General features: G+C 44.3%; 2 protein-coding genes across 2 annotated transcripts; both read left to right on the forward strand.

The window, feature by feature from the left end:
* Nucleotides 1–2,067: 2,067 nt before the first annotated feature.
* Clspn (claspin) lies at nt 2,068–37,298 on the forward strand. Its single transcript, XM_051188803.1, has 25 exons — nt 2,068–2,203; nt 4,001–4,109; nt 4,636–5,069; nt 7,360–7,521; nt 8,458–8,535; nt 9,060–9,132; nt 10,057–10,165; nt 10,354–10,928; nt 16,698–16,889; nt 18,112–18,311; nt 19,778–19,953; nt 20,264–20,328; nt 21,178–21,377; nt 21,691–21,845; nt 22,921–23,150; nt 23,628–23,736; nt 26,012–26,087; nt 26,483–26,580; nt 30,909–31,073; nt 31,178–31,299; nt 31,940–32,067; nt 33,381–33,483; nt 34,350–34,432; nt 34,623–34,784; nt 36,011–37,298. The coding sequence occupies exons 1-25, from the start codon at nt 2,180–2,182 to the stop codon at nt 36,119–36,121; spliced, it is 3,939 nt and encodes a 1,312-aa protein (XP_051044760.1). The 5' UTR covers nt 2,068–2,179; the 3' UTR covers nt 36,122–37,298.
* A 20,048-nt stretch (nt 37,299–57,346) lies between these two features.
* CUNH1orf216 (chromosome unknown C1orf216 homolog) lies at nt 57,347–58,160 on the forward strand. The gene has a single exon (XM_051188804.1). The coding sequence runs from the start codon at nt 57,387–57,389 to the stop codon at nt 58,071–58,073; it is 687 nt and encodes a 228-aa protein (XP_051044761.1). The 5' UTR covers nt 57,347–57,386; the 3' UTR covers nt 58,074–58,160.
* The last annotated feature ends 6,377 nt before the right edge of the window (nt 58,161–64,537 follow it).

Consider the following 64,537-nt stretch of genomic DNA (forward strand, 5'->3'; position numbering starts at 1 on the left):
TGAGCACAGCACACATGTGTTATAACATACATGTGGAAGGCAGAGGATAGCTTTGGGGAGTCAGTTCCCTCCTTCCATTGTGGGCTCTAGGGACAGAACTCTGGCTATCCACCTCTGTAATAAGTGCCTTTACCTGCTGAGCTATCTTTCTAGCCTACAACTGTAAATATTGATTTTGTGAGCTGTATCAAAGTCCAAAGGGCTTAACTTCTGGGAAGAATAGATTACTAGATGAATTTTTTTATTTATTTTGATGTATATGGATATTTTGCTTGAATATATGTCTGTATTCCATGTTTGTACCTATTGCCCATGGAGACTAGAAAAGGATATCAGATCTCCTGGACTGGAGTTAGAGACAGTTGTGAGCTGCCATGTGTGTGACAGGAATTGAACCCGGGGCCTCTGGAAGAACAGCCAGTATTCTTAGCTTCTGAACCATCTCTCCAGCCCCTGAAAGTAATTTTTGTAGAAGTGTTATTGGGGTAACCAGAGCTGGGGAAGAAGAGCTCTGAAGTCATAAAGAATAGGGAGTGATAATGGCTCCATCAGTTACGAGCTTCTTTAAAATGTGTTTTTCTCATGTGCTTAAACAGAGATCATTATATTACTTACCTTAAGGGTTACCTGGAGCTTAAGTAAATGCTGACTATAAAATTCTGTCCAGGGGCTACAGAGAGAGCTCAGCAGTTAAGAGCACTGAGGACCCGGATTCAATTCCTAGCACCCATATGGCAGCTCACAATTGTATATACACAGGCAAAACACCAATGCAAATAAAAATAAAGTATTAAAAATAAAAAGTATAAAAAGCCAGTTGGTGGTGGCACATGCCTTTAATCCCAGCACTGGGGAGGCAGAGGCAGGTGGATCTCCTTGAGTTTGAGGCCAGCCTGGTCTACAGAGTGAGTTTTAGGACAGCCAGAGCTATACAGAGAAACCCTGTTTTGGAAATTAAAATAAATAAATAAATAAATAAATAAATAAATAAAAAAGAAACAGATCTTCAGAAATTCTGTCTATTGTTTTTGTCACAAAGTTCATGACGAATAAGGTTGGTCCTCCTAATGCTGAAGGAAGTGCTACAGATAGATGTGTATTTGCAAATCACTGCCGTGTACAGGCATAGTAAAATAGATAAAAAGATGAAACACGAGGATGAGATTCTTTGTTTTTAAAATTCTGGAAATTACTTCCCGGCCTCATGCAAGCTAAGCAAGAGCTCTACTATTGAGTTACATGCCCAGCTCAAGACCCTTAGGGTGCAGAAGTTGGTTGAGATGGGAAGAAATGGGAGTTGCTTTTTATCTGAATGTAGATTCCAATAAGGCTGGAAACTTTAAAGAGGAGGCCAGTGTAAGGGATGACCAGTCCTGCCTGTATGCTCTGAAGAGGGCCTAGGGATGTGAGGCTTTCCATGCTAAGACTGGGAAAGACCTCAGCAAACTGGGGTGAAGGGCAGGAGGTGAAGGGTGTGTGTGAGGGGGTGGGGGATGGGGGTGTGAATAAACACTCAGATCTTTCTTTCCCTGAGCCAGCTGGTCTCTTTACAATAACCTTATAAGTAATTTTACCACTGGCTTGACCATACAGAAGCCAAATGGCAGGGCAGCTGGGACAATACAGTTCAGAAAGGTCAGTCTTGCTTGCCCATAGAGCACGGTCTCAGGAACCCTTAGAAAACCTCAGGTGCGGGGCACCCCTGGGATACTTGGGAACTTCTTAGTTCACTTCCTGCATGGAAGTTTCACTCCTCAAATTGCCATGGTACAACCCATGGTACTAAGCTAAAGATCAAAAGTTCAAGAACACCATTCACAAGACACCTTCTTCCCAAGCCATCGCGCCTACCTATTCGCACCAGGGCACCCCCGGCCACCCCAAAGCCACACACATATCTGGTTGACAACAGCCGCGCGACCCGCCAAATCAACCCAAATTACATTCGCAGGGCCGGCTGGAAGCGCTTCCTGATTGGCAGGCGGGCAGGGGGTGGGGCTTCGGCGGAAAACCCTCCCTCGGATTGGTGCAAACTATCGAGGGTGGGTGCTGTAGTGCTTCTGGGCGCGAAAGCTCGAACTCCGCTGCCGGGTTGGAGACGGCGGGAGGTGCCGCCGGCAAGTTGAGGTTACTCAGAACCGGTTCTCCTGGAGCCGCGCTCGGTAGAGAGGCCAGAATCATGACCGGCGAGGTGGGTTCTGAGGTGAGTTTAGGCTACGGCCCGAGCTGTGCTAGCCGCTCGCCGAGGGTCGAATGTGACAGGGGATCTAAGTAGGGCCAGAGCGCTGAGCCCGGAGGACTACAATTCCCGGCGTGCACCGCTCCGAGACCCCTGGGCTGGGGAAGGGGGCCTGGGCCTCGCATGGGTACCCTCCTGGCCGGCGGCTTCCCGCGCTCGGTCCTTGAGGCTCCTGGTTCGGCGCCGCGCGCCGCTCTCGGCCCAGCTGGGTCCTCGGCTTGTCACGGCAGCCCGCCCTGCTCTTTGGCGCGTTTCCTGCCGCGCAAGGTCCTTTTACAGCATCCTCGACCAAAAGAGGCCTTAGCCAGCCTGGTCTGGAGGGTGTGGGGTGGGATTCGCTGTAAACATAGGGTGAGGGTAGTATGAGGTTTGAACTGGTTCTGGAAGGGACCTCTGAGGCTCTCGTGCGTGGGCCCACTGTGTTTGCCAATAGTGCTTCCCGCGCGGCGTCTTGCTGGCGGCTGACGGCTCACCGGGGGAATTTGGCCATAGGAAACTGTTCAGGATATGTGTTCTTTTCTGGAGCCAAGACTAGGACCAGACAGTTGCCTTGGGAACGGATTTAATGGGGTACCACGAAACCTAATCACCACATGAAAGCCGCAGTTTGGCACAGAATTTCCACGATTAGATATTGAACAAAATATCAGATTTAAATCAAGATGAGATCTCATCCAGTACCAACCTGTCTTCTCAATTCACCTGAATCCTAAAAAGGCCTTGTTCTCAGTAAAATTATTTACAAAAGCAGGTGACTGACTTTATAAGCCATACTTTTGTTGATTCTTATTTTAAAAGAAAGAAAAACCCTGAAAGTAAGGGAGGGATTATTAGGAACAGAGAAGAGTGCTGGAGAGATGGGGAGGCAAAGTTAGAAAAATGGTAGATGAGGGACAGTTTGTGTGTGTGTGTGTGTCACAGCTGGGCCATGTTGCCAAGCCTGACAACGTGACTATCCCCAGGACAGTAGGAGAGAATATATTTCTGCAAGGTGTCCTATGACTTACACACTCCATACATACACATACACAAAATAAATGACATAATTAAAAGTGGGGGGGCTAGAAAGATGGCTCATTACATAAGTGCACTTGCTGCTCTTCCAGAGGACCTGCATCTTTTCCTGTCACCCACATGGTGCTCACACCCATCCATAATTCCAGTTCCAAGTGATCCAGTGCCCTCTTCTGACCTTCATGGGTCCCGCACATGCATGCAGTGCCTTTACATGCGTTCAGGAGAAACACTGGTACACATAAACTAAGTACATCTTATTTTAAAAATTTAAAAAGGACTGGAGATGGCTCAGTGGTTAAGAGTACTTTCTGTTCTTGCAGAGAACCTGGGTTCAATTCCCAGCATCCACATGATGGTTGTCTGTGATTACAGGTTTAGGGGCTGTGACTACAATTCTCACACCCCTTTTTGATCCCCACAGTCACTGCATGAATATGGTGCATAGACATAAATGCTGATGGAACATCCATATACATGAAATAAATCTTTTTTTAATTAAAAAAAGGAAAATAACACAGTGAATCTGATTTGTGTAATTAATGTGTTTAATAATTAAAACTAAGAGTAGTGGTTCATTTAGCATCCTGTAGCAGTTGTTTTTATTTGTTGGGTTTTGGTTTGGGCCAGTAATCTAAATGTCACCTCTTCTTTCCAGTTGTGGCTGGATGACCCCATGCTTTGTGGATCCATACAGACTTGGCGTTCTGTTTCCTTGTTGATGCAAAGTTTATTCTCACCTTGTAGGTTAACCTGGAAATCAGTGATCTAAACCTTGCTTCACAAGAAACAGCAGACAGTCCTGTAGACAGTGGACAGGGCAGTCTTGAAATACTCGGGCCCCTGAGTGAAAGAGGTTTGTAATATACCTTATGTTAATCTTGGGGAATAGAATATGGGGTCCTGGGTTGTAAGTGATTTCATTTATTCTCATTATTTTCTTGACTTATCAAGTTGTTAGTGCCCCAACTTTATTATTTATTTTCTTTTTTACAAATGCAAAATAACAGTGCTTATATAAATTTTTAAAGAATATCCATTTCTGTTATATAACTGAATAGATACAAGATGCCTATTAGTTACTACATCATTGCCTGGTTATAGAAAAGATTTCTGACACCTGCCAGGATGATTAGAATGACTTTACACATTATAAATGTATATAATTACATTTTTAGCAAGAGAGGTTTTGTCACAGAAAGACTTTTTTTTTTTAGTATATTTTTAGATACACTTTGCTATAGTCAGTTCTTAGTGGTAGTTGTATAATTCCATAAGGTGACATAACTGACGTATAATTAAATACAATTTTAAATAGCTAGGAAGAAGGCCAAATGATTGGGTACCTTTCAAAAAAAAAAAAAAAAATGTGTTTTTTCCAGATTCTGACGAAGAGATATTTGTGAGTAAGAAACTGAAGAGTAGGAAAGTGCTGCAAGACAGTGATTCTGAGGCAGAGGACAGAGATGTCTCTCCAGAGAAACCCACCTGTGACAGCGCGGAGGAGAATAAAGAGAACTTACACTCAAAGCAGAGCAGGAAGGTCAAAAGCCTTTCTAAGACTCTGGCCGACAGCGATGAGAGTAACGGGGAGGGGACTCTGTGTCAGGACAGTCCTGACACTCAAGAGACACCTTCCTTAGAGCTGAACCACCAGCCTGGAAGCCCTGTGAAGCTCGCCACCGACAGAAAGCTTGCCAAAAAACTATCCAGAGAAGGACCTGAAGGAAAAGCAAAATCCAAGAGAAGACTAGAGAAAGAGGAGAGAATGATGGAAAAAATTAGGCGGCTAAAAAAGAAGGAAAGGAAACATGAGGTGTGTTGTAATTTTCCGAACTTTGTAATCCTTTTTTATTGTTGTTGTTGTTTTTGAGACAGGGTCACACCATGTATCCTTGACTGGCCTGAAGCTCGATCTATAGGCCAGGCTGGCCTTGAATTCACAGAGATCCCCCTGTCTCTGCCTCCCAAGTGCTTGGGATTAAGGACATGTGCCACCATGCCCAGCAGTCATTTTCCTGAACTTTATAATACAGTCTTTGTTCAAGGTTCTTCTAAAATGTATTTTTACTTGCTGTGTAATTGCACATACTTAAGGGTACTATGATATGGCAGTGCATGTGTGAAGCTGGTAAGGATCAAATCAGAACAGTTGGCAAACCTGTCGTCACCTCCAGCAGTTGTTATTTCTATATGTTGAGTATATTAAAAATCCTGTGCACTAGTTATGTTGAAATAATTGAATTAATAGTTGTCCACCCATAATTAACTTATTGTGTTATAGGACTTTAAGAGTTATCCTTGAGTGTTGGCAAGACTGCTCAGTGGTTAAGAGCACTGGCTGTTGTTCCAGAGACCTGAATTCAATTCCTACCAACCACATGGCAGCTCATAACTGTCTGTAACTCCAGTTCTAGGGATCTGACACCCTCACACACATATACATTCAGGCAAATACACTAATGCACATAAAACAATAAATTATTACCATTATTATTTGACAGGGTTTCTCTGTGTAGTTCTGGCTGTCCTGTAGACCAGGCTGGCCTGGAACTCACAGAGATCTGTGCTGGGATTAAAGGTGTGTGGCACCACTACCAAGCAAAACAAATAATTAAAAAAAGAAAAAAGAGTCATTATCTGATTGTATCGCTCTATAACCCATCAAAAACCCTGTTATTCTATTTTACTCTCTCTTTTTTTTTTTTTTTTTAAGATTTTTTTTCTCTTAATGTGTATGTATTTGTGCCTGTGTGAGTTCATGTGCACCGTGTGGATGGTGCAGGTGCATGTAGAGGTCAGAGGTGCCATATCCTCTGGAACTGGAGTTAAGTCAGTTGTATGTCACCAGATAAGGGTGTTGGGAACTGAATGTCGGTCCTCTGTAACAACAGAAGTGCTCTGAACTGCTGAGCTATCTTTCTAGCCTAAATTCAACTTAATTTCTACATGTGAGTGAGAACATGATGTTTCTCTTCCTAGTTTGACAATGTCCTTGTCTTAGTTAGGGACTCTATTGCTATGAAGAGACAACATGACCACGGCAACTCTTATAGAGAAAACATTTCACTTATAGTTTTAGAGAGTCAGTCCGTTATCATCTCATAGTGGGGAGTGTGGCAGCGGGCAGGCAGACATGGTACTGGAGAGGTAGCTGAAAGCGTTACAGCTTGAAGGTAACAAGAAGTTGACTGAGACACTGGGCTGTATCTTGAACATAGCAAACCTTAAAGCCCACTCCCACAAAGACACACTTCCTTCAACAAGGCCACACCCACTCCAACAAAGTCACACCCCCTAATAGTGCTACTCCCTCTGAGATTATGGGGGCCAATTACATTCACCTTGCCACAGTCCTCTAATCCTATTCAACATTGCTGCAAATGACAGAATTTCATTTTTTAAGAGTGAACAATATACCCTTGAGTATTTTATGTATGTACTTGTTGAGTACATTCTAAAGAATAATTAGGTTTTATTTTTTAGATAGATTAATGTTTTTAAAATGTAGGCTTTAGTTCCTGACATTGTTATTGAGGTTCTGCACAAACTACAGTTTTAAATTGGCTGCTTTGCATAAATAATGATGGTTATATAATTTATAATTATTGATCTTCTTTGACATTGTGGATGCATGAAGGACACTTCCAAATAGATGGGTTACTGGTTCCTTGGTGTGTTCTTGTAGTAATTCTTTGTTACTGTTCCTCTGATAAAATTGACTTTGAAGGGAGAATTTTAAAACATATATATCAATCAAAAGTTCTTTTGTTAGTCGGGTGGTGGTGGTGAACACCTTTAATCTCAGCACTTAGGAGGCAGAGGCAGATGGATCTCTGAGTTTGAAGCCAATCTAATCTACAAAGCAAGTTGCAGGACAGGGCTGTTACACAGAGAAAGTCTGTCTTGAAAAACAAAAACAAACAAAAATCACAGCTTGGATTTCAAAGGACAAGTGTAGTTTAGGAACCAATGAGAATGTTCTAGGTGTGCTATATTGCCTGTTGAGGAAAGGTGGGCTTTGTTGTCTGGTTCAAATTGCCATATGATGTTGTGAAATGCTAGACTTTAAAATGATTGGATTATGCCTTTTCTTTACTGTCCAGGAAGGTGATGCAGACCAGCCACTTAATGACAGTGGCTGTCTTCTTGAAGATAGTGATCTTTTTGAAACAGGTTTGGAAGAAGAAAATGACTCTCCATTGGAAGATGAAGAGTCATTAGAGTCGATAAGGGCAGCTGTGAAAAACAAAGTAAAAAATAGCAAGGTAAGTAAAAAACCATCCTAACCTAGCCTACCTCTTCTAACCTTTGCTTTGTTTTTTTATTTTTCATGTTTTAAACATAATTTCTAAAGGATTTGTTTTTCTGTGTGTGGGTTTTTTGCTTGCATGTTTGTCTGTGTACCACATGCATACATGGAGTGTTCATGGAAGCCAGAAGAGGACATCTGATCCCCTATAACAGAAGTTATAGATGGTTGTAAGCTGCTTTGTGGGCGCTGCAAATCAAATCTGGCTCCTCTGTGCTTTAGTTCAGTGGGCAAGATCGTTTGCTGCTCAAGAATGAGGACCAGAGTTCAAATCTCTAGAAACCAGATAAAAAAGCAAGGTGTGGTCATGAACTGTAATCCCAGGACTGGGAGGCAGAGACAGGAAGATTGCCCAGACCTGGTGATCATCCTAGTCCCAGATTTGGTGAAGAGACCGAATCTGTCTTAAGGCAAAACGTGGGGAGTAATAATAGAGTAGGATACCTGATAGCCTTCTCTGGCCTCCATGTGTATACCAGTTCTTTTAGTTCCCTTCTTAGGAAATACAGAAACAGAAAAATTAGGTTTTGGATTTCATTTGTGTATAACTTTTTTCTAGGCACAGTAGGAAAACTTTCTACCTGGCAATTATTAATTTAAGAGTGAGGTAGTATGACATAGTAAGAAACATCCTTTTGCCAGCCCTGTGGTTTTGATATCCCAGCTACTGAGGAGGCAGGAGAATTGCAAATTCAAGGCCAGCCCAGGAAATTTGATGAGACCCTGTCTTAAAACAATATATATATATATATATATATATATATATATATATATATATATATCTCAGTTTAAGAACACTCACCTATCATGGTTCAACTCTTTGTACCAATAAGAGAAAAACATCTTTTTATATGAGTTTAATTTTTGTTTTAATCGATTTGTAATCTTCTAGAAAAAGATACCATGTCTGGAGAGTGAGACGCTTTCATTAGAAGAAGAAAATGAGTTATCTCAAGGCAGCGGGAGGAAGGTAAGACAGTCCTGCCCAGTACTGATGTTGATCTCTTCCACAGGGGACTGCATTTCTCACAGATAAATACTTTACCTGATTTGATATTCTTGGTAACCAAGAGCTTTCTTATTTACTTTTTTTTTTAAAGATTTATTTATTTTTATGTGTATGTGCTATACCTGTATGTATGTCTGTGTACCACATGCTTATAGTGCCTGGTGCCCAGGACTGGGCGTCAGATCCCCTGGACCTGGAGCTGCGATGTGGGTGCTGGGAACTGAACCTGGGTCCTCAGCAAAAGTAGCAGGTGCTCTTAACCATTGAGCCAGCTCTTCATCCTCCAAGGTGTTTCTTTGTATACAGAAGGAACAGATACATCATTAGGTTACATTTGTTTTCTGAGATTTACTAATAAATATTCTTGTACTGAGTTTATTAGTACCTGTTCTTCATTCTTTTCCTGTTTTTCTTAGAAAAACTCTTCAGGGGTAAATATCTTTCTGGAAACTACCATTAATGCAGTTTCACCTTTTGTTTTTAAGGAAAGAAAGGCAGCGAAGTTAAGTAAGGAAGCATTAAAAAAGCTGCATAGTGAGACTCAGCGTCTCGTCCGAGGTAATACAAACCAGTACAGTAAACTTTGAGGCGAATCATGATTTTTTTTTTTTTTTTTTTTTTTTTTTTGTTATGTTTTGTTTTGGTCAGCTCAACTTGGGTTTTGGGGAGTTGTTTTGCTAACATTCCTAATGTGAATTCACATTGTGATATGAACTTTAGAGTTAAACTTGATCATTGTTCATTGTTCTCAATCTCATGGATCACTAATATAAACAGAAGATTTGTAGAATTGTGTTAGGGCTAAAGGAGAAACTATTTGTTTTAAGATATATAGTTTTAAAAATTTAAACTATATGTATATGCGTGGGAGGGTATTGTACTTATGAGTGTAATTGCCCACAGAGGCCAGAGAAAGTCAGATCCCCTGGAGCTCAAGTTATAGGCAGCTATGACCCAACATGTGTTCCAGGAACTGAACTCTGAGAGCATAAGTGCTGTAACCCCTAGAGGGGAAACTTTTAAATGCCGTCTATGGACTGACTGCACCAGGATCCCTGCAGGAAGTTTTGAAATGTTTACAATTATAATTCCCCACAATGATTCTGATCCAGTAGGTTTGAAGTGAGATCCAAGAATAAATATATATGTGTTAAAAATCATTCTGGTTTATTTTGCCTGGCATATGGCCCAAGGCCTTAAGGTGTTTGAAGCTGGAGGATTGAAAGTTTGAGATCAACATGGACTATATAGCACGTCCCAGGCTAGCCCACGTTACACAGCATGACCCTCTTTCATAAGAAAGCAAACACAAAAGCCAGGGGTCTCTAGGGGCTAGCTTGTGTTTGGCTCTTGCCCTTAGTAAAGCAGAATTGTTTTCTGTTTCTTGTGATAGCTTTGTTTTATATGATTTGATTAACTGAGTATAAAGTGACATTCAGAATACACACATGAGCATTTCCTTGTTTTGTTCCATTTTTTTAGAATCTGCACTTAATCTTCCATATCATATGCCTGAGAATAGAACTATTCACGATTTCTTCAAACGTAAACCCCGGCCCACTTGCCAGGGAAATGCCATGGCCCTGCTGAAGTAAGAACCTGCTTTTCTTGTGATTATAGTCTTAGTGAATATTCAGTTTTGTAATATCTGGTGTAAATGTTCAGACTCAGTCCCGTAAAACCAATGTAAATTAAACAGTTCATTCTGTTTTGAGGGATGAGAGTGTTTCACAGTGAGAATTTTGGGTTTTCAATTCCAGCTCATTTCCCCTTTTCTAGGTCATGTAAGTACCAGTTGGGCCATTACAAGGAGACCATAAACACAGCAAATGCAGCTGAGATGAACACTGATGACCCCAGCGAAGGTTCTGAGCAGACAGCAGGTGCAGCAATTGGAAAGGAAACTAATGTTCTCCCCGAGGTCTCAGAAGAAGCCAGGATCACTGCTGGATCAGATGAGGCTTGTGGGGAGGAGCCAGTAAGACACAGAGAACTAGAATTTGAGGAGACGGAGAAACACAGTGATGACAGACCTTCTGGGGACAGATCAGTGTCAGAGCAGGAATCCCCCATCTCCAGGAACGAGGCCAATGAGGGGTATCAGGTGGGAGAACTGGCAGCAGCTGACCCGCATGCCTTTGAGGGAGAAAAACTGAAAAAAACAGAAGAAACAGATGCAAAAGAGGAAGAGCCAGAGCAGAGGACTAAGTTGTCAACAGTTGCACCACCTGAAAAGGTGAGAAGATTCACCGTGGACCGACTTAAACAACTGGGAGTGGATGTTTCCATTCAGCCTCGGCTGGGTGCTGATGAAGACTCCTTTGTGATACTCGATGAACCAGAAACCAACAGAGGTAACCCTTGAAACTGGGAAGATTGTGGTGGTTCATACTGGCAACTTGTGCTACTGTGGGAGATGGTGAACATGGGGAAGGCAGTGATTGATGTGATCTTAGTCTAGTGCACTGGAGTCCCATTCAGATGAGTTAACAGATGTCAGGGTGACCTTTTACATCTTTTATATGATGGAAATCTGGTGAGAATTAATATACAGAAGAGACCTACTACTGCTTGGTTATGGTGTTTAGGACTTTATTTCTGCCTTTCTGACTTGAACATCTAAATTTTCCTATGACCCTGTGTCAAATCTTATTAAATCATTCATAACAACATTCCATTTTTCATAGCCAGAAAGAAACACTTTGATCTACTTCAATTATCTTCGTAACTGAATTTCTCCCCTCAGCTCCACTCTCAACAGATACTAAACTATTTGCTGCATTTATAAAATGCCATATTCCTTTCTGAGATGACAGAGCAAGGACACCTGTAACCTCTAGGAATCCTGTTTTATAAGCAAGGTGCTCTCTCAAACACCCACACAAACGGTTCTTTCACTGTAGGGACTGGGAAGTTGGCTCACTGGTTAAGAGTGCTTGTTGTTCTGTCAGAGGACCAGAGAGAGTTTGGTTCCCAGCATCACGTTTGATGGTTCATAACTACTTACAGCTGCAGCTGCAGGGACTCTTGACATTCTCATGACTCTGTTTCTCTGGCTAGTCTCAAACTCACTGTGCAGCCATGGGTGACCTTGACCTGAGTGATGGGATTACAGCCATGCATTACCATGCCCAGTTTGTAAATACTAGGGATTGAAACTATGACTTCATGCATGCTAGGTGAGCACTCTACCAGTTGAGTTTAGGGTATTTAGTTTTTATTGAGTCAGGATCTCTGTGTGGTTCAGGCTAGCCTTGAACTCCCAGTTCACTTGCCTCTGCCTTGTAAGTGTTGGGATTCAGTATGTGCCAGCATGGGCTCTCTAACCCATCTTAAAAAGAAAGAAAAGAGGGACATATGGTTCCAGAGTGATACAATACTGAAGGTGTATTAAAATAATGTATTCAAATGAATAGAGTAAAGCTTTCATGCTGGGCATTGGTGTCGCATGCCTTTAATCCTAGAATTCAGGAGGCAGAGGCAGGCGGATCTCTGTGAGTTTGAGGCCAGCCTGGTCTACAGAGCAAGTTCCAGGACAGGCTCTAAAGCCACAGAGAACCCTTGTCTGAAAAAACAAAAAAAAAAAAAAAAAAAAAAAAAAAAAAGATTTTTCAATTAGCAGCTTATTGTTGGCAGATGCTGTCAGCCACTGTGTCCAGTATAAAATATACCTGGTGACTTTGTTGGGTAGATGGACTTTGTAGAGGAGAGAGAAGGGTATTCTGGGGATATATTTATTTTTTCACTTTTTTGAGTCAGGATCTCACTCTGTAACCTTGGCTATCCTACAGCTCACAATGTAGATCCTAATGAATGAAAGATTCTTTGTCCTGGACAATGCTTTATTAGTTACAAAACTGTTAGCCAGTGACTAGGGCTTCTTATTGACTAGCTTTGTCTTAATTATGTACCCGTTTCTATTAATCTGTATTTACACTTGGTCTTGGCTTACTGGGCAACACCTGGTGTGTCCTTTCTTACTGGGCTCACTCACATGGTGACTCCATCTATCTGTGTTTCCTAGAATTCTCCTCACCTCCTATCCCTGCCTATATTTCCTGCCTGGCCAATCAGTGTTTTATTCATCAACCGATAAGAGAAACATATTACAGAAGGACAACCCCCATCACAGATCAAGCTGACCTTAAACTTGGCAGCATTCCACCACCTCTCAGGAACTGGTGTTACAGGTGTGCACTACAAACATGCCTGATAAGGACTTTTTTGTTTTGTTTTGTTTTTTCAAGACAGGGTTTCTCTGTGTAGCTTTGGAGCCTATCCTAGAACTCATGCTGTAGACTAGGCTAGCATTGAATTCACAGAGATCTGACCATCTCTGCCTCCTGAGTGCTGGGATTAAAGGTATGTGCCACCACTGCCTGGCTGAGAAGGACATTTTTGGAAGTAGCAGAAAAAGCTCTGCATGGTACATATTGGGAGAAGATGAGCATTTGATTGGAACTAGAGATTTGGGGGAAGGGGGTGTTATGTAACAACTGCATAGAGTCATCAGCAGAGGACAAGAAGGAGCTGCTGCCCATGGCACTGAGGAATATGTTAAATGACATGGGATTATCTAAGGAGTCCTGGGCTAAGATACAGGAGTAAAACTTTTCTGAAGAGCTACTTTATTAAATACTGGCATATTCTTTATTATCTTCCTTAATTCTTGTGGCCCTGGAGATTATTTTACAAAAATGAAGAAATAGGCTCAGGAGTTGCCTAACTTTTCAAGCATGACACTTAGCTTATACAGAACCTAGCATAATACCTGCCACATGATGGACACTTTCTTGTAACTCTGCATGTTTTCCAGCTGGGTATGGTGGTGCACCCTTCAGTCCCAGCATTTAGGAGGCAAAGACAAGTGGATCTGTGAGTTTGAGACCAGCTTAGTCTACTTAGAAAGTTCCATGACAGCCAGAGCTACATAGTGAGACCCAGACTTAGAAAGTTTATTTTTCCTTTAAATGTAATTGACATGAAAGCTTAGTTTCCAGACCAGTCTTTTTCGTGATATTCTGGACTTGAAGTTGGTGTCAACTGCAGTGAACTTTGATTTAGCATTTTGTTGGGTACTATGTGTACAAGTAAGACACAATCCCTCTTCTCAAGGAAATGAGAATGTAATAGAGAGGCTATAGGCAAACAGCCTCTTACCTTACTGGTGATGAATCAAGTGGTCAGTATATGCCACCAGAGAAAATGCATAGGAACCATAGAGCAAATGGCACTTACTTAGATTAGCAGTTCAGAGAAGTTTCTGAAAGAAAAAATGAAACAAAAAACCCCACCAGAGTTCTGAAAACTGAGGAGAAGACACCAAGGCAGAGAGGGAAAAGAAAGCTTTTCTGGGAGAGACAGCTGCAAAAGACGCAGGTAATAGAAATGACAGGAGTGCTGGCTAGTCTCCGCTGGGATTGATGGTGACAGCCGAGAATCTGTAGGGCTTTGGGAGCATGTTAGAGCTTCATCAATCCTTTTCTAGTAAGAACCATTGCAAGTTTTTTTTTTTTTTTTTTTTTTAATTTTATTTACTTATTTTTATTGCATGTATAGTGTTCTGTCTGCTTATTTGCCTACACACCAGAAGAGGGCACCAGACCTCATGACAGATGGTTGTGAGCCTCCATGTGGTTGCTGGGAATTGAACTCAGGACCTCTGGAAGAGCAGCCAGTGTTCTTAACCTCTGAGCCATCTCTCCAGCCCACCATTGCAAGGTTTTTGTTTTGTTTTTTTAAACAGGAAAAATGACTCAATTTCTAACTCATTTTAGGAAGTTCAAGCTGATGACTTGATGCTTAAGATCAATATTAGGGAGCTGGGCATGATAGCATGTGCCTATAATTCTAGCACTTAGAAGGCTGAAGCAGGAGAATTATTGAAAGTTCAAGACCACCCTGGACTATGTAGCAAGTACCAGGCCAGCCCCAAGGTTACATAGCCAAGACCCTATTTCAAAAACCTAAGAAACAGAAAAGGGGGTTAAGGAGATAGCTCTGTGATTAAAAGCATGTCCTGCTCTTACTGAGGATCCAAGTTCAGTCCCAGAACCCACATCTGGCAGCACATAGCCACGTGTAACTCCAGTTCTAGAAGATCTAATGCCTCTGGGCCTCCATGGGCACTTTAGTCACATGCCCATAAACACATATGCACAAGTTACAATTTTTAAATAAATTTCAAAAAGTGTGAACAAGAATGAAAACAATGATAATGTCTCAATTTCTTCCTCTCATAGAGTTAACTTCCATGAGAAAAAGGAATGTAGATTTACATTTCATCAGATAGGAAATACACTATTCCTATTTTTCATGCGGGCACAGGAAATAGTGTCTAGATCTAGCTAGTAAGATGGGAACTGTGGACAGGGCCAGAGCTACCTGTATAGACTTGAGCTGGGGCAGAGGTTTTGTACTTGTTAAGAAATGAGAGATCCTAGGAAAAGACTGAGAAAAGGAAGGTAAGGGATGGCTGAGTCATGTAATGCAGAGCAAAGAAAGTAGTTGCTTCACCTGATTCCAGAATGAAGAGCATTGAGAACATCACTTTCTCTAATTATGAATGAAGGTGCTGCCTCACTATTATTTTAGGGCCTTAGTGAAATCTTCCTACTCAACTGTTTTATTTTATTAGCATCAATAATGATCTGCCTATTCCTGTTCCCTTTCTGCTGGTACCACCTGTTGCCTCTAACTTTACTGAGCTACTATAAATAGGGGCTAGACTTAGGATTTCTCCCACTGTTCTTTTTTCTGCAAGCAGACATAGCATTTTTTACAGTTGGGTTTTACTGCTAATAATTGTTAGAGACACAGTAAAAGATTTTGTCTCCTTCTCTAGGGAAAATAAAGAACACATGTAGATGCTAACAATACTGCCACTAACATAGAGTCTGAATGCATGCTTTTAAAAAATTATCCATTGGCTGAGTGTGATGGTGCACACCAAAATCTCAGCACTTAAATGGTGAAGGCAGGAGGATCGGGAGTTCAAGATAAGCCTGGGCAATATGAGACCCTGTCTCTAAAAACAAATAATAATAAGATCCACCAAATTTCTTTGTTTTGTTTTGTTTTGTTTTGTTTTTGAGACAGGGTTTCTCTCTATTGCTTTGGAGCCTGTCCTGGAACTCGCTCTGTAGACCAGGCTGGCCTCGAACTCACAGAGATCCATCTGCTTCTGCCTCCTGAGCTCTGGGATTAAAGGCATGTGCCACCAACACCCGGCTGAAAATGAACTTTTTATTTTTATATTTTTAAAACTAATCTTTCCTCTTTTTAAAAAGTTACTATTTATTTGTTTCATTTTATGTGCCTGAATGCATGAATATGTACCATGTGCAGGAGCCCTTGGAGGTCAGAAGGCATAGGATTCCCTGGAGCGCAAGTTACAGGCAATTGTTCACTACCACATGTGTGCTGGGAACCAAACTCAGTTCCTCTGCAAGAGCAGCTAGTGCTCTTAACCACTGAGGCATCTCTAGCCCCACATTAAACTTGTTTTGTTTTTTGAGACAGTGTCTCACTATATAGCCCTGGCTGGCCTGAAACTTGCTATGTAGACTAGATGATCTTGAACTCATAGAGATACACCTGCCTCTAATTCCAAATGCTGGGATTAAAGGTATGTACCATCACATCTGGCTCCAAGTTACTATTTTTAATAGCTGAAATTAAGGCAGGATTTTTGTTTTGTCTTTAGTTTTTTTTACTACTGATTTGATACTAAAAATGAAAGAGAGACTGTAAAGGATTCAAAGAGTAAAAGCACTTGCCATCAAGCCTATTGGCCTGAATTAAATCTCTGGAACCCACAAGATGAATAGAAAGGACTGACTCTAATAACTATTCTCTGACCTCCACACATGTGTGATGTCATGCATTCATGCACACACAATAAGTGTAATAAAAATTTGCTTTAAAATGTCTGGTTTTTAAAACAGCGAGAACAGTTATGGATTACAGTATATGGATTTTATGTAGATATTAGTAGCAAGGGATTTGGTTTCTCTGTTATTTTCCTTGATGCTTTAATCTGGAAGTGAATCTTCTTAAGTGGAGTCTTCAAGGAAAGAGTATGAGCATGGCAAACTGACAAATTGGTTCATGTTTGGGTTTAGAATTGGAAGCCTTGAAGCAGCGTTTCTGGAGACATGCTAATCCAGCAGCCACTCCCAGGGCCCGTCAGACAGTAAATGTGAACATCATAGTGAAGGGCTTGGGTGCCAACGGGAAGGAAGAGTTAAAGGCAGACGTGGTGCCTGTGACTTTGGCAGCTGAGAAGCTGGATGAAGCAAGCCACACAAAACCAGGTATTTGTCTCTATTATTGAAGGCTCTATGGCAAAAAGTTACAGAATGAAGGCGAGGAATTATAATCAGTTCACCAAACCCAAATGAATGATAAATGTTTACTGGGGATGAACTTACATAGATAACAATAAGTAACTGTCGCAGCATTCCTACTCCAAGGATGCAGACCCTGCCTCCCCAATGCTCTCCGAGATGCAAGGAGGGTTCCTATTCCCCACTCCCCTACCTTAAACAGGTCATGTCTGCACCTTGTAACCTCGCCCAAAAGGCGTGGTCATTGTTACAGGTTCACAGGCAAGATACCCCTACAACAGAACCCTTTTCCTTGGAAACTGGCACAGAGAAATTTGTGGGGTGATCACGATAGCATTTTGTTTGTTTGTTTGTTTTAAATAGCACTTACCTATTTATAAAAATAAATACTATAGAAAAATATAGAAAGAAGCCAGGCATGGTGGGGCATGTAAGTGCATACCCCAGCATTTGAGAGGCTGAGGCAGGAGAATTATCTCTTACCAAGCTTACTTTTTGTTTGTCTTTATACAAATAAGTATGTCACTGTTTTCCATCATGGCTTCTGGGCCAGAGACTTTCTTAGCACTGAGACTCAAATCCAGAGCCTCTTGCATGCTAATCAAGTGTTTTTCTGAAGCCTCATTCTCTCCCCATCCTTCCTTTAAGCAGTTATTTATAATAAACTGGGTACAAACATTGTCTTCTATACTATCCCATGTTAAAATAAATAAAAGCCAGCTGGATGGTAGTGGCACATGCCTTTAATTCCAGCACTTAGGAGGCAGAGACAGTTCTTTGTGAGTTCAAGGCCAGCCTAATTTACAGATCTAGTTCCAAGACAGCCAAGGCTACACAAATCCTGTCTAGAAAAACAAATAATGGGACTAGAGAGATGACTCAGTGGTTAAGAACACTGACTGGGTTTTTAGAGGTCCTGGGTTCAATTCCCAGCAACCACATGGTGTCTCACAACCATCTGTAATGAGATCTAGTGCCCTCTTCTGGCCAGCAGGCATGCATGAAGACAGAACACTATATACATAATAAGCAAATCTTTAAAAAAGAGGGAAAAAAATAAGTAAAAGTCTAGAGTACTGAGGTCTTTGGTTTTCCTTTGGGGTGTCTGGAATACAAATAGAGTTACTTAAATTACGTGTTTATTGTATAGTTGGTCATAGCTAAAGCATGCCAATATTTCTTTGTTCAGGTGAAAAACTGCAGGTGCTGAAAGCTAAATTGCAGGAGGCAATGAAACTCCGAAGGTTTGAGGAGCGGCAAAAGCGGCAAGCATTATTTAAATTAGATAATGAGGATGGATTTGAAGAGGAGGAGGAAGAGGAAGAAATGACAGATGAGTCTGAAGAAGATGGAGAGGAGGAGGAGGAGGAAGATCAAGACACTCACGAGGTTTGGGCAATTATATAATTTTTTGTTACTTGGTCATGATGAATAAGAGAAAGAAAATACGAGTTAAGATTTATTTATTATGAGTATGGATGTTTTATCTGCAGTGTCCTGGAGGCTAGAATAGGACATTTGGTCCTCCGGAACTATAGTTACAAGTGGCTGTTAGCTGGTGCTGGGAACTGAAACAGTTCTCTGGAAGGCAGAAAGTGCTCTTAAGTGCTGAGCCATCGCTCCAGTCCCAAAAAATTTTTTTCTGTTTTGTTTTGTTTCTTAATGTGTATGCATGTTTTGCCTATATGTATATAAGTGTACCACATATGTATCTGGAGTATGGATGAAAGTAACTAAGTCAGGCAGTGGTGGCATACACCTTTAACACTAGCACTTAGAAGGAAGAAGCAGGAGAATCTCTGTGAATTCAAGACCAATTTGGTGTACAAAGCAAGTCCCAGAACAGTCAGGACTCCATAGAGAAACCCTGTTTCAGAAAAAAGAAAAAAGGAAGGAAGGAAAGAAAGAAAATAGCTATCTTAAATGTACTCAAAGCTCAAGGCATTCAGTTCTGTTGGCAATATTGAGTGACCACAGTCCACAGCTGTGTGCGTCCTGTTTCTCCCTGTTAGTATATGTATTTAACATAGTGCTAATATTGAAATTAACTTATTAATAAGGACTTTTATATTTCTCTTTGATTGATACTGAAAAGCAATTGTTCTTTTTTAGGTTGAAGTCTGGAATAAGTTCTCAAGCAAGAGGTCTTTCCAAGTTAATCTCCTTCCTTATTAAGAAGGGCATTTACAGATGAGCCTCTGGCACTGTTTCATAATAGTTTTGCAACCCAGGAGAGGTTATATGGCTGTTAGGTATAGAAAGAGCTCTCTTGTCAGTTGAAAGGCATGATTAGTATTTAACCCTGGTTAAAGAAAGAGAAGGCAAAGGCTGAGCTGAACAGCACATCATAGTCTGGGTTGACTGTGATCGGCAGTCACCCTTCCTCTAGACTGATTAATCCCTCACTACTTAGTAACATGCCAATCTAATCATCCTTCATAATTTTGTAGCAATGTTGGGAGTGTGAAAAACTCTAAAAGTCCCCCAGGCATGTTGGCACATACCTGTAATCCCAGCACTCGGAGGCAAAAGCAGGTGGATCTCTGAATTCCAGGCCATCCTGTTCTACAGAGTGAGTTCAGACTAGTCAGGGAGCCAGGCCCATATGGTGAGATCCTGTCTCAAAAAACAAAACAAGGCAACCCCCCCCAATCAAAAAATAAAAACAACTATAAAAAGTGTCAGAGGAATGACATTGCTGACAATGCTCACATTGAATTTGTTTCAAGTTCATCTTTTTGAACTTGAGATGTGACCTGCAACCAAGATTTCATATTCCAGGCTAAGAATGTATTTACTTTTATGCTTTTTGACTTGTATTATTGTTATTTTTTCTTTTTTCATGATTGGCATAGACTACAGAATTTCTTCTTGGTAGTGAAGATACAGAAACCAAAGACGAAAAAGAGACAGACAAAGAAAATACGGATGGCAGTAGTGAAATTGGCAAGTGTGTTGACCTCTCTGTTCCCAAGCCCCTCTCCTCAGATTCTACCTTACTTCTGTTTAAGGACAGCTCTTCCAAGATGGGGTAAGTTATTCTAAGGAAATACAAAATTCTTTTGGATTTCTAAAGGCTAGTCTTTTTAAAGGGGTGTGGCCTGTGTGTTGGTATGAGTGCAGGTACATGAGGAAGCAAGAAGAGGGTGTTGGATCCTCTGGAGTTTCAGGTGGCTGTGAGCCACCTGGTGTGGGTTCTGGGAATTGATCTTGGGACCCTGGAAGAGCAGTGCACACTCTTAACCATGGGGCTGTTTCTCCAGCCCACCCTTTGAATTTCTTACAAGAGAGTAAGAAGTAAGAACAAAGAAAACGATTTACTATTTTTTTTTTTTTTATAGTTACTTTCCTAATGAAGAAAAATCAGAAACAGATGAACACTTGGGCAAGCAGTCTGGCAAACTAGGTAAGTAGTGGTTTTTAGGGAGAAATTTTTTTTTAGTTCTGGTACATAAGGGCCATGAAAGTTCTTTTTTTGTTCTGTTTTTGTTTTATTTTGTCTTGAGACAGGGTTTCTCTGTGTAGCCCTGGTTGTCCTGTAACTCACTCAGTAGACCTGGCTGGCCTCAAACGCACAGAGATCCACCTGCCTCTGCCACCCGAGTGCAAAGCACATTCTTACATGTGATAGTGACAGGGATGTATGAATTGGAATGTTTTTCATGGCCCATTTTTGGAACTACTTTTGTCTTTTTAACATTGACTTACTTAATGAGCATGAATGTCTCACATGAATGTCAGAGAGTGTATCAGATTCCATGGAGATGGGATGTTACAGATGGTTGTAAGCTGCCATGTGGGTGTTGAGAACTGAATCCAGGTTGTCTGCAAGAGCAGCAAGGGTTCTTAACTGCAGAGCCATCTTTCCAGCCCCTAGGCTATATTTTTATGGTGACCATGGACAAATGGTGGGTCCTGAGTAGATATATGCTGATTTGTTGATTGAGTGAAACATGAAATATTTCTATACATAGATAAATGTATGTAATTTAATGGAATAGTAAAGATTGATGAAGGCCTTATGCAGGGCAAGAAAAGGAGAACTTCCAGGTGTCACATAGCTAATGAGCCCTGATTATGCAATGCTGTTGTAGTAATTTACCTTTAACAGAATGATTTGGAGCCTAGAACTTAAGGGGTTTGTTGGTGAATTTTACCTCTTTGATTCGCAACTCTTTTTTCTAAACAAATACATTTTGTTTCTGTAATCATACCTTTAAAAACTACGTCTCTCCTATATAATCTCCTCTTTTAGATGAAGATGACTTATGTTCACTGCTAACAAAAGAGAGCAGCCACAATAGCAGCTTTGAACTGATTGGCTCCACAATTCCATCCTATCAGCCTTGCAACAGGCAACCAGGCCGTGGGACCAGTGTTTTACCTACAACGGGAGGATTCAGATCCCCTTCCCCTGGGCTGTTTCGAGCCAGTTTGATCAGCTCAGCTTCTAAGGTAAGATGGTGATCATTTTTCTAATCTCCTCCTTTTACTTCCCACATTGCTAAATAAAGTGTGTCCCAGCCAGCCAACTCCCACCACCTTGGTACTCAGTGTGTTCAGCTTTAAAAATCCACCCCCTTCGTGGATTAACAAGTGTTCTTGCTTAGAGGTGTTTTTCCTTAGGCTTCTTTGACTGTGCCTTGTCCTCCTCAACTGCAGTTGCCTGAGAGCAGATGATATATTGCAAGTAGCAACTTCTGTTGTTGTCATGACACTGAATGGCATTTGTTAAAATGGTTTGCTATTGTTTTTGTTTTGGTGCCAGAGTTCAGGAAAACTGTCTGAGCCTTCACTTCCCATAGAGGATTCCCAGGATCTGTACACCGCCTCCCCAGAGCCTAAGACACTTTTCCTAGGAGCAGGAGACTTCCAGTTCTGTTTAGAAGATGACACTCAGAGCCAACTGTTGGATGCAGATGGGTAGGTAGTTTTGTGTTTCTGTGGGTGGGAATGGGGTTGGGTGCTGCTTAATTTTGTTTAAAAATAAAATGAGCTTCTGTCATTCCATCTGTGCTTTCTCTTCTGAGAAAGAGAAGGTGTGCTGACCATTAATTTTACATTCTACGAGTTTGAACGAAGTTTCCAGAAAATAAAATAATGTAATTTTATTGCTGACATTCCAATCCTCTGATCTTATTTCTAACACATACATCTTGTATTGTAAGTGCTTCCTCTGTTCATCCTCCTGTGTTCTGATTGTTGGATAAGATTGGGATATAATGCCCATCCCTAGAAGCTAAGCTTTGTACTTTACTTTCCCACGCTCTTCAGGTTAACATGAGACTAACATTTGGATGTTTTTTTCTGGATTGAGGCTCAAGTTACTTTAATCATTGCTGTGACAAACCTGACAAATAGTGCCAAGAAAGAAAGGTAACTGTGCCTTATGGTTCCATGGATACCATATGTTATGGCAGGCCAGTCACAGTGGCAGGAGCAGAAGGCACTGGGCGCGTTGCCTCCACAATCAGGAAGGAGAAAGCAATGAATGCTTACATTCAGTTTCTTTTCTCTTTGGCAGTTAGTTCAGGACCCCAGCTCATGGACTAGAACTACCCACAGTTAGGGTGGGTCTTCCTACCTCAGTTAACCTAATCTAGATGATCCCTTGAAGACAGATTTGTTTCCATGGTGATCCTAAGTCCCATCAAGTTGAAATTCACAATTCACATCAGCTTTTTTTGTTACAATTTTTCAAAATTACATTTTGTTTATCTTATGTGCATGTACGTGTGAGCACAAATACACATATACAAATAAATGCCACAGTACACATGAGAAGATCATAGGACAACTTGTTGGAGTTGATTCCCTCCATCATGTGGATGCTGGGAATTGAACTCAGATCATCAGGCTTGGCAGCAAGCGCCTTTCCCCACTCAGCGCTCTTGCTGGCCACGTCCAGCTTCTAACCCTGGTGTTGGAAATCAGACAGTTTTTACCTGTGATTTTGTCTCTTCTCTGGGTCATTTCTGACACTTCCTTGTGCTTGTAGATTTTTAAACATTAGAAATCACAGAAATCGCTATCAAGCTTTGAAGCCTCAGTTGCCACTGGCCAGTATGGATGAGAATGCCATGGATGCCAACATGGATGAGCTGCTGGATTTGTGTACTGGACAGTTTGCATCTCAGTCTGAAGAGAAATGTCAACCTACGAGGAGTGACAGAAAAGAAAACATGGAGGAACTTCTGAATCTTTGCTCGGGCAAATTCCCTTCTCAAGGTAAATAAGCTGTGAAAGTGCCCGGCTTACCACAGCCACATAGTTTACATCAGCCAGCATCCTTGAAAGGAAGCCCTTGCCCCTCGAAGTCAGTGTACAGGAAACAGGCATGTGCTGGAATTCATTCTTAGTTCCTCACCTTAATGACAGTGTTGACTTAGGAATGCTTTAGCTTCACCACATAATGTATAACTTAAACTTAACCTGTATACAAAGCTTAAAATCTCATCTGGTATATAGTAAGTATTGCATGCTGGAATAGGACATAGGCTCTATGAGGTAATTGGGGTATTTTGTTCATTACTGACTTCCGGGGCCTTGGCACACGTAAGTATGAGGAATTGTTGAAAGAACGGATGGTAGACTTTTAAACATTTTACCTAAGAACTGAATTGAGCTGGCTGGTCTGTAGATGGCCAGGGAGAGTAAAGGTGTCATCTTCTTCCTTCCTCACTGAGCTTTTCCTTGTTGAAGTAGGTGCCTCACCCATTGCTCCATTGGAGTTGAGCAAGCAGGAGGAGAACAGCATCGATGATCCTATGGAAGAGGCACTTGCTCTTTGCTCAGGCTCTTTCCCAACAGACAGGTGAGTCTCAAAGATTGATGAGAACTTGGGTGATCAAACCCTAGGATCCAATTCTCCCGGTTCAGCAATAACCTAAATAACTTTAGTTAAGGCAAATCAAAGATATTGCCTCACATCCATTAGGATGACTACAGTTTTATATAAACAACTAAGTATTGATGTAGACAAGGAAAATCTCTACCGTTGGTGAGCTGCTAGGAAAAACAATATGATGGTTCTCAAAGTTGATAATAGAATTACCCTCTGATCCAGCAACTCCACTTAGGTTCAAAAGAAGTCTAAGTGGTCGGTGTAGTAGTAGCCTACAATCTCAGCACTGGGAAGACTGAGACAGGAGGATTGTTAATTCCAGACCAGCCTAGTCTATACATTGATATTCTGTCTCAAAAGAGTGAGAGATACACACATAGACTTAAAAGTAAAAGTTCAAGTGGGCAGGTGTGGTGGTATGTACCTGTAACTCTAGCACTTAGATGGTAAAGGGAGTAGGATCAGGAAGGAGTTCAAGGTCATCTTCAGCTATATAAAGAGCCCCAGGCCAAGTGAGTGACATGGGAAAGACCTGCCCCAAAAAAACCAGACAGCCTGGTGTGTTGTATACCTGGATTCCAGTACTCAGGGAATGGGGGCAAGAGAATCAGAAGTTCAGGCTCAGGTAAATGGCTCTGTAGGTAAGGGCACTTGCCTTTAAGCTAAAGACCTGGATTCAATCCCTGGTGTCTCACATGGTAGGAGGAGAGAGCTAACTCCCACACGTTGTCCTCTGAACTCCATATGCAGGCAATGGCATTCATGTAGTTATAGATGCACATACTGCTACATGTATTCACACTAAATAAATGTATACATAAAGGCAAAAAAGTTTAAGGCCAGACTCAGCTACATGAACTCCTTTCTCATAAATAAATGAGTAAAACAGGTTTTTATAATTTGTTTAATATTACTTGGTAGTAGCCAAAATGAAGAGAGAAATTAGGTGGTCTGCTATCTTAGTTAAGGTTTTTATTCATGTGATAAAATGCCATGTCAGAAAAGCAAATTGGGGAGGAAAGAGTTAATTTCCCTTATACTTCACATCTCTGTTTATCATCAAAGGATGTCAAGACAGGGACTCAAGCAGGGCAGGAACCTGGTGATAGAAGCCATAGAAAGGTGCATGTTACTTACTGGATTGTTCCCCCATAGTTTTCTCAGCCTGCTTTCTCAATACCCCTGCCCTGCATCATCATTCATTTTAAAAATGCCCTACAGGTTTACATATGGGGGCATTTTCTCAGTTGAGGCTCACTCCTCTGGTGTGTCAAGTTGACATAAAACTAGCCAGCACATCTGCTAAATACAATTTATACACATTAAATGGCTTTAAAAGGAAGGAAATTGGCTTTTGTTGACTGAAACTGGCCTCCAGTTCACCGTTAGTTCAGGCTGACCTCAAACTGGTGATCCTTCTGCCTCATCTCCAAGTGTACCACCACATCTAGCCCAGCTGGAAGGAAATCATAACACATGCCTCAACATGGAGGAACCATGGAGGTATTGTACTAGGAACAAGAAATATTCATCATAGGATAGATACTGTATAAGCTCACTTCTATATAGTCTTTGGAATAGGCAGTATACAGGAAGTGAAATCTGATGGTGCCTGAGGAGAGAGGACAAAGATCTGTCTAAACAGATATAGAGTGTCTAGTATCCATTTGACTTTGGAGGCTGCTTGTACAAAAGTATCAACATAGCTTTTTTGTTTTGTTTTTGAGATAAGGTCTCACTATCTGGCCTGGAACTCACTATAGAGACCAGGCCAGCCTCAAACTCAGAGATCTGCCTGCTTCTGACTTCCCAGTGTTGGGATTAATGAAGGGTGCCACCACACCTAGCTAGTATGAATATACTAAATAATGAACAGTATTCTTTTTCTTTCTTTTTTTTTTTTTTTTTTTTTTTTTTTGAGACAGGGTCTCACTATACAGCTCTGGATGTCCTGGAACTGGCTCTGTAGACCAGGCTGGCCTCAAACTCACAGAGCTCCTCTGGCCTCTGCCTCCTGAGTGCTGGGATTAAAGGCGTGCACCACTATTCCTGGGCACAGCTGGACTTTCTAGTTGGTATATCCTGGGAATCCCTAGCTCTGCCTTATGAGGCCGTAATTACAGAAGGCAAAATCTCTTGTTTCCTGTTTCATAAAGAAATTACTGGTGTTGATAAATGTCTTAAATTCCTAACTTAGCTGGCTGCTTGTAGTTTGCTTTTAGTAACTTAGTGTTTTATCTTCTAGGGAGGAAGAGTGTGAAGAGGAGGAATTTGGAGACTTTCAGCTTGTTTCAAAAGAAAATGGATTTGCTAGTGATGAGGTGAGTGTGGTGGGGACACAGCCAAGCTCCACATGGGTTCTTGCTCTTACATCTTTAGTTATTGAGAATTTTGAGTTTAATGTCTTACCAGAAGCAGTGTCCTATGATGAGGCATGGGGAAAGACTTCACAAATCCTCTAGTTGCTTTTTGGTTTTGTCTCATGGTACTGGAGCTTAAACCCAGGACCATGTGCCTGTAATCCCAGCATTTGGGGTTATATAAAAAAATATACAAAATAAATACATTTTAAAACAGAAGAAAGAGCACACAACCTTTTATTATATGCTCAAAGCACGACAGCACTTTACTTCCTGTGATCCATGTTTGCATTGTGTGTAATGGGCATGTGATATTCCATTGTGTTTAACGGGCATGTGATGTTCTCACTTTGCAGGATGAACACAGTGACTACAGAGATGAAGAGCTGGCCCTGGACCAGGAGGATGATGAAGAAGAACTCCTAAAGCAGTCTGAGAAGATGAAAAGGCAAATGTAGGTGTTCTGTCCATTCCTTCAGCTTCTAGACAGTTCTAAGTTGAAATATAGCTAGCTTGCTTCACTTTTACATAAACTTGCTGGTTTGGTTTCTGCATTTTGTGGTTATCATAAATTAAACAAATCCTTTGTGGACTCTGGGCAAATGAGATGACAAGCCTGTGTAAGCCTGTGCCAAGTTGATCTTGTGGCATGCATCTTTAATCCTAGCACTCCGGAGGCAGAGGCAGGCGGATCTCTGAGAGTTTGAGGCCAGCCTTATCTACAGAGCTAGTTCCAGGACAGGCTCCAGAGCAATACAGAGAAACCCTGTCACGAAAAACTAAAAAAAAAAAAAAAGTTTGATCTCTGATCTCTAGATCCTACAGTGAAAGGAGAAAACCAACTCCCAAAAGTTGTCTGCTGACCTCCACACCTGTGCCATGGCACACAGATGCACACAAATGAATAGTTTTTAAAAATCTCTCTATGGCCACTTCTTGAGTACTTATTCACATCTTTACTAAATATCTCTTGATTCCTCCCAGACCCAGTGACATTCTCTTTCTACTCAGGTGTGATCTGGCTGTTTGCTGGATGGGTACTACCATCCCAAGATCCAAGAGCCAAATCACTACCTGTAACTGAAAGGCCTCATAGACAACTGACATTGCCCAGAACTTTGCTCCTATGCTGTCATTCCTGGTTTTGGACAAATGGCCCATTTCATTTCATTTCATTTTAAATATTTGTCGCTCTGATCATGAAAGTAAAACATTTGTTTTTGAGTATTCAAAACAGCGTATGGAAGCTGGGCATGGTGTCACACACCTTTAATCCCAGCACTCAGGAGGCAGGGGTAGATGCAGCTCTGAGTTTTGAGGCCAGCCTGGTCTACATAATGAGTTCCACGACAGTCTGAGCTCTACAGTAAAACCCTGTCTCAAAAACAAAAACAAAAAATACATGGGTTGGGAATATAGCTCATTTGGTAGAGTGCTTGGCTTGTATGAATGAGGCTCTGACCTTGAGTCCCAAAACCACATACACCCAAAAATAGGTGGGTGGGTGGGCAGATGGACATATGAACTTACAGACAGACAGACAGATGAATTGGAAGTGTAGCTCAATGGTAGAGCACTGCCTAGTAATACAAAAGGCTCTGAGTTTATTCCCAGCACCATAAACATAAAGGGGATGGGGATAGGAAGGAAGATAGGGAGGGGAAGAGTAAGGGTGCTATTCATATTGATTGGCCAGAATGTATGTGAAAGTGCTGATAACAATTTCTTCATAACTTTTTATACAAATGTTCTTATATAATTTGAGATTTAAGTAGTTCCCCTATGTGCTTAATTTTACATCTTGACATTCCCTCCTTGTAGCATATCCATAGTTTTTTGGGTTTTTGTTTTTTGGAGTGGGAGGGTTGGGTTTTTGAGACAGGGCTTCTCCATGTAGCCCTTACTGTCCTTGAATTCATTGGATAGACCAGGATGGCCTTAAACTCAGAGACCCAACTGCCTCTGGCTCCCAAGTGCTGGCATTGAAGTTGTGTGTTAACACCACCCAGCTATGCCACCACTGCCCAGCCCACAATATTTTATGATTTTAAAGAAGTTCCACAAACATAAATCTAGTAAGTATTTAGTAACATATAGCATGTGCATGCATTTTGGATTCATATCCAGGATGTTGGAGATTTTGGTTGTCTGGTAGAGGTCTCAGTGTGCCATATGCCTGGCAGCTTTCTCTAAGCTCAGCAATATGGAAGCTTCCTCCCTCCCCAGCAAAGCTTCCTGCTCTCTACCTGCCCTTATCTGGAAGATATCCCTGGGCCTGAAGGACTGACCTTATCTCAAAGCTGTCTCTAAACCAGATGGCAGATCATCTTTAGCTTGACCCTTGGCACAGATCCCTGCTAAGAAGACTTGTGTTAGGAGCTCTGCTATAGGACCCTACTGTCATGTACTAACCCTTGTGATAGGACAACATACATCATATTGCTCTCTATTAGATTTATACTGTTGCTTTCAGCCTATTGTTCCATTCTCTTAAGATACTTCTGGGGTTCTAATTTGTCACCTTCACTTTTTCAGTACATCTTTAGATTATCCACAGATCTCCCCCACCCCTGTGCCCCACCCATCCCACCCCATCCCCCAGGCAGTGGCTGTAAAAGCTTATGTAACTGTAGAGGTCTTGCTGTAAAAGCTTATTTAACTGTAGAAGTCTTCAAGTCAGATTCTATGAAGACTAGCAACCCAAGTTGAACTGCTCAGCAACATTACAAAGGAGACTGGGAAACCTGGTGACTAATGGCCCTTGAAGGAACTCCCCAGGAGAGGGAAAAGACAATATAAATATTTGGTTTAAAGGTTATCCTTTAATCTGGGAGTGGTGGCCATGCCTTTAATCCCAGCCCTGGGGAGGTAGAGACAAGTTTGGCCTACATAGTGAGTTCCAGGACAACCAGGGCGATGTAAAGAAAGCCTGCCTTTAAAAAAAAAAAAAAAAAAGTCATCTTTCAGACCATCCAAAATTCTGCTTCTTGTAGCCATAGATAACAAGACTTTGAACCTAAGGTGGATAGCCACCTCCTTCTTACAGAGAATGAAGTTGGAAAAATTACTAGATACAGCTAGTTACAGGTCTGTAGCTCCAACTTCTTGGATGTTAGAGTAGAAAGATAAGTAAAGGTCACCCTGACCTAAGCAGCTTAGTTAGAGGTGGGATGCTTGCCCAGCATGTGCCAGGCTGTAGCCGAAATCCAGCACTACGCCAAAAAAGAAAATAGGAAAGACAAAACTGTAGACGTTTAAATCAACAGGGAATCTTGGTCTGTGATCTCTAAGCACTGATGAATTTAAATATAAAGCAAAAACCAGTTTGAACCTTCTAACAAGTACTCCCAAATATGTAGGAAGATTTTAAAGAGTTTCTGGGACTAGGAGATGGCTCTGGGTGAAAGTGATAGCTGTACAAGCCTAATGACCTAAGTTTGATCCCCAGAATCCACATATTGGAAGGAAGGAAACCAAGCAAGCCAGATGAGTATGGTGTACATCTGTAACACCAGCACTGCTAAGAGACAGGAGATTGGGGGACTAGAGAGATGGCTCAGTGGTAAGAGGACTGGCTACTTTTCCAGAGGACCCAGTTTCAATTCTTAGCACCCACGTGGTGTCTCAAAACCACCTGTCACTCCAGTTCCATAGGATCTGACATCCCCTTCTGTCTTCTGTAGGCGCTTCAAGCATGTGGTACACAGACACACACTCAGGCAAAACACTCATATTATTTTACAAATAATCAAATAATTTTAAGGCCAGGTGGTGGCGCACTCCCAGCGCTAGGGAAGCAGAGGCAGGTGGATCACTGTGAGTTCAAGGCCAGTCTGGTCTCTACAGAGCTAGTCTCAGGACAGCCAGGGCTGTTACATAGACAAACTCTGTCTCAAAAACACAAAACAAACAAAGAAAAAAAATCAAATAATTTTAAAAGGGTTTGTCTGTTTGGCTGGTTGGTTTTTGAGAATGACCTGGGAACTTGTGGAGTATACAGTGAAGCAGCTGAAACAGAAACCCTATCTCAGCAAGGTGGAGGACTCTAGACCTGACTCCCATGAAGTATCCCCAGACCTCTGCACACAGGCACACAAAATGCATTTTAAAAAAGTTTCTGGCCCAAGCTAGGTTGAGTGCCACCTACTTGTGGGAACTTGAATAAATTGTTTGATCCCTCTGAGCGTCCTTAAATCATTCTATACAAGCATCTCTAGTTCATTCCAGAACTAGTGGCATTTTTAGTGTTATAGCTTCCAGTCTCCTTGTGGCTTAGATATTCTTTCTTAACTGCAAAATGGCAGAGATGAGAATACTCATTCCTAAGACAATAGAGTAATGGTAATATCTATAAAGCACAGCTATTAGCACATGGTATGGATTAAATGACCAACACTTAAATACAAAAAAAAAGCTGAGATATCATCAAAATGTATAGATTTAAGCCTATTATTATTGATGATTCTATATTCTGTTTTTTTTATTAATCCTTGGCTATTTTATACATGTATATAACGCATTCTGCTCACATTCATTCCTCTACCCTCTCACTTTCCCCTCATCTTGACCATCACCCCACTTCTCTTTACCCCACCAAGCCCATCCAACTCACATCTCTTTTCGTTTTTTGCGTTATGGCTTACTGGGTTTAACAAGGGCCACTCGGTGTGGCTATCTACTAGAGCATAGATAACTCACAGTGGCTTTCTGCTTTTTTTACTCTATCCATATTCTGTGTATGTATCCATTGCCTAATATCTAATTTTTCAAATTGCTTTCTAGGAGATTGAAGAAATACCTGGAAGATGAGGCAGAGGTGTCAGGAAGTGATGTGGGAAGTGAAGACGAGTATGATGGGGAAGAGATTGATGAATATGAAGAAGACGTCATTGACGAAGTACTTCCTTCTGATGAGGAACTGGAGAGTCAGATCAAGAAAATACACATGTTAGTATCCCAGCAAGCCCTTCTAAGCCATAGGGCACCTCACAGCAGCCATTGTATCAAGCAGAAAGGTCCTGGTGTTGAGCACCTTGTTTCTTCTGTTGTAGGAAAACCATGTTGGATGATGATAAGCGACGACTGCGGTTATACCAAGAGAGGTACCTTGCTGATGGGGATCTGCACAGTGATGGGCCTGGACGGACAAGAAAATTCCGATGGAAACACATAGGTATGTTGCTTGTCCTTTAGAAGCAAATGGTTCCAGTGTACATATTTGTCTACTTTAAGATGGTAAATGGCAATCAAAACTAGACCAGGAGGCTAGGATGTAGCTCAGCTGGTAGAGTACTTACCTAGAACACCAAGGTCCTGAGCTCCATCCCCAGCACCATATTAGAAAATAACCAGGCGCCAGGCAGTGGTGGTGAACACCTTTAATCCCAGCACTCAGGAACCAGAGGCAGTCGGATCTCTGAGTTCAAGGGTAGCCTGGTCTACAAAGTGAGTTCAGGACAGTCAGACTACACAGAGAAACCCTGTCTTGCAAAACCAAAGGGAAAAAAGAAAACAATCAGGCATGGTAGTGCGTGCCTGTGATTCCAAGACTTGGGAAGTAGCGGGAGGTCAATCAGAAATTAAGTTCAGTGCCAACCTGGCTACTTAGAACCCTTTTTGGGGTTGGAGGGAATACAAACAGAAAACCACTTATACCAAGCTACATGGTAGCCGTAGACGAAACCATCTATTTTCTTTTGCGGCTGGGAAAAGTCTATGTCAGTGTACAACAGCTACAGGCTTGTTTTGTGTCTGTCGGATCACTGTCCCTCTGAGGATTACAAAATGCTAAGTGCCTTACGTCTTTCCTTTAGACGATGCCTCCCAGATGGATCTGTTCCACAGAGATTCTGATGATGATCAGATTGAGGAACAGCTTGATGAGACCGAAGCCAGGTGGAGGAAGGAGCGAATTGAACGAGAGCAGTGGCTTCGGGAACAGGTAGAAAGCGTCCAAGAGAGTTTCCTATTTTGACCAAGTTTAAGGGGGCAAAGATTCAGCTACTTTACCTGCCATGAAAACTTAAGCAACAATATACCTAATCTTTACTCTTGGGGTTTGCTTTTTTTTTCACACTGTAAAAGGTTACCATAGTCAGATCTGTCTAATTGTCCAATTAAAAAAGATATGTATGTATGTATGCATGCATGTATGTATATATATATACATAAATAGTGTGGTGTGTATATGTTAGGGCTGGGAGTTGTGTCTCACACTTTTAAATCCAGCACTTGGATGGCAGAGGCAGGTGGATCTATGTGACTTCCAGGCCAGCCAGAACAAAAAAGTGAAAAAAAATAATACTTATTTTATTGGTGTGTGTATGGGGTGGGGGAGGTGTGTGTAAGTACAGTGTCTGTAGAGGCCAGAAGAGGGCATCAGATTCCCTAGAGCTAGAGTTACAGGCAGTTTTGAGCTATTTACCTGGGTGCTGGGAACCAAACTTGGGACCTCTAGAGGAACAGCGTGTGATTTTAACCACTTAGCCACCTGTTTTAGCCATTCAGTCATCTCCCTAGCCCTTTTATCTTTTTGATCTAAGGCAGCAAAAGTCATAACATGGCTTTACACCTCAGCCTGTGTTAACTTGCTTTCATATATATATATATATATATATAATTTCTTAAAATTAATTTTATTTTTTTATTTATTTTTGAGACAGGGTCTCACTGTGTATCTCTGACTGTCCTGGATGAAACTCACTCTGTAGACCAGGCTGGCCTTGAACTCACAGAGATCCTCTTGCCTCTGCTACCTGAGTGCTGGGACCAAAGGTGTGCACGAGCACACCAGCCTTTAATTTTATACCATTATCTTATGCATGTGGGTGTTTTGCCTGCAAGTCTGTCTGTGTGTCACATGTGTACTGGTGCCAACAGAGCCCAGAAGGGGGTGTTAGACTCCCTGCAGCTGGAGCTACATACATTTGTGAGCTAACATGTGGGTGCTGGGAACTGAACCCAGATCCTCTGGAAGAGCTGCCAGTACTTTTAGCTGCTGAACCATCTTTTCAGCTCCTTTAAATGGACTATTTAGGGAAGCTGCAATAATTATAATGAGGGAGGGGCAGGAGGGGAAGAAGAACCATCTAATGTTTCATGAGTTTGTTTTGAAAACAAGCTGGTCTAGAATTTGTTATGTATCCCAGACTGGATTCAACCTCATAGTAATCCTCCTGCCTCAGCTTCCCAAATGCTGGGATTATAGGCATGTGCCACCACACCTGGCTAATACTGTGTGATCTTCATATTCAGGCTCAACAGGGAAAGATTGCTGCTGAAGAAGAGGACGTTGGGGAAGACAGTCAGTTTATGATGCTAGCCAAGAAAGTTACAGCCAAAGCACTGCAGAAGAGTGGTGAGCTCATTTCCTTTCAGATCTGGCTGCTTGGGTTGTCCGTACTGGAGACCTTCAGGGACTGTGGCGGCCAATGTAAACGTTTCCATAATCCTGTCTTTTTTTTTTTTTTTAAAGTATGAGTGTTCTATCTGCATGTACAACTTTATGCCAGAAGAGGGCATCAGATCTCATCATAAATGTTTGTGAGCCACCTTGTGGTTGCTGTGAATAGAGCTCAGGACCTCTGGAAAAGCAGCCAATGCACTTTTTTGGTGGGGGAGAGACAGGATTTTTCTGTAGCTTTTGAGGCTATCCTAGAACTTACTCTGTAGTCCAAGCTGGTCTCGAATTCACAGAAATCCGCCTGCTTATGCTTCCCAAGTGCTGGGATTAAAGGAGTGCTCCACCACTGCCTCAGTTAAGCAGTGCTCTTAACCATTGAGCCATTTCTCCAGCCCCCCATAATATTGTCTTAAAGGGGCCATCGAGGTAAGCAGAGCCAGAGGCTGGCTCTTAAGATGTTGGTCAGTAGAGTTGTACTTAGGTTTGTGTAGCTTGTTTCACTTCTTGTTTTAAGACTTGTTTGGTAAATTGTGGCTTCTCTTTGCATTGCCCAGGGTTTATAAGCTCAACTGTTAGAGATGGGAGTGGACATATGTGAATTGAACTCCATACTGTCACTCTTACCAACTGCTGTTGTTTTCTTAATTAGTCCTTGTTAATGAGTAATTGATTATTAACGACACTTGCTATAGTTTTAAGGTCATGAATATAAAATAAACAAGTGCTTATTACGTCAGCTTTTCCGTCTTCTTAGCTTGTTTGAATATAGTAGGAATTTACCTGGTATTGCCCAGAACACCTCTTCCTGTGTTTTCTTTCAGCCAATCGTACTGTGGTTGTCCAGGAATCAAAGTCTGTGTCCAGCAACCCTTTTGAAGCCATCAGACCAGGAAATGCTCACCAGGTTAGTTGGGACCCCATTAATCTGATGTCATGGTCTGTCATTCAGGGAGGGAGGTGGCCACGGGAAGTGGGAAGGTCTTTGGTAAGGTGGAAAGGCATCCCTTTGGTCCCGGGCTAGGCAGATACTGGTAGACCTGCTTCTCCTTTTGGGCATTTTGCAGTTTGATATCAGGTAACTCCTCTTTCCTCAGCTGAAGACAGGCTCCTTGCTAAACCAGCCCAAGGCTGTGCTTCAGAAACTCGCTACGCTATCTGACCTCAACCCCAGCGCTCCCCGGAACTCAAGAAACTTTGTCTTTCATACACTTTCTCCCACCAAGGCAGAGGCAGCAAAGGAATCATCTAAGCCTCAGGTAGGAAATTTTGTAAAATTGGTAACTGATGTGCTTCCCAAACAACTCAGTTACTTGTGGGGGTTTTGTTTCTTAAGATTTGTTTGAGCCGGGCATTAGTGGCACACACCTTTAATCCCAGCACTCGGGAGGCAGAGGTGGCCAGATTTCTGTGAATTTGAGGCCAGCCTGGTCTACAGATCTAGTTCCAGGACAGGCTCCAAAACAATACAGAAAACCCTGTCTTGAAAAACCAGAGAGAGAGAAAGAGAGATTTGTTTGTATTTTACCTGCATGTATGTCCATGCACTATGTGAGTTTCTGGTACCTGGGGAGGCCAGAAGAGCCTGGAACTGGAGTTATAGCTGTAAGTTGCCATGAGGGAATGGAGTCTGCTCCTCTGCAAGAGGAACAAGTATCTTAACCACTGAGCTATCTCTCCAGCCTCAGGTTTATTTTTGTTTTAATTTTTAAAATGTGTGTGTGTGTGTGTGTGTGAGAGAGAGAGAGAGAGAGAGAGAGAGAGAGAGAGAGAGAGAGAGAGAGAGAGAGAGAGAGAGAGAGAGAGAGAATTTAGTGGATCAGAGTACAGAGGCCTGACTCTGAATCCTAGCACCAAATGAAGTGACAGGCATGGCTGTATGGCTCTAGGATTCTGGACCCCAACAAAGGGCAGAAAAAAGTAAGGTAGATCCTGGAAGCCTTGCTGGCCAGCTCTCCCAGCTAGAATGTTGAACTTTCTATTCAGAGTCAGACTTGTACTTAAAGGCATGAGGCAGAGAACAATAGAGGAAGACACCCACATCCACTATACTCCACATGCATGCACATGGCATGCACAGCACACCCACATGTATATAGCACACATACCCAAAAAAGTACAATAAAATGAAGTAAAATAATCCTCTCCCAGGTGGTGGTGGCACATGCCTTTAATCACAGCACTTGGGAGGCAGAGGCAGGTGGCTCTCTGAGTCTGAGGCCATCCTGGTCTACAGAGTGAGTTCCAGGCCAGCCAGGTAGACTACACAGAGAAACCCTGTCTCGAAAAAGAAAAAGAATATAGAGGGGAATTGCTGCTCCAACAGGCAATCAGCTTTTACATTTGCCTTCAAATTTTCTATTTCTTACTTTTTGTTTTTGTCTGTTAATCATCAATGATTTAACTGAGTTGCTAAAGAACTCATTGAAGGTAGGCTCTTGTGTGAGTCTTGAGCTGGCTCTGACTCCCTCTGTTTTTTCTCTAGGTGAAAAGAAAGGGACCATCGTTAATGATATCACCATCTCCTAAACGGCTAAAGACAGATAATAGCAGTCCAGGACCAAAGCGAAGCATCTTCAGATACTTGGAAAGCTAACACCAAGATGCCAGCATCTGCTGAAACTTCTCCAAGTAGGTCTGGCCCCTAATGATGGGACTGACATTTGTGCTGAGGACCTCTCACTCCCTCGATCACGGCAGAGTTTCCAGTTCTTCATATCACACGGCTCTTGCTAGCAGTGTTCTTTCCTAGTGTTATTTTCTAGTTCGGCCACTATTCTTATCACAACAGAGTTTCCAACAGTGACTTACAGAATAATTGAAGTCTCACTTCTTCTGGTAAGCATTTGACATTTTTTTTCCTAGCAGTTTCCTGGATTGATACCACTTTGAAATAGAGGTGTTTGGAGGAGGAAGAAAGTGTGGCATTATAGAAAATTACAGAAAGCACTGAAAGCCTAGGATGACTCCTCCACACCCACGCGACCTGTAACATGGTAACCAGGTCTCAGTACAAGTGACTTAGATGGAGGATCAGTCTTGTTCCTTCTGTGTTCCTGTAAGCTTCTAGCCTTGATTTCCAATTAACCTTTACTCCCTTTGCCATAACGGCTTAAGCTGGAGTGAGGGAGGAAGATGAAGGTTATACCCAGTGTCTACCCACACTGGTAATCTCTGGAGGAGAGACCTTCCCTGGGACTAGAATCTCGAATTACAGCATTTGTCTGTGAGTCTCCATTCTACTGACAAGAAGAAACTGACCACTGTTTACTGCATTTCTTGGGTTGAGTATGTTGCCCTGACCAGCCAGAGAACATTTTAATATTTCATCACTAATATCGAGAGCAGACCAGTGGAATTTAATAAAAACGAAGAGAACTGCCACCACTCACCTTCTTTGACCTACCACTGGACTTTCAGAAATATAGAAGATTTTCTCCCTCAGAATTGAACTCAGTGCTGCTTTACAAAATTCATTCCAGGGGAAGGATGGCATCAGTGTCCAAAGCTGAGCATGACAAGTTGGAAGAGATTGTGTCTGTCTTTTATTGAGAGACATAAAACAAGCCAATTTAATTGATGAAATTAAGGTGTAGGTTTTCTGTTGGTTGCTAGGGTCTTTTGTTTTGTTTCTAATACTCAGGATGCTGACTTGGACAGAACACACATTTGTATATTTGTAATCTTGTAATGGGAAAAATGTGTATAAAACTGTTTTAATATGTATGTAGGTTTTCAATAAATCTCATTGCCTTGAGGGCAGGTTTGCTGTCCAGCTAGAGTGCTCATTCCTAGGTCAGTCAGTGCCTAACTTGAGCGAGCATTTAATTTTCGGGATGTCTCCCTCCCCAGACACAGCAGCCCTTCGCTGGCTTCTCCCTCCCTGCGGAGTGGTCACTCACTCATAGAGGTCTGTGTGCAGTGCTGGTCAGGGCAAGAACTCGTGTGTATACACTTGCCCCATCCTCTGAGTGGCACTGTCTCCTTAGCTGCTTTTGTATGCACTTTGGTGCTTCTTTGGGCCCGAGGTGAAGGCCACCTCTTTGTATGTTCTGCACCTAAAGCAGCCCCCCTTTACCCCCTAAACAAGAGAGCCAAGAAGTGAGGCCACATCTCTCCCTGTCTGCTTCTCCACATGCCCTATGGGAATGGTAAGTTACTTGGGATCAGACTGAAGGTCTTGCCTAGGTCAAGCCGGGTATTCTAACCTCTCCACATGCCCTTCTATGGTAGAAATGAAAAGAAGAGCGGGCTATTAAATGTAATAAAATCAGTGCCTGAGAAATCTGGGAAATAAATACTTTTCTTTGAGTCTCTGGGGAAATACATTCTATGTTTTTTAATCTTCCTACATTTCACTTGATTACATTTGTGTGTATGTGTGGACACATGTAGAAATAAGAGGATAATATGCAAGAGTTGGTTTTTTCCTTGCACCGTATGGATCCTGGGGATTGAACTCAGGTCTTCCAGTTTGGCAACAAGTGTCTTTACCTACTGAGCTGTTTTGCTGGCCCCAAGAATGTTTTTTTGTTTTTTGTTTTGTTTTGTTTTTTTTTTTTTGATGGGGAGTGGGTTCTGAGATGGGGTTTCTCTGTGTATAGCTTTGGCTGTCCTGGAACTTGCTCTGTAGACCAGACTGGCCTTGAACTTACAGAGATACACCTGCCTCTGCCTTCCAAGTGCTGGGATTTATTTTTTATGTATGCAGTGTTGCTCCTGCATGTATCCCTGCAGGCCAGAAGAGGGCACCAGATCTCATAGATGGTTGTGAGCCACCATGTGGTAACTGGGAATTGAACTCAAAACCTCGGAATAACACAGCCAGTGCTCTTAATCTCTGAGCTATCTCACCAGCCCCATGTCTACCTTTCTAACAGGATCAGGTCGAAAAGTTTCAACCTGGCCACATACCATCCGTCCAAGGTCTCATTGTAATTCAGTAGGACTTGGCTCCATTATCTTCTAAATTGTATGTTAGGAGGAATGGGAGCCTAAGTCTGGGAGATACTGTGTGTTAGTGTCCTTTAGTTCTTCCTCGTCCCTTATGTGAGTAGGGGCTTGTGGTATGGAAGGCATTTAAACCTGTCTCTATAGTCTCGTCTGATTCATTTCAATCCACAGTTGCATAAGCTGTTTAGTCTCTTCCTATGAAGTATCAAATTATATTCCGCAAATCTCTAAAGAGTCTCCATAGCATCCCCCAACACCTCAGCTTCTCTGTAAATGCATGATGAGATGTTTATGATTTATTAAAGCTTGCCTTAGAAGCCAGGCACACACCTTTAATCCCAGCAGCCAGAAGCTAGGAGGTGGTGGTACCCAACTTTAATCCTAGGACTCAGGATTAAGAGGTAGACAGATCTCTGAGTTCAAGGCTACCCAGATCTACACAAGAATGAATCAGTCTAAAAGAGAAATTATAGCTCACATCTTTAATCCCAATATTAGGGAAGTGTTAAGACAGAAGCAAGGTCTCAGAGAGGCATTGTTCTCCAGTCACACTGAGGAAAGGCAACAGTTTGAGACTTGGTGAAGATCTGGTTCATAGATCAGCCCTTTCAGCCTGAACTAGAGGTGAGAGTTAGTAGCCAATTGCTTTGCTTTTCTGATATTCGGCTTGAAGCTTGAACCTCAATATCAGTCTCTGGGTCTTTTGTTTTTCGTGCTACATAAATGTCTCCCTGGTTTGAGATTATTTTTATATATTTTCTTTTTTGTTATTGTTCTTTGAAACAGGGTCTCTCTACATATCCCTGGCTGTCTTGGAACTCACACAGTATCCATGTCATGGCTAATAGTTGCCTGTAACTCCAGCTCCAGGGGAATCCAATGCCTCTAGCCTTCCAAGGCACCTGTACTGTCATGCACAAACTCATTCACACACATAATTTTAAAATAAATCTTGAATTAGTTATTACTGTACCCCCCCATCCTTCAAGTGGGGAAAAACGAAGAGCATTCTAGTCTATTTCCATGACCTTTCTCTAAATTCTTTCGTATAATTTGCATCTTGAATCAGCTCCCTTATTCCAACTCTGCAGCCAGTGATATCTCTGAATTTCAGTCTCTTTCCAGAGTATTGCAGTAGTCTCCTGATGTCCCCACTTCGGTTTCTGCTTCCCTTTCATCCAATTTACGTAGCAGCCAGAAGGTGACCTTTATGTATACATAATGTGTGGAGGATGCACTGCCTGACTTAAAACCTTTCCATGGGGTGGTGGTGTTCCCTGGCAGAGTATTTGCTTAGCAGGCACAAGGCTCAGGGTTCAATCCCTAACTCAGAAACAAACTTTTCAACCAGGTGGTGGTGGTGCATACTTTTAATCCCAGCACTCAAGAGGCAGGGACAAAAGGATCTGTGAGTTCAAGACCAGCCTGGTCTATAAAGTGAGTCCCAGGACAGTCAGAGCAGTTAATATAGAGAAACCCTGTCTGGAAAAACAAACAAAAGACACCCCCCCCCCAAACTTCTCACTGCTGGGTGTTGTAGTGAATCCCTATAATCCTAGCACGTATAGTCCTCACTAGGCAGAGGCAGGAGGATTGCCACAAACTAGAGGTTAGCCTGCGTGACAGTTCAGGCCTGCTGGGACTATAGTAGTGAAACCCTGTGTCCAAAAATAAAGGTAAACTAGGGGTAAGAGATGGCTCTGAAGTAAAGAGCACGTTTTTGCTCTTGTAGAGGGCCTTGGTTTGATTCTCAATACCCACATGGTGGCTACAACCTTCTGTAATTCCCAGGCTCTCAGACAATACATATTCATAAATGAATGAATAAAATTTGTATACACACATATATATGAACCTACAAATACATTTTTGGAAATCTAATCAAACAAACTCTTCAGTGCCTTCTATCACACTCAGAATAAAGTTTGAACTCCTCAGGGCCCAGCAGGCCCTGCTTCGCAGTCTCCATCTGAGTTCCCTTCTCGTGCACGCAGCCTCCGGGCCTTCTGAAGCCTCCTTCCAATTTCCTGGCTTGCCTTCGCCTCCAACCTCCCTCTGGCTAATATGGAATTGTCAAAACACCTTAAACCCATCTTCTTCAAACACCTTCTCTGGCCACCACCCCTCTTAGTGATGGTGAAATCTGTCTAATGTTCCCTGCATGTTCGGGTCTTTATTGAAATGTGCTACCTTGTGTTTGGGGCTGTTTTATCAGTTAAGACAATAAATTTCTTGCAGGGCATTGGTGGCATACACCTTTAATCCCAGCACTAAGCAGGCAGATCTCTGTGATTTCGAGGCCAGCTTGGTCTACAGAGTGAGTTCCAGGACAGGCTCCAGAGCAATACAAATCCTGTCTTAAAAAGCAAAATAAACAAATTCCTTGAAAACAGATACGTCTATTTTGGTTTGGGGGATAGCATTATGCTTGGCACATAAAATCATTTAATTAATAATTTTTGAGGAGTAAGTGTTGGGAGACTTGGTAAAAAGCTTAGAGCTGAGCTGGGTGGTGGTGGCACCCACCTTTAATGCCAACACTCTGGAGGTAGAGGCAGGTGGATCTCTGTGTGTTCGAGACCAGCCTGATCTACAAGAGCTAGTTCCAGGAGAGCTTCCAAAGACACAGAGAGACACTGTCTCAAAATCCCAAAAGAAAAAGAAAATCTTAGAGCTGAATTGCTAGCAACATTTTCTAAAAAAGTACTTTTTAGCCAACTATTGTGGTGCACAATTTTAATTCCAACACTAGGGAGGCAAAAGCAGGCAGATCTCTGAGTTCAAGGGCAGCCTGGTCTACAGAGTGAGACCCTGTCTCAAAAAGAAGTATTTTTAAGATTTATTTTTATTATTTTTTATTTGCATGCGGTGTGTGTGTGATTGTGTATGTGTGCTTATGTTGTGTAAATGAATGACATGTTTGTACAGGCATCTAAGGAGGCCAAAGAGGGCCTAAGACCCCTTGGACCTGGAGCTACAGGCAATTGTGAGCCACCTAAGCCATATGTCCAGCCCCCTATTTTTGTATTTTTGAGGTAGGGTTTGCTTTCACTATAGTCTAGGCTGGCCTGGACCTCACTTGTAACCTTGACTAGCTTTATTCACTGCAATCCTGCCTTAGTTCCCCATGGTGCCAGGATTACAGGTGTGAGCCATCATGCCCTTCCTTGTGAAGAATGGAGTGTGAGACCTTGTTCTCTCTGTAAGCCTTACAAGTGGTGTGATAAGTCATTCTCTGAACTTTTTCCCTCAGCTTGTGGAGAATGCTCATGTAGAGTAACTTTGTTCAGCTCACTGGGTTGTGGTTGGACTAAAAGTACAGTAGAATGTGGCATAATCATACATATTTAACACTGCATATCTAACACACTGCCCAGGAAGGGATGGGTATACCATGACTGAGTGGGTAGAAGAGGCCAACCCTCAGCAAAGCTCCACAGTGTCCCAGCCCATGGGGCTATTCCATCAGCCCATGGCAGTTAGTATACACTGACAGCTGTAGGAGTGGAGGCCTATGGGTGTGGCCAACACTCTCAAAGTGGACTAGTGAAATGGGCCTGGCCTTGCATACAGGCGGTGTCCACCTCAGATTGTCAACTTTTGAGAACAAGGCGCCAGATCTCTCGGTCCCTTGGTTGCTGTATCTTAGTTTTATCCATGCCCTTCCTGTCCCCTCTCTCTGGTCCCATCTTCTCTCACCTTAAAGGTTTTTCATTTTCAGTGTATTGATTTCGTTCTTCCCTGTGGTGGGGTACATAATGAGAAGAGGGAGTTTGAAGTAGCTACAGCCTAAGGGTGATTGGAGGAAGCTTTGGGGTTGAACACTTGGGTTCTTTGCTAACATTCAGAGGAAGCACGGCATGTGGTATTTTCTATGGCTGGTGGCCGAGTGGACCAGCAGTTGGGGGTGACAAAGCAGCTCCCAGCTCAGCTGGAGAAGCAGTGGACCCAGTCCAAGGGGTTGAAAGCACTGGGGCCGGTTGGGAGTGGGCTGTGCTTTGGGCTTCTCAGCCCCCTCTTTTTCTCAGAGGCCGAGAGAAGGAAAGAAAGCCGGTTGCTCACCCCTCTCTTTGTCTTGTCTAATTTAACTTACGTTATTTATCAAAAAGACAGGTTATTTGGAAAACCAGATGGACCCAGGCAAAAATCATGTGGGTTTTCTAAATGTGAAAAATTAGGTTCTGAGAGCCCAGTAGGGAAGATGGTGTGTGTGTGTGTGTGTGTGTGTGTGTGTGTGTGTGTGTGTGTGCTGTAGTAAGGAGGAAACCAAGAGTATTGAGTAAATGTCTCTAGTCATTCTCAGAAAAGAAAATTTATGGCATTCAAGTACCCCTCCTCTCTTTCTAAATTAAACTAAAATGAAGAAACAAACAACAACAACCACTTCCTGTTGGTGCCTGGATATGCTGAAAGGTTTTTATTTTTTGAGATGGCCTCACTATGTAGCCCAGGCTAGCCTCAGACTCACAAATCTGCCCCTGCTTCCCAAGTGCTGGGGTTACAGGTCCACACCACCATCAGGGTCAGGGCTGTGGCAGAGCAGCGGCTGATGGCTTCCTTTCCCGAGTCTCTGTCCTCTTTGGGGTGCGGTGGGGTTTCTGGAGTGGCGATCTGCTTCCTTTTGGCTGGCAGTGGCTTATGCCAGGACTTTACAGTCTGTGGCCTTCTTACCTTTGAGAAACTATTAGGAAGGCACCGAAGCAGGGGGCTGTGGGACAGAACTCTTGGCTACAGTTGAGGATACACTGACTGCAGACCTCAAGCCGTACCTATTACGCATAGTGGACCAGAGCCAAGTCCTTTTGTGGCCTGAAGAATCTCGACAGCAGGAATGACACTTGTCCCATTGTGGGTGTCACTTTTAAAAGTGTCATTGGACTGTGAAAGCCACTTAATAACTTGATCCCATCTGAGTAATCTGACAATACTCACTCCACAGTTGTGAGGATTAAATACAAAAAATGGAAACTGTCTGCCTCCAGGCCTAGCCCAGGGAATCTCAGTGAAGGCTGGATGAATGGATCCAAAAGCTGAGCATTAAGGCTCGCCTGACCATCCAAGGCTCAGTGTATAACAGGCTGGGGACAGAGACTGATGCACTGTCCCAATGAGCCTGGAGCCCAGAGCTTGTGGTCCATTTAACACAATTGATGAGCATCTGTGGTGTGTGGAGTGAACCTTTTGCTGAAGGCCTTACCAGCCCAGCTACTGGGGACATTATGAGGACAGTTTCCTGTGTACACAGGCCCTTTGAAACTTAGCCACAGAGCATCTTCCAAGGCCAGGCCAGCTCGGATCAGGTAGGGACACCTCTGAAGAGCCATTCTAACCTCAGAGCTCCTTTAGGGGAGCTGAGACTGCTTATGTTGTGGCTCAGCTTTCTTTGCCTGCTCCCTGGTTCACAGATATTGAGCCCAAAGAAACTTGTTTAATACTGGGTTGCCCAGGCTGGCTTTGAACCCACTATTATCACTGAAAGTGACCCCAAACTTTCCATCTGCTTATCTCTACCTTCTGAGTTCTGGGATTACAGGCGTGTACCACTATGCCTGGCTTATGCAGTGCTGTGGTACGACACCCCCAGCCAAAGGACACATTTTTTTCTAAGACAGATCCTCGTTGTATAGACCACATAGTCTTACAGATGCCCCTGCCTCTACCTCCTGAGTTCTGGGTTTAAAGGTTGGTGTGACCATGCCATACAAAAAGAAACTTCTTAATAGACAGTCTGAGTGAATGCTAAACTCAGAGTCAGCTTCCTGAGGAATCCAGTCTGTGAGGATGGAGTCTTGGCGCTTTTACCACAGGAAAAGATAGGTTCCTTTCACAACTGAATTCTAGCGGTAGAGGCCTTGATGGTTCTCTTTATGACCACCAGAGGGCAGCAGCCTCCTAACGATCATCCTTTGGGGCGGCCAGGAGGGGGCTTGAGCCCTTCTCCCTAGTTCCTCTGTAGTCATGGGAGTGCCTGTCCTTCTGAAAGAAGAAAACTTTCTGAGCTCTCTAGACCTTAGTTTGTCAGTTTCGAGATCTCTTACCTCCAGCACTAAATATCAATCAGTCTTCCTGCTATCCCCCACTTCCCAACCCGGCAACCTCCTTGACTGGGATCTCCCACCTCTCTGGTAAGGCCCACAATAGATTTGTTTTCTGTGTGACAAGGTAATTATAAGCTTGGAGCTAGGAGGCCCAAGGGCCAGTCTGAGGATGGCCACTTCAATCTGACACTCTGGTTCTGCTAACATTATTGATTTTTTTTCCGTTTTATTTATTATGACTTTTTTAAAGGTCTAGCTCTGGTGACATGAGCTATGAAGGTGAGAGGGCAAGTTCGCTTGTCACAATCTTACTCTTGAAACTACTAGCCTTGGGGCTGGAGAGATGGTTTGGTGGTTAAGAGGACCCACGTTCAATTCTCAGCACCCACACGGCAGCTCACAACCACCCATAGCTCCAGTCCCAGGAGATATAACGCTTTTGACCTCCGCCCCATGGACACTTGGTTTTTTGAGACAGGTTTCAACTGTGTACATTTGGGCAAAATACTCATATATATAAAATAGTTTTTTAAAGAAACTATTTGGCTGACCTTGTTTGTTTGGTAGGTTCTGTGTCCCGCCCTCCCTTCCCACCCCCACCCCCCAGGCTGTACTCAGACCTATGATCCTCTTGCCTTGTTTTCCCAAATACTAGGATTGCTGGGTGTGTGCCACCATGCTTACTTATTTTTGTTATGGCCTCAAGTCCCCAAAGTTTGCAGAGATTCCTCTACAGGACTGTGGGGACAGAAGGGCGGGGACAGCAAGAACAATACCTTTTGCTAGCAGCCTGCATGCCATCCAGAGACCTTTTATGGCTTTCCTACTACCCGTTAGTTATTTCTAGCCTTAGCCTGCCCACCCCCTGCTTTTTCCTCTGCCCTACCCTTGCCTGCCGTTCTATAACAAGCCACCCTGTGTGCCTTGCTGTTTTATTTTTTTACTTTGTGTGTGTGAGTGTGTGTGTGTGTGTGGGGGGTTTACATGGGTCTCTAAAGGCTGTGAGATAGGACGAGAAGGACCGTGAAGAAATTGAGACAGGGTGCAGCTCCTTCGAAAGACAATGCCTGCCTGACCCACCCCCAACCCAAACCCGGGGCTTCTAGAAGCCACCCTCACAGGGAAGAACCACGAGCTTTCGGCAATGAATTAAGGGGGTGGGTGGGGGGTCTCTGAAGTTCAGTGACGGTAGTGGGAATTATCTGAGGCCCGGGGTGATTGTGAGGCCATGGTCCCTGGAGCCTGTTTTCTCTGAGCGTGCCAAGAGAATGAATAAATCATTGTTCGGGGGCGGGATGCAGCTGCCGGGCTCCACCCCTCGGCACATGCCCTACTCCAGCTCCTCCATTGAGGGCCGCTGAAGCAGAGCGCTTTATACACCCAGCTCCCCAAATCCTATTGAGACCTACCCCTCCGCACGAGCCACTGACTCCGAGCCCATTCAGCATGGCCTTTTGTGCTGGGGGTTAAGTGGTTACATGTGGGGGGCACCGAGAAAGGATCTGTCAGGTCCTGAAATGCTGCTCTAATATGGTGCCCTCCTACTGATGAATGGGTGGGTGGAGGAGAGGTGGGCGGCTGGAGGATGGGGTGGAGGTGAGGGCAAGGGGATTACGGAGCCCACAGAAGCAGCTGCTAGGAAGGGTATACGTCCGGAGAATGAGCAGGCAGCCCCTTCCCTCATTCCTCCCTCAGTTTCGCTTTTCTCATACAGTCACTCCTGCTGTGGGCTCTGGGATGCCCTACAAACTCAGACTGTGTATTTGGCTTCCCTGGTCTCTTGGAAGGTTGGGAAGAGAGTTGAAGAGAGTCTACATGTTTTCAAGCAGCCTCGTTCTTTTCCTCTTGAGGTTTGGGAGTAGGGGATAGGAAGAAGACCTGTTTTCCCGGTTCCCTTGGTATAGTGGGTTTGAAACTGTGCCCCACTTAATTTAAAAACCTTCCTGGGGGGAAGCCGAGGTGGCCTGCGCCAATCCCATCAGAAGCCGTCAAATTTCTGAATTTGAGGCCCGCCTGGTCTACAGAGAGTTCCAGGCTACACAGAAAAACCCTGTAACTGGTGGGGGGGAGCTGATAATATTACACACACACCACAAACAAACAAACAAACAAAAAGTGCTTGCTATGCAAGACTGAGGTCCTAAATTTGATCCCTGGAATCCATGGTGGGAAGGAGAGAACAGTCTCCTGCAAGTTGTCCTGACTTCCACACACATATGTGTGTGCCTGCATTCCCCTCCGGACAAGAATGAGTGAATGAATAAATGAATGAACACCTTCCCTTAGTGTGGAAGTATAGCTCAGAGGGCTAGCCTGTAAGGTGTTCCCAGTTCAGATCTCCCACCCACCCACCAAAGACAAAAAACGAGAAAGTCCCCAGCGCCTCTCAGGAGCTGTTTAGGGAGAGACATCATGAGAGAAGATCTCAAACTGGTCATGTCCCAAAGATTTTTGTTCAGGGAAGCCCTGTGTTGTGGCACTTACCTTTAATCCAGCAGGTGATCTCTGAATTCGTGGCCAGTCTGGTTTACATAGTGAATTCTGGAACAACCATGGCTATATTGTGAGACCCTGTCCCAAAATTAAAAAAAAAAAAAAAAGGAAAGGAAAGGAGGAAGGAAAAGAAAAGGCAGAAAATTTTTGTTCAAAAAAAACTAAAAGTGATGCCCAGGCATTCTAGTGGCTCATGCCTATAATCGCAGTACCTGGGAAGCCTACAGGGGCAGGGGTGAGGTCATAACTCTCCAGCAGAGTTCCTGCCTAGCATGTGAAAGGCCCTGAGTTGATTTTTGGTTGTAAGCCTAGGCTTTAATGACTGAGTCATCTCTCCAGCCCTGAGTGAGGCCCTAAGTTTGGTTCTAACACTGAAAAACTTGTTTTGTTTTGTTTTTCTCTCCTAAGGCAAAGACAATAAAAAACCAAAAACTTTAAAGCTTCTGGTTGGAAGTACCTCACCCTCACTGCCCACCCTACCCTTTTATGTAAGTTGGTCACACTGTGCTTCTGTGAGAGTCTAAAGTGGTCCTTTACCTTTAAGAGGTGCTGGAGCAGAGATGAACAAACGTTAAGTCACAGGTTCCTGGGCCTCCTTTCTTAAGAAGAGCCTGTTCCCGGGGAGTAATCTTCTAATCTGCCTTTAGGGCACTTGCTCTGGTTAAATCAAGTGTCCTCCTGGGCTGTGCCTGTGTTTCGAAGCTCAGGTAACAAAAGTTCACAAATTCACAAATAACTCCAGCTATTCTAAAGGCACATTAGCTTTATTTAGTTCAAAAAGGTGGAAATGACTTCATTTGTCCAAGTTCCTGAAGTTGGCACTCATAACAGGAAAAGAAGAAAGCAAAGTAGTATGTCCTCCAGGACTAGAATGTTCTGAAGTGGACACTGAGGACCCGCCCGCTGTCACAGGATGAAGCCTGAGCTCTTGGAAAGGCAGGCAAGACCTTGCACACCTAGGCTGAGTTTTCACCTGAGTGTCCTACTTCCATTTTACCTCCAAGCTCCAGCCACCCTGGTGTGCTCCGTTTTCTCAGTACTCCAAGGCCTGCCCTGTGTTGGTGACTTCTATTCTGTCAAGCCTGACTCAGATGTCACCCCTAGAAGATTTCCCCACCCTCTCCTGTGCTCACTCCTTTCCCTGGCCGCTCTGCTGCAGGGCCCATCGAGGTGTGGAATCTATTCTTCTCAGCGTGATGCTCATAGAGGCTGCTGGGTTCTCTTCCGAATTCCTAGCATAGCGTCTCAGTGGAGCACTTTGTGTCTGTGCACTGCGTGTGAACAGATGGATGGATGGGGCAAGTTTGCTGAAGCTGAGATGCTTGTGTACCACCAACCACTCTCTTCCTGGATGTATTGATGCTGAGAATCACCTGCCTTTTAGGAGCCCTCATCCTTGTCCTGTTTCCTGGAGAATTCCTCTCCTCTTTTCTCCTTGTCTGACACCCCAGATCCTTAGCCGTGAACCTGGCTGCTTACTGCTGACTCCTCTTGGTTCTGTTACTTGTCACTTGTCTCTCTCTCTCTCTCTCTGTGTGTGTGTGTGTTATGCCTATGGTAGGTGTTTTTTAAAAATTATTTATTTTTCTTTTATGTGCATTGGTGTTTGGGCTGTGTGTGTGTGTCTGTGTGAGGGTGCTGGATCCCCTGGAACAGGAGTTTACAGACAGTTGTGAGCTGCCATATGGGTGCTGGGAATTGAACTCAGGTCCTCTGGAAGAGGAGTCAGTGCTCTTAACCACTGAGCCATCTCTTCAGCCCTGCCTGTGTGGGTCTTATGCCAGTGTGTGCCCATGTGGGTGTGTTTGGCCCTGAATACATATGCAGAGATCAGAGACTGAGTGTCTTTCTTTGTTGCTCTTCACCTTATCATGGTTTTTTTTTTTTAAAGATTTATTTCATGTGTATGAGCGTTTTGCTCATACGCATATACATACATATGTATATATATGCATCATGTGTGCCTGGTGCCTGGGGAGGTTAAAAGGCATTGGATCCCCTGGAACTGGAGTTACAGATGTTTATGAGCCAGCATTTGGGTGGAAAGTAAACCACAGTCCTCTGCAAGAGATGCAAATGCTCTTAACTTCTGAGTGTGTCTTTTTTTTCTCCCCCCCCCCCCCCGAGACTGGGTTTCTCTGTGTAGCCCTGGCCATCCTGGAACTTGCTTTGTAGACCAGGCTGCCCTTGAACTCACAGAGATTCACCTGCCTCTGCTTCCCAAGTGTTGGGATCAAAGGCGTGCACCACCAATGCCTGCCTCCTTCATCTTATTTTTTGAGAGTCTCTCCCTGAACCTGGAGTTAGATGATTCAGATAGACTGACTAGCCAGGGCCTCCAGTGATCTCTCCTCTGCCTCTCCAGTGCTAGTGTTTACAGGGGCATACTGCCCTTGTCTGGCTTTCACATGGGTGCTGGGGATCCAAACTTGAGCAGTAAGCACATTGCCCACTGAGCCATCTCTGCATCCTCTGACAATATTCTTATTGTTCACTTAAAGGCCTTCATGATGGCCCAGCCTGCAGCAGGGCCCTGGACGTCTTGTAGTTTCTGTGTCTCTGGCATATACGGGCAGAGGGTGGACACAATCATGGATACTCCTACATTGGGGTGATTGATCACCCAGTGTCCTGACTGGAGAAGCTACTATGGAATGAATGACACGTGCTTCTCTGTCTCCATGCAGACGTAGACAGCCACAGCTTTCTGAGCCTTTTTGTTCTCCACAGTCTCACATTTCTGAAAATTATGAATCATCCAGAATCACCATCTATATTATTTATACAATACTGGAGTATCTCCCTGCAATGTAACCCTTGACTGAGAGGCTAATGTCTGGTGCCCTTAGAATCCATTGACTTTTATGTTATTCTGACATTCAGAAGCAGCTGGAAGTTTTTCAAACAGGTCACATGATGTAGCCCTGGCTGACCTGGCTGGACTTGAACTCAGAGATCCATCTGCCTCTGCCTACCAAGTGCTGGTATTAAAGATTTGTGACACCAAGCCCAATTCAACTAGCTTTGTAGAATGATAGAAGCCAGACTTGGTGACAGGGATCTGTCATCCTAACTACCCCACAGGCAGCAGCAGGATTCCAAGTTTAAGGTCAGCTTGGTCTACAGAGAACAATAGAATTATTATTATTGTTCTCTACTGAGCTGTACTAGGTTAGGGTGTTATGATACAAAGTACAATATATGTGTCAGATCAATAATCACAATTTATATACAATTTAAATTTTTATTATATGTGTGTGTTTGCCTATGTGTACACATGTATATCACATATGTACCTGATGCCCGTGGAGGATCCCTTAGAACTAAAGTTATGGATGGCCATGAGCCCCCCACATGGGCACCAAACCCAGATGCTTTGCAAGACCAACTCTTACTCTTAACTGTTGATCTATCTCTCCAGCCCTTATGTATAATTGTTTTTTAAAAGATGCATTTATTTTTATTTTATGTGTATGACTGTTTGCTTGTATCGTGTACATATGGAGGCCAGAAGAGAGCATCTGATACCCTGGAACTGGAATTACAGCCAGTTGTGAGCTGCCATGTGGGTGCTGGGAACCTCTCTGCCCTTGACATATAAATCTATTTTCCATGGAGCCCAGGCTGGCCTCCAACTCTTGGTCTCATGTTCTTCCTGCCTTGGTGTTCTGAATAGCTGAAACTACAAGCGCCTAACTTCAATATATAATTTGTGTTTTGAAGTCAGACTACACATAAAAGTGTAGTGGAAGGGTGTGGCGCCATATGTGATTACACCTGCAGACTGCAACTCTGCAAGTCTTGGGGTGATTGGGGGGGGTGGGGCCCCGGGGGCCCGGCGGGGGAGGCAAATGGAGAATGCACGTGCTTCTGTGTCTCTGAGATCCTAGGTTCTACAGATCAGGAAGTTGAGGCATCTAGGGAAGAATGCTTCAACCAGGAACACAGAGGTGATTTCTTTGTGTCAGGCCCCTTCCCCTTCTAGATGATGGAGGATCACAAGCCTTATCGGCCTGATGGTCACTATCAAGGGGAAAAGAATCCTTTGACTTCTCCTGGGGAGAAATGAACAGATGTCTGCTCACCCCAGGGAGGGCAGTGATGCCAGACTGAAGAGATAAAGTCTAGCTTGGTGAACCAATGAGTTGGCTGGGGTTGTTTATAGGAGCTTGGGTCAAGGCTTACTCATAGGGGCACTGATGACTCAGAGGCAGCTACATCACTCAAAACCTGATCCAGCATGAGTGACCACTCCTGGAATCAGTCATGAATCCAGCATGAGTGACCACTCCTAGAATCCATTCTTGGAGCTTCCAGCACAACTCAAGGGCAGCTTCACTGAAGAGGGTCTGTTGCCCTGGCAACACCCTCCCTGCTTTCATTACCTGGGGAATATTAGCTTCTGTATCTCACAACTCTCTAATATTGCACTACACAATAGCAGTGCATGATCCGAACCTAGGGTTACCTCATTGTGCTAGGGTATTAACTAAAAACAAAAAAAAATTGTTGTTTTTTGTTTACCAGTGACATAAGTTCCACTCAGATTGGGCATGGCAAAATATGGACTTAGTGGGAAGGCATCAAAACTAGAAACTCTCAGGAAGCAGAGACTGGGACGTTAGCCAGCCATGTGTTTTTGTCTCTGTTCCTGTGTGTCTGTGTCATTTCTCCTATTATACAGACTGGCTTCTCCCACTTGGCAGGAAATCTGATTGCTGCAGCCCTATACTTAACCCTTAACTATTTTGTCTTCTAATTTCATCTCTAAAGGAAGAACACTGACTGAAGGTTCCCATCTTTAGATGCTTCAGGCTCTGGTTTGAGCCATGTGGTTAGGGTTGAGAGGGGTAGAGCCTGAAGGAAGAGCTGTTTAACAGTTGTTATTTTCCTGTGATGGGCACTGAACCTAAGCCCTTGTGTTAGGCCGGCGATCCACCACCCAGCTACATCCCCTTCCTAGCTCTATGATATGAAGAACACTGTATAACCTTAGACCAGTTAGGCCTCAGAGCACCTGATGTAGAAATGAGATCGAGGTTGTCACATACATATTTCAGTTAAAAGCAACGTTTGTTTTGCTGATTGGTTTGGATTTTGATACAGAGTCTATGTAGCCTTGGCCGGAACTCACTATATAGACCAGGGTGGCTTTGAACTCACAAAAATCCTTCTGCCTCTGCCTTCCAAGTGGTGGGATCACAGGTGTGTGCCTCCACACGTCTAACTTGCTATGGCATTCTAGAATAGTGATTGCCACATCATATTTTTCCTCTTTCATTTCCCCTTATCCTCTCCTTATTTGCTGGTGTGACTTACTGTGTCATTTGGTCAGTAGGTTGCAGAATGGTGAACTGAAATCAAGTTGGAGCCAAAAAAAGGATGCCTTTATTATTTATTGGTCAGTAATTGCTGTTATTTGGTTGAAAACTGGGCCCCTTGGGGCTGGAGAGGTGGCAGCGTTTAAGAGAATGTGTTGCTCTTGTAGAGGACCGGAGTTTGGCTCCCAGCAGCTCCAGGACTTCTGATGTCATCTTCTGACCTCTGGTCACCTGCACACACATGCACACACACACACACACACACACACACACACACACACACACCAGAAAGAGAGAGGGAGGTAAAATCTTTAAAAAAAACTGGCTCGGCAGTGATGCTCACGCCTTTATTCACAACACTCAGGAGACAGAAGCAAGTGGATCTCTCAGTTCCAGGACAGCCTGGTCTACAGAGTGAGTTCCGGACAGCCACGGCTGTGGTGATATTTTGTTTGTGCTTTAACAAATAAATTTTGCCTGAAGATCAGAGTTCAGAGCTAGCTACTAGTTAACCATAGAGGGCCAGGCAGTGATGGCATACACCTTTAATCCCAGCACTTGGGAGGTAGAGTTAGACAGATATCAGTGAGTTCAAGGCCACCCTGAGCTACATGAGATTCTCTAAAAGAGAAACAGAGCCAGGCAGTGGTGGCTTAATCCCAGCACTAGGGGGGTGGAGACAGGAGTGATATGACTGGGCAGAGAGAGGAATATAAGATGGGAAGAGACTGGATCTCATTGTATCCAGTCTGAGGATTCCTAGAGACAGGATTGCAATCTGGCCTGAGGATTCAGTAGAGGTGAGAACTAGTGTTGACTGTTTGGCTTCTCTGATCTTCCAGCATTAACCTCTATATGTGACTTTGTTTTTAAAGACCAATTAGAATTCGAGCTACACAGAGAAATGGGGGCTGGGGGGGAGGAAGGAAGGAAGAGAAAACTGTGCCCCATCTCCACATATCCCAGAGGAGCAGCAGCAGCAGCAGGAGGATCTTAGTAAAAAGAACTCTGGGGAGAATCCACTGGAGTTCCTCTTCACCTGGACAAAAGCAGAGAAATCCACTGCGCAGGTGCCTTGAGGTTCTTTGTCCTTTAAGGAAGAAGCCCCTGCCCCTCCAGTACTGGGTATAGGACATGAATCCTGAGCCCTTTCCCAATAGGGGTTCTCAACCTTACTGATGCTGCGACTCTTTAATACAGTTCCTCATGTTGTGGTGACCCCACAACCATAAAATTATTTTCATTGCTACTTCATAACTGTAATTTTGCTACTATTATGATTTGCAATGTAAATATGTTCTCTGATGGCCTTAGGCAATCCCCTAAGGGTTCGCGACCCACCAGTTGAAAACCTGCTGTCTTGGGAGATAGCCAGGCATGGTAGCTAATGCCATTAATCCAAGCTCTCCAGAGGCAGAGACAGGAAGATCTCTCAGTACATTGGAAGCCAGCCTGGTCTATACAGTGAGTTTCAGGGAAACAAGCAAAACAACCAAAATCTACACAGCTTCCACTAAATGAATGTAATCAAATAAGCACAGTATGTGAAGAAAAAGAAAGCCCCCCCCTTCTGAAATAGGATTGAAGAGGGAATAACCATAGTTAGGGTTAGGGTAATAGGATTCAGAAGGGTCCTCAAGGATCCAAACTACGAGTTATGGAAACGAAGGGAGAATTTTCAGCAGAAAGATATGTGCAAATCACAAAAGGAGAGGAGCAGGTCTGGGTAAGGATCGCAGCGGGTGCAGCAGCAGACCGGGAAACCCAGGAAGGAGGCACATCGTCGCCATGTCTGCAGCACGGAGAACCGATGGATCCGAGGCGCCGGGCCAGGATGGTTAGGAGATGACACCGGACCTGGAAGGATAGGGTCAAGCCGCGGGAGGAGGCAGTTCCTGCGCGGAGAACCGAACCGACCCACGTGGGTCAGGCCGCCCCGCCCAGCCACGCAGACGACGGTGGACCCTGCAGTCGGGCCAGGCTGGGCGAGCGGTGCGGGAACCACGCAGCCACGCCACGACGCGTGCACGCACAGGCCGAGGAAGCCCCGCTCCCCCGCTGCGAGCAGGTCCCAGAACTGTAGTCAGCCTTGCAAGGGCCGGCGCGCGCCGGTGAGTCTGGGCCCTGGTGGAGGGCCTGGGGCCCAGCCGCGGGAGAGCAGGGAGGGGAGCTGCCTCTGCAGAGATTAGGGTCACAGTGCTGTCTCCTGCGAGGCGGCCAATCCCGGTCCTGCACCCCCTCTCCCCCTACACTCTGCATTAGCTGGAGGGGTGGGGGTGGGTCCAGATCCTAGGACGTCTGGGCTCACTTTCTGAACCAAGAGCCTTAGCTCCACTCCCATGCCGCCTCACCCCAGCTTCCTTTATGAGCCTGGCCAGAGTTTTTAGGAAAAAAAAGAATATTAAATTGAGGGGAGGGAAGATCTTCAGGCCTTTTTTACAAAAGCCAGAGGGGCGAAGCATCTGTCCCCACCTCAACTCTCAGGACTTCTGCTCATTGCTGGGTGTGGGTAGGGTCCCTGCCATTTAATGGGGGAGAGGGTCTTCCTAGTGGCTGTTTGACTTAATAGTATTCCTTACCCAGGAGTCCTCAGTTCTTCCAGTCATGGTAATGTGGTCAGTAGATCCTCTTGTGAGTTTACACCCAAAAGCGGTTATTAGAGACGGGAGTGGAGGAGGGTTCAAGATGGAGCAAACTGGGTACAGTGAATATGTCCCTAGCACTGTGAGGGAGGGAACAAGCTTGCAAGAGAGGCTTGTCATTGTGGGTTCTGGAGGGAGGGGCTCCTTAGTGTGGAGGAGAAGAATGAAACCGAGTCTGCAAGCCAGGGTCCTCTGAAGTAGTTTGTTGCTGCCATTTGACTTCCTAAGTGCAGGAATCCCACCGTAGACCGTCATTCACTCTCAGCACGGACCCTGCAATCCTGGATATCCTCTAGAGCAGTGGTTCTCAACCTTCCTAACGCAACGACCCTTTAATACAGTTCTTTATGTTGTGAGGACCCCCCCACGATAAAATGATTTTCATTGTTACTTCATAACTGCAATTTTGCTACTGTTATGAATTGTAATGTGAATATCTATGATTAGCGATCGTCTTAGGTGACCCCTGTGAAAAGGTTTTCTGACCCAAAGGGTTGTGACGATCAGGTTGAGAAGCACTGTGCCAAGAGGTTATATAAAGGAGCTCTTGGTCTTAGCCAAGGAGTCAGATTAGAAGTGATCACAAGATCGTTTATACAAACAGTTCCAGTTGACTAGGCATTTGCTAGCCGTCAACAGTGTGTGCCAGAGATAGGAAACACATGTGGGTAAGACAGAGTGCATGAGGACAGTGGGGAGCCAGAGGAGTCATAGTTACTATGTAGATGGTATGTATCCGGGCCGGATCCGGGCACCATATTGGCAGGCTTCAGACAGGTAGACTTTAAAGACAAAGACAGAATTTTCTAGGTGGAGAGGAGGCGCTTAGAGGGAGGAATGGTGCAGAATACTGTAGGCCAGATGAATACTGGGAGAATGGTGTGCCTGGGGGCCTCTGAGTGGTTTGGTGGGATGAGAGAGACAGAGTGGTAATTGTGTGGAGGGCCAGGAAAAGCAAGGACTGCAGAGGTCTAACAGTTCTTTAGGGGCAGTATTCAAAGCCATTTCCAATCAAATTTACACATTTTGCAAGAAGGGTAGTTTGGCTTTACTAAGATAGTTTTGCTATGTAGCCCAGGCTGGCCTTGAACTTGCAACCCTCCTGCTTTAGCTGTCCTACCTGGCTGAATTTATATATATATATATATATATATATATATATATATATATAATTTATATATAGGTGTGTATATATATATATATACACAATTTATATGTATATATCATATATCTATCTGTCTACACACACACATAGAGAAATGAGAAAGATTTTGTTTTTGTTTTTTGTTTGTTTCTTTCTTTGAATAGCCCTGGCTGCCCTGAAACTTGCTCTGTAGACCAGGCTGGCCTGGAACTCACAGAGATCTACCTGCCTCTGCCTCTCTCCCAAGTGCTGAAATTAAAGGTGTGAGCCACTACCACCCAGCTGATATATGTTATTTTTTTAAAAATATTATTTGTTGTTATTTGACAGGTGGTGGTGGCACACGCCTTTAATCCCAGCATTTGGAAGGCAGAGGCAGGTGGATCTCTGTGCGTTCGAGATCAGCCTGGTCTACAAGAGCTAGTTCTAGACCAGCCTTCAAAGCCATGGAGAAACTGTCTCAACCCCCTCCCCCCCGAAAAAATTGTTGCTATATAACCAGGCATCATTTTAATAATTAAAAAAATATTTGCATGTGTCTGTATGCACACATGCATGTGGGTAACCAAAGAGGCCTGAAGAAGGTGTTGATAAGGAGCCAGCTTTACAGGCAATTGTGAACCATCCGACTTGAGTGCTGGGAACTGAACCTGGATCCTCTGGAAGAGCCACCAGTTAGTTCTCTTAACTGTTGAGCCATCTCTCCATCCCTACATTTATATTTTTAATTGGAAGAGGGTCAGGAAAAAGTATGTGATAGTCATCTGGATAAAAAAAAAAAATGACCAGAGCCAAAATGTCAGAAAGTAGACAGTGGGTAGGGGTTGAGGAAGGAGGGTAAGTAGTCCAGGGTGCTCCTAGGTCCTGGTGGATTGACTTAACAGGTAGCAGAGCTTTCTTGCCTGAAGACCCTGAGGAGGAGAGCTGTTTGGGGTTTGAAGAACCTTTGGTAGGTTGAATAGCGGTTGTATCTGGGCTGGACACATCTGCGAGTCATCCACATATGATGGTTATTGACGCTACCACAGAGAATGAAGTGATCTGGAGAAGCATGTAAGAGACAGTCAGCCATGGACTGGAGAGATGGCTCAGCGTTAAAGGCTAGTCTCACAACCAAAATATAAGAGACAGTCAGCCTTACAGGGAAACCTTATGAGAAGACAGACACATGGTCAGAGAGAAGGGAAGGAAAGCCTGGAGAGGGTCCTGGGGCTCAGGCTGCCACATCACCCTTACCTGCTGTCACTCCTGCTTCCCCTTCACAGACCAGATGTTCGCTGCCATCCAGCCAGGGTTAGCAGAGGGGGCCCAGTTCCTGGGGAGCCTGCCTCCTGGAGTATGTCAACCCGAGCTCCAGCCAGACAATAATTCCAACTTTGTGGACAGTGCTAAGGATGCCAACAAGAACTGGCATGGTGTGCCAGGCAAAGTGGAACCCATCCTGAGGAGTTCTGAGTCACCCTCTGACAACCAGCTCTTCCCAGCCTCGGGGCTCCTCGAGGCGGGAGTCCGCAGTCCCCCTGAGGGTGCAGAGATCTCTGGTGCTGAGCCTGACAAGTTGAGTGGTGCCAGCAGCGTCTGCTCTCCTCTGGAGGACATTGGCTATGCCAGCAGTTCCTTGAGCATCGACAGCCTTAGCAGCAGTCCGGAGCCTGTCTGTGGGACTCCTCGAGGCCCGAGCCCCCTGGATCCCCTTCTGCCCTCCGTGGCCCAGGCTGTGCAGCAGCTACAGGCTCAGGAGCGCTACAAAGAGCAGGAGAAGGAGAAGCACCATGCACACTTAGTGATGTACCGCCGCTTGGCACTACTTCAGTGGATCCGGGCTCTCCAGCACCAATTGGTTGACCAGCAGGCCCGACTGCAAGACAGCTTTGACACCATCCTAGACAACCGAAAGGAACTTATCCGATGTCTCCAACAGAGGGAAGCACCTTGCAGGCACCAGGACCATTGCTAAGAGTGTGCACAAGTGTGTGTATTTGCAGGCCTGTGTGTGGTTGTGCACAAGTAAGTATGTATTAGTTGACATGAGCACAAGTTAACATAAGAATGTATGTGCTAATGTGTAGTCAGGTATGTACAGGCATATGTGGGTAAAGTTATATGTGTTATGTGTAGCATGTATGTTTATGTATGCATGTGGGCTAGGTGCCCAGGAATATGTATATATTCCTGAATAAGATATGTATGCAAAAGATTAGTATGCACATGTATCAGTTAAATGTATAGGCTTATATTGGGTGTGAATGAACCTTTGTGTGTTGAGATTTATATGTGCCAGTGCTGGCATAAGAAGCATATGTTAGGAACATGTGTATTTGCAGAGAGACTTAAGAGCAAGTGTGTGCAAATATAAGTTCAATTGCACCTGAAGGGCAGTCACCCATCCTCTGTGTTTCCAAAGTCTACCCCAGCCTTGTTCTCTCTGGAGTTTCCCAGGCTACCTCCTATCCCTTCCCCCCATTTAACCTTGCTCTGTCTGCCAAGACCGCTGTCCCTAATGTTGGCTTTTGGTAAGAGCTATTTTATTTGGGGTAGTTGCCTTTTTTTTTTTTTTTTTTTTTATTCTCTTATTGCAGTACAAGGGATTGAGCCCAAAGCCTTATGCATGCTAGGCAAATGCCTTACCCCCAGCCTCTGTTAAGAGGCTTATTGGCTGCTGTAGCCTTTCTTTGCACATTTGCTGCTGCCTGGTGGGGGCAATGGTGGAGAACTGGGTATCAGGGGGGAAATGGCACGATGGTGGAGCCAGTGGCAGGAGTGGAGGAAGAGATAAAGAGAGATTTAAGAAGTTGTCTTCCAGGGATGTGGTGCTACACGCCTTTAATTCCAGCACTTGGGAGGCAGAGGCAGGCCATTCTCTGTGAGGTCCAAGCCAGCCTGGTCTACAGATTGAGTTACAGGACAGCCAGGACTGCACAGAAAAACCCTGCCTCAAAACAAAACAAAACAAAACATAACAAAAACCAAACAAACTAAAAAAGAAACTGTCCTCTTGAACCCTCTTTGGCTCCATGGGAGGTGTGGATGGGAGAGAATGTTGATGTTAGATCTCTCTGAAGAACAGAAGAATGGAATTCTAGAACACACCATATCACCCCCTGTGAGGAGAGGCTGAACACCATGTTAATTTAAGTTTCTGCCTAAGGGGACTGTGTGCATATAAGCACACAGGTATAGACAAGATGCACCAGGGCTGTCAGGGCGCTGGGAGGAAACCCCCCTTCTCCTCACCTCCCCCTTGCTGCCTACCTCGCTTTAGCAACAACAGTCAATGTCCAACTGGTTTGGTTCATTTTTCTGAAATCTGACTGTCCAGAGGAGCCAGACCTCAGCTTTCCAAGTGGACAGGGGACAATGTCAGCCTAGCCTCTTGAAGCTCTTAGAATGGTTGGCTATGCTTTTCTTTTTTTTTTTTGCATGGCCCCTTTGAACAGCAATGGACAGGCCCCAGCAGAGGCTTCAAGCCTTGGAGATGAATGCATGTTGGGTCAACCAATAATTAAGGTAGTAGAGCCTTATGTTTTGTTTCTGGGTGCCAAGAGAATGCAGGGTCCTAGTGGATGGGCAGTGACATAAAGAGGGGATGGGGGCAGTGACAGGGAAGGCACCAATGGTGCCTCCGGCCCTCAGTCTCCCCACCTGCAAAGTGGGGGTCCGTCCACTCTGTCTCCAAAGAGTTCCATCCTCGATGGGTGGGTGAAAGTGGGCCCCAGGGATTTCTACAGTCCTTGCATGTCGAATGTAAACCTGGCCTCTAGACCAATCCAGGATAAATAAACTAAGGCAGAAAATTACATTGAGGATGTGCTTTTGTTCTGTCTGCTGCCTGGTGGCCTCTTTCACAATGTCTCCTTTATAGCTGGAACCAAGTGCTGGAAGTCTGGGAGATACTGGGGAGGAAGAGAAATTAGAATTTGCCTAGCAGTCTCAGGGCCTCCCCATCTGACAGTGGAGACTTGGCCTCTGCCCTAACAGCACCATCAGGAATTATCTTGTCCTTAAGTCACACTTTTTGAGTAGATACGGTGGCAGCATACCATATACCCCTGCTCTGAAGGGTGGCCTGACTATGGAACAGTGAGTGAGGGTCTTTGCCTGGCTCTGACACAGGTGTAGTTTTATTTCATTGTGGTGCTACAAATTGAACCCAGAACCCTGCACATCTGAGACAAGTACTCTACTACTGAGCTGTGCCCCAGCCCCTGGATGTAATATTTAATAACATGCCTGACTTCCGTTATCAGTTGATGGCAATTTAGATGATTGTAGTTTATATGATTATTTCTTAATTTCTCAAAAATTCAGACACTAAACATGTAACCGAGCAAAATGTACTTATTTAGCATGTGCAAACATTCTCAGTCTCCAGCACTGAAAACAAAATTTCAGGCATGGGAGTGACCTCCAGGGCCCCACCCTGCCCTTGCACAGCTCTGGCCTGCCAAGATGAATGAAAATGAGGCTTCTCTTCAGGAGTCTAATGTAGAAGCCACGCTGAGTCTGGGGAGAGGGCATCTACTCTGAACAGGTCTCAGCCTGAGATTTTTTTAATCTAGAAGCTTGTGTTAATTGCTGGGGTTGGGATTTTTCAGTCCCTGGGGATGGGAGGGAATAAGGAGACCCGTGTGAACTTGAAAAGGTTTGAGTCGAAAGTTGTTGCCACCTCTTCCTCTCTCAAAGAATGACACTCCATGACCACAATCAAAGATCCAACCTGGGTTTTGGATGCCAAATAAAGAACTTGGAGTCTGGAGGTGGCAGCCCCCAACTTTAATCCCAGCATTCAGGAGGCAGAGGCAGGTGGATCACTGTGAGTTTGAGGCCAGCCTAGTCTACAGAGCAAGTTCCAGGACAGCCAAGGCTACACAGAGATATCCTGTCTCAGGAGGAAAAGAAAAAAAGAGCTTGGTCTTGCTTAGGAAGAACATGGGGTGATATTGACTCCGATAACGAGCTGCAGTCCCAGACCTGAAGCATGAAGGAACTGCCAAGGGTTCCCTCCACAGGGAGAGAGGGAGGCTCTACCTATCCAGATCTTGCTCACCAGGTGTCTGTCTTAGTTAGGGTTTCAACTGCTGTGACAAAACACCATGACTAAAGCATATTGCAAAGGAAAGTGTTTATTTGGCTCACATGTCCTGATCACAGTCCGTCATTCAGGGAAATTGAGGCAGGAACTCAAGCAGAGCAGAAACCTGGAGACAGGAGCTGATGCAGAGGCTGTGGAGGATGCTATGTACCTGGCTTGCTTCCCATGACTTGCTCAGCCTGCTTTCCTATACCATCTAAGACCATCTGCCCAGGGCTAGAACTACCTAAAAATGGGCAGGGCCTTTCCACATCAATCACTGATCCAGAATTGTCTAACAGGGCAATCTTGTAGAGGCCTTTTCCCAATTAAGGTTCCTTCTTCCTAGATACATCTAGGTTGTGCAGGCTGGCGGAAAACAAAAACTAACCAGGACAGACCCCCAACTAGGTCAGTCCCAACAACATGATCAGAGGAGACGTGGTTAAAAACTGGGGTGCAGGAAATGATCTGGAAACGAAGGAAGAGTACAGTGTTGGGAAGGTCAGAAGTTAAGTGGCCTCCACAGCCTTCGACCTATAACCTATAGATCACCGTGTGGTGGCTACTTCTGAGGAGAGTGGCTACTAGATTCACTCAAATCCTCTTACTGGGTGCCTGTGAGGTCATAGGAACAGGGAGGAGCAATGCCTGTTGCCCCTTCTTGGAGGAGGAGGAGCCTAGAAAGCCATAGAAGAGCAGGTGCCAGAGGACCTTGGTTTCCAGTGCACAGTGGATGCATATGTCTCGGAACTAACTGTTCCTCATGCTTTTCTCCTATAAAAAATAGGGGTAACAGCAGTGCTGTCCTTACAGGGTTAGGAAGGAGTTAGATGAGTACATTATATGTGGAAGGCTTAGGCCTGAGCCTGACTACTTGGAAGCAGCCCAGACACCCTAGCTGTTATTATTTGATGAGGAGAGGATGATTGGTGGCCATCAGAGGCAGGGTTGTAGCTGCTCTGTGAATTAAAAAGCATTGTTGGGGCTGGAGGAGTGGCTGAGCAGTTAAGAGCACTGGCTGTTCTTGCAGAGGACCAGTGTTTGGTTTCCAGCACTCTGATGGCAGCCCACAGCTTTCTGTAATTACAGTTCCAGGAGGACGCAATATCCTCTTCTGGCTTTCACAGGTACTGGCACATACAAGCAGGCAAAACATTCATTCGCATAAAATAAAATTAATTTGGGAGGGGGAGCATCACTGGGCTGGGGATGCAGCTCAGTTGGTACAGTGCTTGTCTAGCTTGCATGAAGCCCTAGGTTTGATCCTGAGAGCCTCATAAAACCAGGTAGTGGGGGAAATGCCTGGAACCCTACAAAGGAGGTAAGGCAGGAGGATCAGAAATGCAAAGGTTATCCTCCTTATATAGCAAGTTCTTGGCCAGATCGTATCAAAAACAAAAACAAACAAAACCCGAATTTCTGCAGGCGTGTACCTTGCTGCAGGTCAGTACCAGCCTGGTGAGTCTAACGGATGCTTCTGGTGAGAAAGGGCAGAATGACATTGGAGATGCTCTGGGCTACGTCTCACATACATACTGGCATCATCTCCATACCTACCAGGTGCTGGCAGATAAGCTCCCACATCTGTGTAGGAACACATGTACTGTCACTCACTCCCAGACAGACATATATACCCCCACCAATCCCTCAGAAATAAGACTGCAATTTGCTAGGGACTGAGGGATTCTCAAGTTAGACTTTGCCCTATCTCAGATCATCCCCACCTCCCCAACCCGGCTCTTCCTCAAACCCACTCCTCCTCTCCAAGTCCCCAGCCTTAGAGCTCCTAAACTGTGTTTCATTATTCAAAATTTTGAGGTGAGATTCCTGGGGCTGAGCAACTGACAGATGTATGGAACAAGAGTGGCGTGGGAGGGTTCGTTGTATTAAGGTCTGGCATGTTAGAGCCTGGGAGGAGCTGAATCTCTGCGGACCTGTTCAGTCATCAGAGACCAGCGAAGGCTTTCGCGGCAGCGGTGCATTCAGCTGACGTTTGGGGGTCCCAGCGGGGTGCAGACAAAGGGGTGGCCTCCCAGAGCTGGCAGCGCTTTCGGGGCTGCGCACAAAGCCAGGGGTGGTGGCGCCGACCACCCCACACGCCGCGTTGCACCCGGCAGCAGATCATCACGGTCCCGAGCGCCTTTCCCTGCGCCTAATCCCAACAAGCATGAAAACGGCTCGGCCTGGCCGCCAGCAGGCCCTTTGTCCGGGCCCCTCGCGGGACAGCTGCAGCCAGAGCCCCTCCCCTTCTTTGTGCCTGGTTCCCGCTGCCCCAGTCACCCTCCTCACCTCAGCTGTCCCCTGGCTCTCGCCTCCAGCGTGCCTGGGCGCACAAAGCAGGGCGACATCCCTGCTCTGGGGGAGGGGGAGTATTAACCCCCCGGATTTGCTGGAAGGTGGAGCGTGAGAGAGGGCTGCAGGGTGCAACCCTTCAATTCTTTGAAGGGATGCATGGTACATCATCAGCCCTCCCACAGAAACACAGGTGGGACTGGATTTATGGGTGTGAGTTAACCCCATTAGAGGGAACCCAACATTTTTGTTAAACAGCCAGAGCTGGGACCTTGATGTGCTCCTTAGGCTGTCCCCAAAACTCCTTCCATAACTGCTATCATGGGAGCTATATCTTCATCTCCGCTGCCTCTGTGCTCACTTATCCTCAGGAATCCCAAACCTTGGCCTGCAGCAGGAGCCTCCCATTCCCATCTGCATATCTGACTTCTGAGCTCTTCACCCAGCTGACCCCAGACCCTCCTGTTTCTCCCCACTCACAGAGTAGCTTACTCCACAGGGTCATAGTAGAGTGAGATGCATGGGCTGGGCCTCGGGCCTTTTCCTCCCTCCTATAGCCAGTAGTCTCACTTGGACCATGTGGGGTCCAGGCACCATAATCCCACATCTGGAGAAGAACTACCCCTTCCTCCAGGCACTGCCTAACTCTGGGCTTCTATAGGAGAGATACGGCCACGTCTCTCCGTGGATTTAGGATCATGCCACCATTCTCCCCCTGTGGCCTCTGTTACACAGTTCCTTTATATCACCGATATAATTTCCTCAGGGTCTGATGTCCCCACAGTTCATAAAACCTTTCTCAACAGCCTTTAGGGATGCTGGAGGTGTAATTTAGTTGGTAGAGTGCGTGCACAATAAAAATGAGGCCCTGGGTTTGAGTCCTGGGACTGTATAAATAGTAGGTGTGATGCTACAGGCTGTAATCCCAGCACTGGGAAATGGAGACAGGAAGGTCAGAGGTTCAAGATTATCCTCAGCTACATAATACCTTTTAGCCTAGCCTGAACAAACAATGTCTAAAAACAAACAATAACAGTAACAAAATCACCTTCATG

The sequence above is a fragment of the Phodopus roborovskii genome, unplaced genomic scaffold, assembly GCF_943737965.1.
Source record: "Phodopus roborovskii unplaced genomic scaffold, PHOROB, whole genome shotgun sequence".
NCBI classification, from domain to species: Eukaryota; Metazoa; Chordata; class Mammalia; order Rodentia; family Cricetidae; genus Phodopus; species Phodopus roborovskii.

Excerpts from the sequence above, each read along its gene's own strand:
- Clspn (XM_051188803.1), top strand. The coding sequence starts at position 2,180 with ATGACCGGCGAGGTGGGTTCTGAG. Across the intron at positions 18,312-19,777 it reads AAGATCAAGACACTCACGAG|ACTACAGAATTTCTTCTTGG; the intron begins GTTTGGGCAATT and ends TGATTGGCATAG. Across the intron at positions 31,300-31,939 it reads ATTCCGATGGAAACACATAG|ACGATGCCTCCCAGATGGAT; the intron begins GTATGTTGCTTG and ends TCTTTCCTTTAG.
- CUNH1orf216 (XM_051188804.1), top strand. The coding sequence starts at position 57,387 with ATGTTCGCTGCCATCCAGCCAGGGTTAGCAGAGGGGGCCCAGTTCCTG.